Genomic DNA, 61,281 nt, shown 5'->3' on the forward strand with positions numbered 1-61,281 from the left:
ACTGAATGTTACTGGGATTCAGATTTGTTTAGGTCTGCATCTAGTTCACACGTGAAGCCAATCTCAGCTGTCATGAAGCTGTAGCCCAGCTTTGGTCCCTACCTTTTCTCAGGGCTTACCCCAGTTCACTTTTGGGGCAGGTTATTTTGTTTTCTGCCTGGCATTGAATTGGCACCTGCCTCATGAGCTGTATTGGAAATTCCTCCCTATTCATTCACTCACTACTCCCTATATAATATACACTAAGTAGTTCACTCAATAGTAAGCAGTGAGTTGAGATTCACTTGACAAGAACTAACTATTGTCATATTACATCATCACTAACAGCTGTTTGAGCAGTGCAACAGTAATTTTCTCATCTCCAAAACAGGGAGCATTGCATTGTGGGATTGTTAGCAGAAAGTAGTGTGCATGCTGTGTATAGACTATAAAAATCTAGCCATTCTCACAAAGATTTTTTCAAACATGATTAATATTAACGAGCGCAATGGCCAACCAATAACATCTAACTAAGGCAGACCTACAATGTAGGACTACAGTGTAGTTATTTTACCTTCATTTTTCTTTGTAGGCTCTAAAATCAGCATTGTCCTCATCTTTAGGTAAAAGGAACTGCCTGCAGAGCTCAGAAACAGGATTATTGCAAGACACAGATCTGAGGAAGACTATGTAAAATACTGCAGGTTCCCAATAGCACAGTGTCCTCCATAATTCTCTAATAGAAAAGGTTTGGCACAACCATGACTCATCCAAGAGATGGTCATCTTGCCAAACTGAGCCACCAGTTTAGAACACCCTGAATAAAAAAAGGTGACCAAGAACCGAATGGTCACTCTAACTGAGCCCCAGAGATTCTGTTTGGAGATGGGACAGAGTTCCAAAAAAACAACAGAGACTGCAGCCCTCCACAGATCAGGCCTTTTTGGTTGAGTGGCTAGACAAAAGCCTCTCCTCAGTGCAAAACACATGAAAGCGCTCTTGGAGTTTGCAAAAATGCACATCTCTCACAATAAGAACAAGATTTTCTGGTCTGATTAAACAAATATTTAACGTTTTGGCATATTTAACATTTAATATGAAACTTTATATATATACATATATACACATATACATATACATGTGTGTATATATATATATATATATATATATATATACACTGTTGCCCATAAAGTTGGAAAAATTTGGATTTCAGAAAATTAATTGTGTTTTAATTTTCACTGTAATATGTTTGGAAGAGATTGATCAATAAAGTTTTTGTAGAAGATTTACACATTATCAATTTAGAATAAATCACATTTTCACAATAATTACATGAGAAGAAAATATTTTATTACAATGTTAATGGGCAAGAGTGTATATACAGTAAATTTGCAATGTAGATGGAATGTACCTAGTTAAGTTTTAGAATTGAAGTGATCACTGAATATAAGTTAACAGTTGACTGTGTAAAGGGCAAAAGTTAACACCAATACAAAAATTATTTAATGTGACACTTCAGGTAATTGTCCATGGGACAGGAGAGTTACCTATAGCTTAATTTCCCCTTGACCGAAATAAACTTCAAACTTTGCCCGTGGAGGTCATAGTCAGATCTGGAGCCAGAATATAGTGGCACAACAGTATAAGAGAAGTGGTTCTTTGCTCATTGATTTTCTGTACGTAGTATTGATGCTTCAGGCTCACCAGCCCTGGTGGTTCCCTGTACCTCTTTATGTTGTGTCCCACTTTGGTGTCACCCGCCTTGTGCTTAAAAGTGTTCCCCCTGGCAGATAATTCAGTAACAGCAACATGTAGACTATATAGCATGGTTCAATGTGCTTAATGTGACATTGCATGATCCTGAGGCAGCAGCAAGTCTCTAATGTGTTTATTCTTTTAAAATACATGGAAATCTAATTCTCAAGAGATGAAGAGGTCTGATTTTATATTTAAAGCATTTTCTTAATGGAACATAAAAGGGGAAATTTGATGCAGTCGTATTAGAAGTTAAGTCCATAACAGGGTCATTTCAATTAACAAAAGCTTACTAACTGTGAAAAAAAGAGAAAGAAGAAAAAAGGGCCTTTGAATCAGTGATCGATGAGGTTGCTTTATTTTACTTCAAAGACATGTAGAGCCGTTCAGGCTGAGTTTTGGACTTCTCTTTTGCTTTTTCATTGGTTGAAGTGAAGCACGTGATGTGCCTTAGTTCTCACTATAAGCCTACCCCTGCTGTTGCGAACAAAAAGATCTGAACAATAATACTTTTTCTCAGTCACTGGCTATTTTTCTCCATTCTCCACATTTCCCCCCGTTTTCCTGCCTTTTTGGCATTCATTTTTATTAGTTGCCTTGTTTTGTACCCAGTCCACAGTGGTCCTCAAGTAAAAGAAGCTGGAATTCTTTCCCCAGTTTGCCTTTGTGAAGAGGTGCGTGCTGAGAATATCTATAGCTACTCATATCAGAGGTCGTGTAAACCCAGCCTTTCAACTGTGTGCTTTTGGCATGTTTCTTTGTGTTGAGTCTGAGTGATGTGTAACTTTGTGACTCAATCATGCAGCAACTAATTTGATCAAGGAGAGTAACCTAGTTTTCATATGCAAAAGTTCAGACTCCTTTGGCATGTGAAAAAAGCGCAAAAAAAAGGTTCCACCTCCAATTATAACCCCTAGTAACAAAATGTAACTTTATTGGGCAGATGGATTAGTGGCTTAGCTTGTTAAAAAAAACACTTGCGGCACTGTCATTTTTATCTTTGTTGAGTTACTGCTACACTCTTACTGAATTGGAGCAGCAACTTTTCATAAAGCTAGTTTAAATGTTTAGTTTTCTTGTCTTTATGATTAACATGATTGGCTTTCATCCAATATAGTTATCTGTAGATTTATGCTACTTGAGTGTTGTTCATAACATAACTTTACGAACATGTGGTTTCCTTCAGGAGATAAAACTCTTCACTTAGAAAAGCGACTAGCAAAGAAATTCCCGATAAATTTGCAACGTTTACAATTATACTAACCTAAAAAAGTAAAGACAAAATCTGAGAACTCACTTTCTGTTTTACATCCAGCTTTCCTGTTATTACTTACATAAGAGGATGTCTTGCCCCAAACAGCATATGAATTTGTGATTCAGGTATAGCTTAATCATTATTCTTCATCATTCTGACATGTTCAACCCCGGCGTGATGATAATATGACATGACAAATGACCTCATGCAATACAGTAGTGCAGTCAGTGCATCAGCAGCCAGTAATTAATAATGTCATAATAGCATATTTGAAGGTTTTAGAGTGGGAGTGGATTGTCACATTGAACAACCCACACTGTATCTTTTTATTGCGTTTTGACTAGTCCACTTTTTAACGCAATTCAACATTTAAAATTGCAGTATATATGCATCAGCCACAAAATTTTATCCACTTGGTAGATTTATTGTTGGGGTGGACAGAGCTCTAGATGTGAAATGTAAAGCTGGATCTACAGGTGTTAGACCTTCCTATCCACAACATTAAAACTAGCAGGGTTATTCAGTGTTGTGGCTGTGCATTGAACTGTAAGTCATCTAGAACTTTCCTTCTTCAGTTTGTGAGTCCTTCGGTTTGTGGGAGGAATGTGTATGTACTCTTTTCAAATAAATAAATCTAGGTTGCCTTTGGGTGCAAATTTCACGCTTGATTTGCTTAGCAATATAAACCTCCATGCAGCAGAGCTGTGCATCATCCAATAAGTCTTTCACGCAAAGCAAATAGTCTGACTACAAAAGATAAAGACCTTGATGAATAAATGTATAGTAGTCATTGCAGCCTAAGCAGTAGGTCAGAGCGATGCCAAGATTCTACCCCTCTGAGCGTTTTTGAGCAACAACTTTAGCATGTTGGTAATCGTCCTGTACTATGAGTATTTTCAGTATTCCTTTCTGTTCCATATGCCTGGTTTTATCCAGGTATATAAATGAAAAAAAAGCATTGATTTTATGTAAGCTGACAATCAGCTGGATATGATTGGCATGGGAAAACTTTGACGATAACAAGGGTGGAAATACTGGTCTTTTTGTGTAGTCTATCAACACCCCCCACAGGCTGAAGCAGAGTAGAGATGTAATAGTCACAATCTATTGGTTAACAGGCTCTTATGTGTGAATTGCCCTTAACTCTGGTGTCAGAAAAAAGTAAAAAAGTTATAAGTATTGGTCTACGTTTACTAGACCATTTCCCAAATTTTTAAGTTTTTTTTTTTTTCAGAATAATCAGAATAAATATGTACCAAGGCGTATGAGGTACCCATCTGCTCTTGTGTTTGACTGTCTTGCTTTGAAGATTGCATACATCTAGGAAAACTGAGCATGTATTATTCAAATCAATTTTGATCCAAACCAGTGCAAGAATTAAATGATTAATATGGTGTTCGCAGCACTTCTGTCAGAGGGTAATATGTCAGTATATAGAAGCAATAGGAGAAGTGCTTTTATAATGATTACAATCTGATTTGTTGCACCAATGTAATATGTTATAACATGTAATACTGTGCAACTGAGTCTACCATCGTGTTAGCCTGCATAACTTTCTCTACAATAATGCAATCTAAAAAAGTGCAGGGATTTCCTGACAAAACTCTGCTACACTAGTACTTTGGATGGAATCAAATTGGAGAGTCAAGTACTGGACAGAAAAGTACTTCTTGTGTGTATCTCTTTATAGCTTAGGTAACACACTTTTACCTTATTGTAAGATGCTGTACAGAATTGCTGTACAGAATTCCAGCCTCACTTTATCTTGCCAAGTGCAGTTCTTCCTCTGTGAAAAACTAAGTGCATCATTGAGGCCATTTATGTGCTGAGGCAATTTCTTTGGCGACCTCATGACAAAAAATAACAATCAAACTGCATAGTGCATTTCCAATTTATTTTGTGATAAATACTCTGTAATGTAATTATACCTGTCAGCAAAAAGAATGAACTAGTCCTCTCTATGGGTGGTTCTTAGATATTTCTGATGATAAGAGATCTGTTTATCTGATGGTAAGATACTTCATTTGTATATTTTCATACCTTCTTTCTAATCTCCTGTTACACCAAACAGGTAAAAACACGTCTGACAGACTTCATGTTTATACATCAAAGTAAACAGTGTTACAAGACCTTATCTCTGCATCTCAGCAGTATGTTTTTTTTTTTCGTCCATAAATCATTGTCTCTGTGATCTAATAAGATCCCACAGAATACAGTGTTCATTAAACAGTTGTCCTTTGATGCCTTTTAACAGCCTTGTGCAATGTGCAGAATTACATTTACTTATTCACTTGCCAGTATCACCTGTTCTTCCATGTAACGTTTTTTTTTCCCTAATGAGGTGTATGAGGATTGTATTTTCAGTTGCAACACAAGCATTTAAACCAGTTTGAGACTCAAAGGTAGAAATTTGCAATGTCACACATACCTCAGATATTAATCATAAGTGCAGTCACATGTACAAACCGATTTCCAGAAAAGTTAGGACTTTTCTAAAAATCTGTGAATCTGGACAGAGGCATGTTTATAACTGTCTTATTTTTACCTTTCCTTTAAATTATCATGCCATGGTCAGTGAGGCACCCCTTTATTTCAAACTTCAGCTGGCAGAGGGATTATCGGGTTGCAGGCTCATCAAAAACTTGGCCCTATGGCTTCATTGCAAGACAGAGTAACTCCACTGAAGTAACTGTAGGTGTTGTGTTAGAGTTTCCAGAGCTTCTGTGTAAAATGAGACCTTTATCATGAAAAGGAGGCCACACAAGAGCTGCATAGGTATTAAACTTTCCCACTAAAAGTTTATTGAGTTATTTTGGTTGCAATATTGCAATAACCAGACCAGTATGGGCCCCCCAAAAATAGAATCCAATGTAATACTTTTAACATGGGATTTCACAATAAAGGCAACTCCCTGAATGAGCTATGCTCTGCAGGTAAGTGCTAGCAGGGAATTAGAATAGTTCTCTTTGTGATGGGATTTCAGGGAGTACAGAAGCTCACACTCTGGGGGCTTGCCCATCTGTCCTTTGGCTGCTCTATTTTGCTTACCCTGCTAAGCTTTAATGGCCCATTAGGCTTCTCACTCAACAGCTTTGGTGCTAACTTCAAAATGACCACATGGCTGAATAAAAACCTTTTAAAAACAGTTTGAACAAAAACTGAACATTATTACCTTCATGAAGGGAGGATTAATTGACTTTTTAAACTGCATTAGCCTTAGCTAGGTATACCAAATGACTGCCAACTGAGTGCATCTTTGGCTAAGAGCAAGCTGAATAATTTTATGCTGCTAATTGTGGGATTGCACTTGGGAATCACCCATCGTGTCTGAATGACATTCATGGTAACACACTGCCATAATTGGACTGATAACTCTTGATGAGTGCATGACTACATCTGTCAGACTATGCAATCATCATATTATAAATAACACTTTCGCTTATCATACAAGGGGATTTCACAAGGGCATCAGTGTCATCTTCTTACCAAGATGTAAATCCCTTATCACCTTTAGCGTGTTGGATTTGTATTTTACTGCATCAAGTAGGATACAGAGCGAAGATAAAGGGTAGAAGGTAAAGGATAAGGAATAAGTTCAAAGAAAGAGAGAGCAAAAGTCCAGAATCATTACATTGTCATTGGATTAATTGTAACAAAGTATTATGGAGTGTTGCCTTTATATGCACTTAAGTATGATGACACAAACACTGAACATAAAAACATTTCCTATAATCGTAAGTATTTCTTACTGCTGATGCCAAAGTAATTGTTCACTTTCTCAGGGCGGTAATGGAAAAGCTTTGGCAGTTAATTGGGAAAGCTGGACGAATCTTTACTTCAAAGGTCCCGGGGTAATAGTGATGGCTCGTGTATAAATGTTGGAGTTTGGGGATTGATATGGGTGAGTGAGAGGCTAACTGGATTCAGTGCCCAAGCAGGTGTCTTAGTCTTCCAAGACAATAGAGGATCCTGGCAAATAAATTTATGTTTGTGATGCCATCAGATTTTCTGCCCTTGAAGCCTGTAGTCTTGTAGTCTGTCATAGATAATACATACTAGTCAAAGAGGTTCAAACCTATTTTTAAATATTAGAGTTTTGCTGTAATTTCAATATACTTATTAAATCATCAATTTTGCTAGAAATGAAAGAATGAATAAATCAATGAAAGAGGAATAAAGTATTTATGGCAGTTTTTCATCACACTGATACAGTGGCTTAATTGTGTCAAACTAGTTGTGAACATTTCTGTAACATCAAGGCCTCCTTAAAAGGATTAAGGAGCGTGGGAGAAAACTGATGCAATTAACTCATTCTAAGCATACAAATGTGGTTATGAACACGCCTGTTACTGTTAGGAGGCCAAATATCACAGAGCAGCCATCCAATAAAGGCAATTAAAGTGCATAACCTTGTATAAAAAACATACACAGAGAGCTTTAAAATCCTCTGCACATAAAAATTGCAAAAGAGGGAGAGGGATGTTTTCAGTGCTCACTTCCAACACAGATGTTTACAAAACGACTTTAAGACAACTACAGTAACTATAGTCTGAGTGTTTTACTCTTAAGAACGTTAAGGGAAATAAGTGAGCTCAAAGGATCTGACCAGCCCGGTATGAAATGTTAGAGGCCGGCAGGACATTGTGGAGCTGTTCTTCAGCACCAGTGTTCCATGATAAAAAAGTCCTTCAACTTCTGTGTTCATGAAGTTGAGAGAGGAGGGTAAGTAATGTGTGGACCGACATGGACAATTAAAATCATATGTTGCTGATTATTTCATGGTAGTTGTATTGTTCCAGTTACGCCACAATAGGCACATTTTACTATCTTTCACTCTTTGTCTGTTAAAGCCCTAACTCCATATAAAAAAAACTCATGACTATTATGATTACTTCTGGAGTTTCTCATTATAATAAGTAATTTCAACCGGATTTGACATTGGCTTAATGTCATCAAGCAGAAGCTCTTTCTGATGAAGACATTTTTTGGGTCTAGTCAGCATTTGTTTAGTGTGTCCTTGTCTCCTTCAAGTCTCAGCTTCCTCAAATATGACTCATCTGTCTTAGTTTAACAACGGAAGATCCCAGGCTCTGCTATCTGAAGGGTGGGTAATGACCCTGACATCTGCTTTGACCCCTCTACACGCCATCATTTGGGTGGGAGACAAGTTAAGATTATCTTCCTGTGTCTATTATTAGCACCCATAATGGAAACTTTCACTGAATTTTCTGTTCAGTCTAGGGGTTATAGTGGGAAGAGAGCACAGAGGACCCTGGCTTCAAATATTTCAGAATCCCATCATCAACTTGAAATTAGACATAAATAACAGATTCCTGAATTATGCATGTGTATTCAGGAGAACCAGTGTAGATAAATTAGTGTTTCATCAAACCCTGCTGCTCTGAGCACTGTCCACGTGTTGCCTTTATTATTTTAATTTTCTCATTGTCCTCATTCAATCCTAGGTTTAACTGCAGAATTCTGAATACATTCCATTATCATTTTAGTTGTTAAGGGACTTTGTCTCAGCACTAATCTGCAATTACAGCTCAGTTTTTATGTCTTCTGTTTGAACTGTTGCGCTTGCAGCCGACTGGCATGGAGGTCACAACAGTACCCACTAGCTGAACTAAGATCAGAGATCCTGTGAAAGTAATGCAGGTTTTCAATTTGCATGGTCTCGCCAAAAAGAAATAATTGCCTCAGTCGAATGCTTTGAAATCTGCTTCAATTCATCAAACTGGAGGTCCAAAGGAAACTGGTTTAATCTTTTGATTCAAGTGCCCCTCTCTGAGGACAAAATTCTCTTCAAAGTATAAGTTGGCAGCATGACTGAAGATCAAACTGTTGCTGTGGCCAAAATAGTGGCATCATCTATCTGAAATTGTTTAAATTGATTTTGGGATGACATGTAAAAAAAAAACCTCAAGGTTGACTGCTTTGGTTTCCAATTACGGTGACCTTTTCCAAACGCTGACGTCACAAAAGATGAATCAACAATATACTGTAGTGCGTTTTTTTTGTATAAACCACTATCCAAAATAAAATTCACTTATTGCGATGTTGCTTTGTTACTTTTGTTGTCAATCAGTGTGACCTCAAGGACAAACGTCAAGCTGAAGAGGTATGCGTAGGACTGTGTCCTTCTCACTCTAAAAGCTCAGGCATGCAGCACAATGTAAAGACATCAGGGTGAAAGCCAACCTGTTACAGAAACAGAGCAGTGTTCCAATACTCCTGTCCTGGTATTTATCCTTGGCCTCCCCCTCTTTTTCCTTTCTGATGCTAAAGATATGTAGATAGCTGTAGGAATGGGTCCACCACTTAAGTTTAGAGTGAAATATCATGTCAACAACAACGGAATAAACTGCTATGAAATTTGGTAAGAACATTCTTATTACACTCGGCATGAATGTCATTCTGACCTGACAAGTACCTGCAGGTGCCCACCCACCTTTCAAACAGATTTGAGGTTTAATGAGCTTAGTGTGAAAAAAGTGCCTACACTATTGTACAGTGAAATGCTACAGTGCATCTAGAAAGTATTCCCAGCGCTTACCCTTTTACCCTTTCCACATTTTGTTATGTTGCAGCCTTATTCCAAATTGGATTAAATTCTAAATGCACTGTATATCCAACATGTTAATCCTACTGTAACAGTGGAAGAATATTTTACAGTGGCATCAAAAGGTGCAATAGCCGTCCTGCTCAGAGCAGTTAGAACTGCAGTGTCAATCAGCATCTTTCATCGTAGACTGAAAGCTTTGCCTTTCAGGAATCATCTAAATGAGTCATACACCCTCTACCTTTATTCATCAAATTTCTCCCCTACATGGCTATAGACAGGAATTACAGCACAGTGTCTGTTTTTTTAAATCACTCAGTATTTTTGCATTTAATGCATTCATTTAGTTATTCGTTTTTAGTTTGTTAAGAAATAGATAATAGATTTAAATTGGAATCATTTTAGAAAATGCCCAGCATGTGACAGAAGTCAGTATTTAACATAGATAGGAATCTGCTTTCTTTGCTTTAAGCCATGGTTGAAATGATTGAAATGGGGTTTAGGATTAGAAATCACTGAATGTGAGGTTACATTGAAGTTAGTCAGAATGGTCTTGCAGAGCTGGTAGGTTAGTTTCACATATGGGCAAATCATGTCTGGGCTAGGTTTTTCACATCTCAGCGTCTCCACTGACTCTGTTTTTTTGGACTTGGTTTCCTCCCATTCGTAACCATTCACTCAATCTACTGTACATTTCTCATGGGTCATTTAGGTGCAGAGTAGCCATTTATTAGCAGTCCAACCACATCCAACATTTGCACTCAACTGGCACAAGAGCATGTGTGCTCTATGCACTTCCACGTAAGTGCAATAGTTTGATAACTATTACCACAAAGAGTGCTTGAGGATTAAGGTTCAGTGAGGAGGTGTTTATATTATATATATTTATTTTTTCCTTCTCCACCGTGTTTCTGGTAATCTGTTATTCTACTCTAATTTTCCTGACAGGTGACACATGAAGTGGAAAAGCTGAGCGGAATCATTTGAAGGCTTTTTGGTTCATGTTCAATTCGCGGTGGTTTTCCTTTTAATCAACACAGAGGAGGAAGAAACAAGATGACACTTGGCAGCTGGAAGGGGATATTTTTCATCTGTATGTGTTATATAAATAAGGTACCTGTTTATTTATGATTGTGATCATATGATTCTGGTGTTTGTCGCTGCTTGTGTCTGCACCTTTATGAATCCACAGCTCACTTCAGTTAGCATTGCGTAGACATGCTCCCCAGAACTCATGGATGTATGGCAACCATACTAGCATCTGGGGCCAGAGCTGATTACACAATAAGAAGCAAGCAAGAATAGTTGTGACCAAATTAGAACGAGAGCTCACAGTGTTAACACGACTCACATGTTAACACTGAGTCTGCCACTGCTGCTACTGCTACAGAGCTAATGAAAGCCATGCCAGCTGCAGACTCTCGCTGCTGTCTCCAGCTGCTGTAGCCGTTTGTAAACTAAGACGCCAGCCGACTGTCCATGACACAACAAAGTAACTGTAACTACTTGTTGAGAACACACAGAGCCCTTTCCCCTCGCCATCTATGTAATGTATGCACCAAAAACAACTGGCGTCAGGAACTATTTAATGCTCCCTCTCTTGCTCTTTCTCTCCTCGCTTCAGCTTTCACCCCAGCTACTGGTGTGAAGAGATTGTGCTGAATATGCCAAAATGTGTAATGAATCAATATCATGTACTAATTAATCACAGTGGAAATGCTGCTCAAGCTAATGCTGTAGCTGGAGTAATGCAAACAGGTAGATGATGGTGTGTGAAACAGGTATTTTCTGATACAGTCTCTCCCTCTCTGAATGTATTTATGAATTTTTGTTTGGTGTACACTTATGAATTGTTGCACTAATATGTGAAGATTTTTTTTTCCTTTATTACTCCAATTACTCCACGACTCTCATTTAATAAAATTATTAATTTTCTACTTCACGCAATCTCTCATACTCTTTTTAAGGCTTTTTTCTAACCACTGTCTTTATTTCTGGGTCTCTGACTCTTTTACTCTCTTTTCTCTCTTTTGATGTTGCAGTGAACTGCCTTTCCCATGCACTACAGGCATGGTTATATCCAAATCCAGGAGGGAATAACTGAGAAAACATCTCTGGTTACGCTCCTTACCAATTTTTACAACTGGCTCGTTAGAAGTCATGAATGAAAAATGGCAACACAGCCACTCAGAAGAAAACACATTGTTAAATGCTCTTCACTTAGAAGTTTCAAAACTTCATAAAAGTATTGAATTCAAGCTGTTTTCAGCAAAAGGTCTCAAGAGAGACTAACTAGCGGCTTCCCAAAGAGTTCCACTGGCGAAAAATGCCAAATTTGCTTAACTTGGCCAAAAAGAATTAGTGGTGAGATCTTTTTGTCTATAGATAACACAGTGTATTATAGCCGTATTGTATACTGTAGATGCTGAGCAATAATACACTGTATTCCTTGGTTTTCCTCACAGACATTTACCCTAATGACACAGTTAGTGAGACATTTCTATGTTCTGGTAATATTGAGCTGCGCTTTTCTTTACAATTATAATTTTCCATTATTGATAGACGGAGCCCCGTGAAGTTGAACAGAAAACCAACTTTCTCTATGTGAGCCACAAGGATATTTCAAGAGAACTGCTCTCTGTGATACTGCAAAGAAAACATGGTGATTAGCCCACAATTTGCCTATTAATTGCCAGAATATTAAGCTGTATTGATGTTCAGAATGGAAAGCTAAGCTCGTCACAGGCCTGAATGAATAATTAATCCTTTGAATAAAACTGTAGCAGGCAACCCCATGCTAAAACACACAAACACACAGTACTTATACTTTTCTTCCAATAAGTAATAGGTTTTCCTCCTCCTCCTTCCTTTGTCTTCTCTTTTTTCTAATGAACACACACACACCTGGCCACTCAGACAGTTACATATTTTGCCTTAGGAACTTTTGGCAGTTTATAGACCAGATTACCACACATCAGCACAAACAATTTAAAATGCCTCTCCTTATGGTGTAATATTACAGGGCCCCTTTACTTCCAGGTAAATGGTCAGCCTTTCTCTGTTTATGAAACTTAAATGCTCATCTTCCTCAGTACCTGTAATGGAGAGGGTTCCAAACATAGAGATGACCAAACAGAAACACTCCTTGGGTAAACTGTGAGAGAAGAAATATTGTTTTTTATTATCTAACGCCACCAGAGGGCTCTTGTCTGGGAGAAGGATACGATGAGAAGATGGTGCCACTTTTCTTTTACCCAGATGTGTACCTATTACATATACTCACATTCATGTGTTAAACACAGGACTTATGTACACACAATATTTCTACATACTCATGGATTAACTCATGGTGAAATCTTGAGGACCAAAATCTTCAGTCTTCAGCAATATAACAGTACATGCAAAAGGCCTGATGGTTTCAAAACTGTAGTGTCCCCTGTTAACATGGCCTTGAGCAAGGCATTTAAACTCCAAGTACTCTTGAGAGGAAACATTGTGACAAGAGAGTTTCTGGTTTGTATCCAGCTGGTGAAAACTGTCTGGGATAAATGAGTAACACGCTTTGCTTACTCAGAAACCACAGTTAAGGTGCCGCTAAGCAAGGCACCGAACCCTGCAGCTGCCCCAGCAGAGCTCACAGGCAAGAATAAAAGTCTTACAATCAAAAACGTATCCAAACAATTAAAGGTAGAGTGATAAAGAGTGATTTTTTTTGTAAAACCTTTTGAAGATAAGTAGTCCATCACCATGTTCATCACCTTAAATTACAGCACCAACAAACAGATCGTTAACACTTTAGCAAAAAGTGGTGTCTATGTCACTTTATGTCTTACAATAAAGTTTTCCATCAATAGAAAAAAGAAATCTTAGAACCAAAGCTAGTGACAATGTAAGAGGACAAAAAATAACCATCTTGATCATGTTCAAGCCATGTAACCCTCTGGCCCTGTTTGATGTCTCTCTGAAACAAAGGGACACAAACCCCCCACAGAACAAAGGCAACACTTTCCACATAAATGTGGAGTGGAAAGAACACTAAAACCAGGGTAAGAGTGAGCAGATGTGCCCAGTGCAGAGATGACACCATGCCACCATGTTTGTCTTCAAAAAAGCCACATGTTGGGGACATGTAAAAGGTCTGTCGTCATTTGAGGAGGAGAGAGGAAAGGTTCTGTGGTGCTGAACCTTTTGGCTGGATGGTATTTTCTTCTGATTTGTCAGCAGTGCCACTCCTGCCATCTTCTGGACCTGTGTGGGACAGATGGCTCGAGCCAGAGAGCAAACCTCTACAACAAGAGACAGGTCAGCCAGAAGGTATAAGCAAAGAATTGAGTGACATGTTGTCATTGCTGACTATTTTTCATCCAGTTTTCTCTGAATGCTTCAATGAATTTCAAGAGAAAAGGTATAATTAAGATACAGTAAAATGACAATGTGACGGAAACAATCACTGATATCGCCTACAAGAAAGGAAGCACATTGTAGAAGTTTTATGCAATGAAAACAAAATATTGTAAATATATTGAATACGATCTTGCCATCACAACGAGGCAGGGACAAGTCCAATTGTATAAAATGTAAAGCTTTGTATCCGGCATGCAGATGCAACTAAATGCCACAACTATGCATCCTGCTGAATCACTTGACAAAAAAATGCAGAAAAGGTTATTTTGAGATCTTTAAACTGCTGGGGTGACATAGTATTGAGGTAAGTATTCATATTGTGGTCAAGTGATAATTAGAAATCATTAATTGGCCTATGTAAAATATTCTCAATCATGGCAAAGCAAGAAACAGGAGATTCTCTTCTGACTGGGAAAGGACATTTGCTTGTCTTGCATTGATTTGTTTAAAAGGGTGCATGTATGTTGTATATACATACATGCACACTTTTACAACATACACACTTTTGTGGCATGAACAGTCAAGCAATGAATCACCATGAATGGTAAATCAAGCTGTTTTATAGGCAGTGTTCCAGGTTAGGTTTAGGTTCTGTACTTTACAGTATGCAGTTGAACTACTTTATTAGGTTATTCATCCAGTTATTCAAAACAAAAATGCTTGTACAGCAGAAAAGATCCCAAATCTCATCAAGACTAATCTGGAAAATAGTGGTTAAATGAAATGATTTAGAAGAAGTTATATAGTAAGTAGAAAAGCATTCGAAGGAATCATGATTTACAGGATGAGAGTCTACACATGTTGGGTTCTGACTGACCCATATTCCAGGAGCCAGGAAACTTCCTCACCACCACCACCTCCACAAGCACCCCAGTCCAACACAGGTTAGCCGTAGAAGGTCTACTGATCGCCATCCAATGCGACCCTGTGCTAATTCCCTGGTGAAAGCCACCCAGTCAGTCCAGCGATACCTCAAAACCTCAAGGTTTATATGAACAAGCTCCACTCTGAATGGGAACCCAGGAACTAGGTCGGTAATGATAGACCTCAGGAAAAAAGCTTTTGACCAGAGAGAACGGTGAACAGAGACTCACCCCGTTCACCCCCTCGTTTTCTTTCCCTGCAGGTTTAGCGAGAAAGATGAACACGCTTCCTGTAAAGCTATGTAGCTTTTTTTTTACAACCTCCATTTTTGATGGCTGGGGTCACGTAGCCTGCTGTCTGTTTATCCTAGAGGTCAATCACAACGCTAGCTGGCTATCGGGCCAGGAGAGGGAGACAAGAATAAAATTTAAGATGCAGGAACTGAACTGGTAGCAAATGTATAGCCTCCAACTTGCCCCTTGGCCCTAATGCATTTCTCAAGTGCTTTGCTCACTGTGCTCCAAGATGCGGGGACGGTTTGCCTCTGAAATAATATTTCAACAGTGGTTACAGACGAAAAACCGGCGCCTTCTCTCAGCTTGGGTTGTTCCCACCAAAGTGCAGCATAAGAGATTTTCATTTTATTTCTGGGAAGATATTATGCTTCGCTGTGTAGCTGTGGTGGCCTTAAGGTTAAGAGAGCTAGGCTTTTCGCCAAAAGGTTGCAGGTTTGAATTCCCAGGGCAAATGCTAAAAAAGACACCGCTATGTTTCATATATCTTCAACAGCTCTGCAGCTGAGGTGCCTTTGAGCCAAGCACTGACGTGCATCTTCAGTGGAGCTCTGCACTGGCTTCAGTTTGAGATTGTGGTTGCACTGGGCCACTCCCAGGTTGGATGAATGCTGCCGTGTGAATGTGAAGCAGGGCGTCGCTGGAAAAAAAAAAGAGCATGTGTGTTCAAATCCCCAAGTAAGATAAAAGCAGACATCATTGCAGAGGCTACTGGGTCGTTCACAAAAGCCTAATACTGAGCTGCTAAAGTTATATAAACAAATTTAAAAACACACTTTAGGTTAATGAGAAATCATTTACCCCTATGGTATAGTCATTTCGGTCAGCCATTTTGCAAAAAGGATTTGCACTAAGTTTAAGATCAGTGCCACAAAAATGTTTACATAGATGCAAAATTGCCATTCTTCTACTGATAGACTGTCTAAAAGATGACTTTGACCATCTCATTTTCATTTAAATGACTCATTGGAGAACCATTTTCTCTCCACTTTTCTACAGCCCAACAGGCTCAATAAAAGTCAATGAGCTGATGAGAAGAGGAAAACCTCGTTGTTGTCTTATGCAAACAGCATATGGTTTTCTCAGTGTGGCTGCACATGGCAGCACTCCGACTTCATTTGCTCCTCCGTATCGAGTTGTCCTCTTACCATCTGGGCAATTATGAAGTTTCCTGATCTCCAAGTTTCTTTTGTCAACACTTTACTACTGCCTCATACAAGTGTATTAGGTTTGTGCGCAGTAATAATATGTTGTATTAGTGCTGGTATTTAGGTTCTCATACATAAATGGTTTTGTTTAATAATGTAAATAATGAGCAAGTGTAATTCTACTTTACAATTATTTGAATTACTTTGTACAACAAGGATATTTTATTGACGAGGTACTACTATTTAGGAATTCTATTATTTGGACAAGTTTTCTGTTTGTTACTTATTAATGCACTCTGTTTCTCTACTACATGCAGCGACTGCTGTGTGATTGCTTTGTGTAATGTAATTTGTTTCTTGATATACATTTAAATAAGATTAAAACAAGGTATTGTTTGCCATTCCAGGGAACGTGCTTCAACTTCTTACCAACGTGATGATGGAAAGCTCCTCGATTTTGTCTGTTAATTATAAAGGCAATGGATGATTTCTTGGGTACTACGATTTCCTGGAGACTTGGCTGGTTGCCTGGCAATGGTGAAACAAGACTCCAAAAACCAACCATAAAATTAGAACTAGCTGTTTTTACACCTTGTTTTTTTGCACAGAACAGCCTTAAAGGTAGACTAATTATCTTGACTTCATCTTGGGAAAGAACCAGCAAGTTGTTTCTTTTTCTTTCCTGTCTTAAGCTAAGCTAAGCTGCCTGCAGGCAGAAACCTGAAATTTAGTGTACAAACTTAAGAAAGAGAAGGTATTGATCTTCTCATCTAAGACAAGGGGGGAAAGCGAATAAGTGCTTTGCCCTTGGTGGTAGCAAGTATTACTCTTGTTAACTAATGAGATCTTGTCCAAACAAGCCAGCTAAAAACCCATCATCTGAGCTGCTCCCACAAAATAATAAAGTGTCCATTCCCAGAAACCATTTTGACTGCTTGACTCTTATCTTATTTGTCAGCAGCATCTGAATACATTTTTTTTTCGCCTAAATAATATGTATCTGCCCTCTGTACCTTGAAAAGATAAAGGTACGGGATATGTCTTGTCATAATGGTGGGCTCTGATCAGCAGCCATGCATGTAGCTGTCAGGATGTTGCAGATGTTTGAAAAGATATCCCCTTCCCCAAGGCAAAATGAAATTAATGGCGCTATTATAAACACCTGTCACACAGCCCAGATCCAACAAAGCACAAGGGCTTCAGAAAATCCCCGATTTGTAAGATTTGTTCTTTTTGCTGTGATACAGTTGGAATGGATGGGAGAGAACGGGGGCCTTAATGAAACTGTTTTGCTTTTTTGTGGGCTATGATGTTGCCACAGCCCATAGCTGGTTGCCTGAGGACTCCAGCCCCTGCCTCCTGCTGACGTTCGCCTCTTAAACACTGAAAACTGAGCAAAGTTCTGTGGCATTGCTCACCTACAGGTTTCGACAGGAAAGTCTGAGCACATGTCATGCTCTTTTTAATTAATTTAGAAGATGTTTGTGAAATGTCTGGGCACCGTTCTTAATCTCAAAGTTTGGATGTTTTTATGCATGTGTATATAAAGTACATGCACATTGGATTATGCGTACATGGATTGGAGGCCCCATTTAAGGACTTCATTAATATCCCTCAGAACGTTCACTGATATTTGACACTGGTGCCTCTGCCGTCAGGGAGTCGAGCCAAACAATAGAATCCAACAAATGTCATGATGCACAGCAGCAACTTGAGGATGACCACTGGGTGGAGTAAGCTCAGATACAATAAGTTAATACAATAGGGTTTATGTCATTGTTATGGGTTTGAAGATAGATGTGAAATGGCTTATATATATGTTTACATTTAGACACTTTTTTCAGATTTAGATGTGGAGAATTTTTATACAATTTTATTTTTAAAAAAGTAGTTCTCAGACCTTCTAATGATGGAGTACTCAAAGTGGATGCAACCCTTTGCTCTTAATTTGTTGAATAATTTTAATACTTTAGGACTAGTGTCATTCATCATATAAAACTCAAATTTGAGCACATATAAGGTTTTGCTGCCCTCTGCAGGACAAAGGAGTCAATCTACACCATTACTATGTTAAGTAATAAATGACTTCTCAGCAATCATAAGAAAAATAAAGATACACATACATATTTATTACAATAAATGTACAATTCTGTAAAGGCCCTAAAATGAAAAATGAAAAAGAATGAAGCCTAGAAAGAGACTCAGTGGCAGGTCCCAAAACTCACACACAAGTGTTGTGGAATAAATCCATGAAATGTCCCAATGGTGGTTGTGGGTGGTTACATGTGAATGTAGGAGGTTAAGTGACCAAATGTAGTAATTTTCTGACAGTAATCACATTTACTAGCAACCACATTGTTATAGCAGGAATTTCCAAAAGTTTAATTTTACTAAAAGATCATCTTTGATCAAGCCTGTGCAAAATGCAGACCAAAACTCTTTTTAACTAATGCTAGTTCTAGCAAAGGCATCAAAGGATTGTTGTTAATACTGGCCAACACATTAGTCACAAGTGTTAATTACCATGTGTAAATATTATCTGCAGGCCTCCATGTACTTTGTTGCACCTACGTATAACGTTTGTCTGCATTTTTACAAGATTTGGTTCTTGTCACAATGTCTCCCAAACACACTTCTTATCAACTGAAGAATAAATATGTTGAACCACCAGACACAACTTAAAGTTCAGTTGTTTCAGTTGCTGTCTGAAGATTCACCGGAGCTGGATGATAAAGAAGAGGAAGATGACTCCTGTTTCCTATTCTTCTGTTTTTTCTTCTTATGTTTCCCATGCTCTTGTTTGTTCTTTTTGCTTTTCTTCTTGTGACTTTTCAGTTTCTTTTTCTTCCTTCTATCTTCTTCATCTGAGGAGGAGCAGGACCTGCTGTGTTTCTTTTTCTTCTTTCTGGTCTCCTCATCCCTTGAGGCTGAAACAGATCTATCAAATAAATAAACAGAAAAATTACTGAAAATGACGTGTTCACAGAAATGTATTTACTCCTGCCTGGATCAAGTCTTTTCAGTTAAAGAATCACTGACTTGTAATAAATGTCAATTTAGATTTGTAAAAGCTTATTTTTGTTTTTACTGTTAATATTCAAACCCAGTACAGACAGATTGCACCTTTATATACATGATTTATCTTAACATCCATTTATGATTCTGAGGTTAGGTTTATTCTGTCAAAACAAGAACAGACAAACCACCTGGCAGGAGAAAAGTTACCTCTTTCTTGACTTTCTGTCTCTGCTCTTCTTCCGTTTGTGTCTCTTTTTTCTGTCTGCATCATCATCATGGGAACCTAGCATACAACATTTGTTGACAAAGCAGTCATACTTTTTACTGGAATTGTAGTTGCTCATTAGGTCAAAAAGCAAGTAACACATCATCTCGAAAATCTATCATTTTAACAGACAAAACGAAATTCTCATGTTGGCAAGTTAAAAAACTTGAGTGCAAAATACAAACTGTATTCTCTAACAACAAGAAGCAGAGAAAACTAATCTGTATTTATTCTGTTAGTCTTGCTCCTTTTTTCTTAAAAAAAGCATCAAACATTTGAGTTTTCACGGAATTAATAAGATGACGTTACATCGATTCTGACTACTGACAGATAAGGTTTTCTAATTCCATGTTTTCACAGCCTCTCATTGTGTAAAACTTTTACATAATTTGTTTTAAAAAATGTATTTCTTTCAAGACTATTTTACTAGGATATTTTTCTACTAGTTTAAATTGTTAAAAATCTGCTAATACATGTTAAATGTGTTTTTACAATTGATGATTAGTTTACTGGGATTGCGTGTCTTACCACTACGACGCTGGCCACTTCGTCCCAGCTTTTCACGGTGTTGAGCTGCAGGTACTTCATCTTCACTCTCCTCACTGCTGGTGCTGCTTACATCCAGAACAATGTCTTTCTGGGGATCAACTCTGACAAAGTTTCGGCACTCAAAGGTCAAGTGGCCCGCTTAAAGAAAAATATATATATGTAAGCAGAAAAACAATATTTTATTACAGAATCTTTAACATACTAAATAACCTAGAATATATTTACACCTCTAGATGGGTTTCAAATTCACACACACACATATATATATATAATATCTAATAATTACATCTCATAGTAGAAGCTACCTAAGCTCATTTTAAGTTTTCATAAAATTACTGTTACTAACCTGCATTTACAGGGGTAAATAATAAAGGGACTGAAAACACATAAGACACCAGAAAACATTTCCATGAATGTGGGATTGAAAAGTTTTACTTACGATATCCACATTTCTTGCACCCAGCTCTGATGTTGTCTTTATTGGGACCTGTGAGGTATATCACATATGTATAAATATGTTTTTTGTACATACATGCATGGATGTCTAACGTTAATAACAAAGCCATTAGGTAAAAAAAAAAAAAAACATCTATGTACATATTTCGATTCCTTAGCGATGATGAACTTCCAGCCACGTAACTAAAAACTCCAATGACCAGAATAAGGACTGATATACTCAAGTCAGCCAATTACAATGTGTTATTAACTTAGTTTTAAATACTTCCGCTCCTACAAAGTCAGTCACCTCCTGCGTATAACTCTGTATAACAGACATAAATCATATACTATAGAATCTATTATATCCAATATATGTGAAACTATAACGTTAAATTCTGTTGGTTCAATGGCAGCGCCGCTCGTTAAAAGCTTGTTGTGTCTGTGGTCAGCGTTAAGCTAACTTTAAGATTAGCACCAGTTTGTTACGTTACTTTCATACTAAGTGGATTTCAACTGTGAAAATGTATATAAGTCATATTATAGGTCATATTACTAAAATGTAACACCCACCTGGTATAGCCATTTTACTTTACACGATGGAAACGAAAAACAGCCAAACTGATTGTTTAAGCGCGAATAAAACCAACTCCTCACGAGTCCTCACTATAAACAACGCCGTCCGGAAACATTTGTTCTAGAAAGTGTTGAGGTCCCACGTCTTGTTTGGCTGTTTTCTCTGTGTCACTGGCGGATTGTTGGTTTATTACCGCCCCCAACAGGACCGGAGTGTAAAGCGGTGGATCACACTGGTCTCATATTTGTTTTCCTCACGCGTCACAATATTCAAATCAGGCTTTAAGGAAATCCAAAATATATAATACAACATACAATAAATACATACAATCACATGAAAGCAAGCCAATCAAAACTGAAAGCCATTTTTTATCCCTACTAATGCACTTAAAATGTAGGATCAAGAGGTACAGACAAAAAGTGCTTCTCTTGTCTTTAGACGTATGAATTCTGAATACTATCTGAATAACTCAATGGTAGGGTTTTCTCAAATAGATATTACCTAATTGTTCTATTTTCGAAGTCATTTCATTTTTCGTTTGTTGAGGATACCAAGGTGCCAAATAATTATATTTTTTAAATTGCATTGGTCTGCATGTTTTATGTTTATGTTCTATTTTTATTCTTTGTCAAAGTTTGTGTTTTTGACAGGCAGCAAAACAAATCTCCCCTCCGGGACAATAAAGTTGAGCAATGTGTGCTGAGTTACCAGTCAGTGCACTTCAAAGTCCATTTTCAATGACCATGCCTGATCCCAAGTAATTCCATGCATCAAGTTACTCAGTAAAAAAATAATAATAATAATGTAAGTGTTTTAGACATAATATCTGCCCCATGCTTAATTGCTTTCCCAGTAAAGCCAATTGTGGTTTTAGCTGGGGGTTAATTGAAGACAGCCAGACTCATACTGGCAGATGGAAAATTTCGACAGATGCCAGGCCCCCAGACATGCTCTCATCACAATGTCTGTGACTGGGACACACGGTCTTGGTCTTTTGATTGTGCCATCTGCTTCAGCGACTGCCTGAAATAATACAAACAGAAATTCTTAGGTTTTCTAATAATTTTTTGAAGACCCACGATAAGCTGCCTTCTCAACCCTAAAGTTCCACTCTGTTAGAGGACTTTAATCGACTTCACGTCAACATATTTTTTGTTGTGCTCTTGTAGCTACCTCACATGTGTAACAACACATTTCTCTGTTTTTGAGAAACATGATCAAGATCTTTCCAAATGCATACTGTAAATGCCCTTTTTTTCATAATCAGAATCATACAGCTTTGTTAAGAAGGTGATTTTATTTTTATTTATTTGCATTAAAACATTTGACGTGTAAATAAAAATAAAACCTTTTGTGGACTTTTCATACTGTTGTTTTATGATCTTTACTCTGTCTTTAAAGCATGTATTTTCATGGCTGATGGGATGAAATTCCTGCTATTTGTGTGTTATTTAAAATGCTACCTGTTTTGTTAACTTTGTGTGTTTCTCACTTGAATTTCATTGTCCAATTTAAGCAACGCCTTTCACCAGGCCTGCAGTTATTTGTGTCTGAGCTTACAGCAGAGAAGCCTCGGTTACTTAACAAGCCATGGTTCTGGAGCTTGTGTTATCAAGTGAGAGACTAAAACAAATAATTCCTGTTGGAAATCTGCAAAGCTGTTTTTTCTGCACTACTCAGTGATGTTAAATTCACTCTTCAGCCACTGGAAGGCGCAAAAAACACTTACTAGCAAAATGTTTGAGAGACAAACTTTGAAATAGCGCAATAAACAAAAGTATGACAAAAAATAGCAAAAAATTAGACAAATTACATAGTTATTTCTGATGATAAAGAAACATTAGCTAACCATGTTAGGTTTAGGGTTACATGTGCATCTTTGGATTGGGTTGAAAACCAAAGTGATTTACCAGTGTATTTTTTTAAATTCTGTGCATATTTAGTTTTTCTTTTAATTTTGGATTTTCGACAGATTGTCAGTATGACTTGATTAAACTCCTGGTTAATGTCACAAAGAGTAAGAGGGCTACAAACCGGCAACTTCCAAAAGTTCAAAGGACATTTAGAATTTAGATGACCAGAACGGGATGAACCAGATGCAAAGTTTAAAATGAGCCTGTAATGAATTCAAACACAGAAAAACTTAAGATGAAAAGCTGAGGCACAACAGACAATATGATGAACAGTGACTGTGTTTCTGAGTTTTTGAGGGCTTATAAAGCAAAGATGCGTGGGCGATAGGGGTGTGTGTTTAAAAACAGGCCCAGAAATATCATAGGTTAGCAGGTAAGACTCTGATCCATCTAATCGTCTGAATCCTCCGAGCTCAATTTGTTGTAGAGAGGGTTACCGTGGTGACCAAGGTAAATAAACAATTTTGTGGTGGCAAAAGCCATTCCAAAGTTAGCTGGCTAACCTGATGATTTTGTCATTTAAACCCCAGACATAGAGTGCATGTAGCATTATCATCACCCTGAACAATATTTCTCATTTTAAACTCTTAAACTCTGTAGGTTTTCTTCAAATTGAAATGGTCAGAAACGGTGAGCATTTCAGGAGGGGACTTATTGGTTGCTGTTGACAGACTAATTACCGAGCTCGTCTACGTTTCTGCACATATCAAATTAAGCTCCCTGACAATGACAAACACCAGCAGCTCATAGGCGTCGATTCTGTGGGTGTTCAGGAGCTCAGTCACCCACAGGAAGTAGAGAGCCATCCACGGGGAAATTATGCTCTGTGGTAAACATTCAAAGAGAAACAGATGTCGTGTGAAAGTCTGAGTTTTGACTTCATGCCCTTTGGACTATTAAACTATTATTTTCCAACACTGCATTTATTTTACTTGCTCTGTGGCAGATGAAGTTGTTTGGCAGTACGTTTTTGTGAGGTTGTCACTAGTTTGAGCTTTATCTGATTGACCCTTGTTGGTATGAAAGTTAGTAAAGTTAGGGCCTAGGGCTCAGTTGCTCTGCTGCTTCTACTTTCCTTGTTATAGTTTTGACATTGTTTCTACTGCATCTTCACAGATGTTGCTAATTGATACAGTAGGTGATAAATCTGTCATAAACAGGCTTTAATGCAGTATTTTTGAGTCACTGAACAATTGTTAAGAGGAAAACATTTTGTTGTCCAACTGGAATAAATGTGAGACTCATCTAGTTTGGGGATAGTTTTTCTTCATTAATGTTGGAATCGAACGTGGTTTGCATGCAAAACATTTCCTATGAAACCAAGGATGTTGACACTGCAAAAGCTTGACAAATAGAAATTTTTCTTCAGGACACAGCAAACTTTTATTTAGTAGGTCAAATGTTGAAGTTATCTAACAATGCAATAAACACAACAAAGCTTTAAATAAAAAGTGTAACAGCTAAATGTGCTTAAACAAAAGGGCCATCGTGCTGTTTTCAATTTTTTTGACAGACTTTATGATCTGCTCCAACTTAAATGAGTCATGGCCTTTGTACATTGCAGTCAACTCATAGCAAAATGGTCTTAGTGAAAAGAACTGAAAACAAAAGACTGAAAGAGTCCGCACTCCCCTGGGATACTCCATAGTGAATTCAATTAAATATGTTTTACGTACCAGCTATTGCATGCGCTCATGTTCATTATTCTCATCTTTGTGCCACAAACACATTTCAAAGACAAAGCTTCAAATGGCGACCTCATACAAAGTACTCTGGTGGTTCCACTGATTCCTTTCCCCAGACCTGAAAGTTGTTGTCAGCCAGTTGTACAGTGTGTTGCTTGAACACACAGCTGAAGAATCAGTCGAAAGGCAAAAGGATGTTTAGGTATGAGGGACATTTTCCCACAGCAAAAAGGACAGTTTTTTTTTTTTTGTTATGTTTTTTGTTTTGTTCAAAGGTTCCCACACGACTCATAAAGGAAGAGACAACGAATTAGTGATTCAGCATCGCTTTAAGTTACATGCTTAAATAAAAAACACTGGTCAGTGACACAGTTGGAACCAAGTAAACGTGAACCTCACTATAGTGCCAGAAGGCAAATAGGTGATTATCTGTGCCCTTAAGATTCATTTTCTAGGTCTATTAAAACAATACAACAAACCATTATTGTTTATCCTCTGGACAAAATCAATGTTGGTACAAAAACTCATGCTAATCCATCAAATAGTTGTGAAAAAAAGCAGTTGCAAGAATAAAAAATGGTGGGAATCAATATTTGTACAAAATGTGATGGGAATAAATTCTCTGCAATAATCCTGTACCGTGTGCAAAAGTCAGCAGCTAATAACTGAGTTCATCAAACAAAACCCCGAACAGAAAAAAATTATTCTTCAACATGCTTCTGCTTTGCCTCAGTAACCTTATTTCTGCATACCTAAAATACCACAGAAGTACGTGTGCAGCATGAACTTACGTAGTCCCTAAACATCATACGACATTACATTACTCATCTCCATTTTGCACAGTGCACTCAGTAATGACTCTATGGGTTAGGAGCATGAAACAAGTGAACGCTGTGGCAGACACAAAGCAAATGTTACTGTTGCTGCAGGGCTCACAGGTCACTGATGAAGCCTTTACTTAAAGCCTGTGAATAACACATTTATCCGCAGTCCATGCCATCGTCTGGGTGGTCCAGTGGGGTCCCCAAGAAATGTCAACCACATGGTTTATTGGGAATCCATGCATGAGCGTGTGACCTGAATGCCCAATTTGGAAATGTAAATGAAAAACTCTGAAGTAGCTGAATGAAAGATGCTGTCCCTCTCAGGGCAGCTTTCCTTGCTCTGCTAACATACTATGTCTGGTCAGCACATGGCGGACACTGATTCTGCTGCAGAGGATGTTTTTGGACAGAGGCCTGCCTAGGAAAATAAACTTACGTCTGACCTCAAGCGCCAGTGGTGGTATCTCCTGACCTTACCACCTGACACAATGTTCCTACCACAAGCACAAGCATCATGCCTGGGTGGCCATGCAGGAAATGGGAAATCTCTTTGGCATACTTTCAAGTAGGGAAAACAAAAGACACGAGGAAGAAGAGCTGGACTTTGTGCTGTTCCACAACACTGACTGGATTTGTTAACATTAATCTTCTTGACCTTACATAAAAAATGTTTGGGAATCTTTTTACAGACTAGTTTTTGACAACTGTTTCTTTCTGTTTGATCGATTTGTTTCGACTATTGTTCTAAATGCAGTACAAGTGTCTCTCTTCTCTCCCTTACCTTGTGACTTCTCTTGTTCTTCCTCTTTGAATCTTTCCGTGCATGTGTGCATTTGTGTGATGGCTTCTGTAATGAGGGCTCTTTGATGTGGAGGAGATCTAGGGTAACCAGAGTGCTTTAGTTGAGTGGGAGGCGAGGAATGCGACGCAGGTAAAAACATAGTCTTTCGTTTTCTCCCATCACCCCAACAAAACAGTTTCTGCATTTCCAGTTTCTGTCTTTAACTCGTTTACCTTAATTGTACAAGTTTATTTTCACATGGCTGCTGTACGTTTGTAATGTATATTGTCTATAAGTGCTCTGCATTCCTTAAACCATTTGTCCCACTTTGGCTTTTCCCATACCAATTCAGACATTTCCTGCAGAAAACTACAAAGCCCAAAGCTGTGTGAGCTGCTGACAGACATGTTTCCACAAAGGACTGTGAGAGAAAACACTTTGATTCAATGCGTTGAGCAGGAAAAAGATGGGCAGTGTGGGGAGGGAAAAGGGCCGCTCTCTGATTTGATGGATATTTCTGACGCAAACTGGTAATAAGGTGAGTGCTGCCAGTGCAGATATGTGTGTGTGTCCAAATAAATGGGTTTCCCCCTTCTTCCTCTGCCTCTGTCTCAAACAAAAGATGCAAGACAAGGCCACAAAAGGGTAGTTTTGTGAAGAAAAAACTTCCATCTCTCATATCTCTTTTACTTCTCTTAATACCTTGGAGGCGAGGAAGTTCAACAGCCATTTATGCAGAATGAGATGCGGTACAAGAAACAAATTGTGAATTTTGGACATTTGAAAACCCAAGGAGAAAGCATAGGAAGTGGGGCACCAGTAAGACAGAAGTGGAGAGGAGAAGACCTATGTTGGAGTAAAGAAATAAGTCTGACAGCTGAAGAGGTTTTTGAAGCGCATAGCCAAGATGATGCTGTTAGTGAGCATACTTCTCGCTGGATGTGGCCAGGCAGGTGAGTCTGAATTTTATATTTGTGATGTTGCTAAGAGAATGAAAGAAAGGGCGAAGGTTAAGAAACCAACAGCCATAAGCAAATATTTGATGTGGTCACCATGTGCCCATGAAAGCATTTATTTTTAACACATGATGTCAAATGGAGCATATTGTATTCTTCTTTGCACACAGTGCGACTGGAACTATAAGCATGGGTGGGAGTCTAATGACATTTACTCCTTTCCATGTCATAACTTGTAAGCCTGCGGTCTCACTAACAAACCTAGACACATCACAGAGATCCAGGCAGGCATGTTTGCACACACTCACACTCTGTGCATATTACAATGTGCAGCTTTTACACTGACTTATATTCATGTTGTGGAGACTCAAACCTAAGCTTCAGTAGGTCTCATTCACCAAAAATCTTCTTCTAGATGTTCCCATTATTCATTGCATGAGGATGATGATGACGATAAAGTGAAAATAAAGTGAATATCTGTCTTTAAATCTGCAGATTTATAATCACTGGCCACTTCATTATGTACACCTATACAATCGAATGCAATCTAAAACTGCTGCTCTGCCATGAATTCTACTTTTACAAAGTTTCTCAGTTTTTAGGTTGAAACTGTCAGAAAGGTGATAATTCTACTCTCTGTTTATTATTGAGGTCATCGTGGGTGGTGGAGTCATACTGCAGTGCATTATATTAGGAGGTGGTTCTAATGTTTAATGCACTACAGTACAACTCCACCGCCCACTATGACCTCCATATTAAACACAATTAAGAAGTGAGGTGTTTAGTGTGTGTAAATTCGGCTCGTACCTTAGAACCAATCACAAATTAGGAACACTGTTTACTGTCAGAATCAGATTTATCAAACTAGTTAAGTGAGAGTTAAGTGGCTTCAATGGTTGGTGAATGAGGCCCAGAGGAAACTAGCATGTGTTCCTAATAAGGAAGGCAAAGTCCCCATGAAGCCAGTATTTAATCAGGTTTTGTTCCACATTATGTGAGTGATACACTGTAATACAAACTTATATTCACACACATGTACATATGTGTACTAATTAGGATAGTCTCCATAGTTCCCTGAGAAGTCCAGTTAAAAACTAAGAATGGCCATTTCATAAAGGTGTGTTTGATGTTGAGCTAACAATCTCAACATCTCTGCAATGAATAGCTGTCTTGAGTCAGGACGTGGGTCTTCTATGATCTTTACTACTTATTATGTCCCAAATGCGTTGCATTCCAGCAGTTAAACTTTTTATCACTGTCCTTCCAGATGTTCTCAGATGGGATCTCAGTCATCAGTGCTTCACATTAAAAAGAGATCAAATCATTTATGGCATCTCCTTAAACCGATTTATATAAATTCTACGTGTGTGTGTTTGAGGCAAGAGGCAGTGTATTTGTGACACAGCCAAAATAGATCACTGACATCACTGTAAAATTGGCTTAATTGTTCCACCAGTACTGTCTCTTTTTTGTTCTTAGCTCAGCCTGTCTCTTCGCTATTGTTTCCTGCTGGATGTCTGACCCTCTTAATTTTTTAAAAATACCGTTTCAAAGATCTACACTGTTTACCATTAATGACCTTCCCAATCTCCCTATCTTTGCCATAATTTTCTTTTAAACCTTACGTCAGTGAACAGGATTGGGCTCTTTCTTTGGGAAATGGCAACTTATATACCGCTTTTATCCAAAGCACTTTACAATGTTGCTTCTCATCCACACACTCACACATTGGTGTTGGTGACTGCCATGGAAGGTGCTTACCTGACCCACCAGGAGCCACTTGAGGTTCAGTTTGAACCACTGCGCGTTTTGTCCACGGACGACTAGCTTACCAACTGAGCTACAGCCCCCTCTTTGAAACTCTGGCTGTGATGTCTTGCGTCACCCGCACGAGCAGTATAACTACACCTTGACGACCTGCACCTTGACATTGTAATATAGGCTCGAGGATGCTACAAAGATCCTGGTGTGATCACACGCTCAGCATTCCAGCATATCCATTTTTGTTTGAAGTATTTTTGTATATTTACCTTGTATTTATAAAACTAGAACAGAAGACAACATGAGTGTCACAACTTCAAGTTTGATTGAACCACTGGGCACAAACGTAGCTCATGTCTCCACCACTAATGCTACAGTGCACTGTAGGACTTTGTCTGGGGACAATTGGAGGACGGATTTCCCAGGAAACACAAACATTTGTTTCTGCAATGTACTTTAGCTCTGTAATGTCTGGTCTTCTGGCCATACATAAAAAAAAAGTTTAATCTGCATTCAGAAGATGAAACATCAGTCTTACGAATTTGGGTCAAGCAGACTCTGTCCTACATGACAACGGTTTTGTTTTTGTAGGATTTTTTTTATTTATATAAATTCAACAAAGAAAGCATCGCTTGTTGGAAACAAAGACTGACCACAGAAGAACAAATAAGATTAAAAGGACAATTAGCACAGTTGGAAAGTTTCCTTCAACAGTGGAATAGTGACGATCCAGAGAGATTTGACATCTATTTAGGTGAGGTGAGGGAGGTTAAGAATTCAAAATAAACAAGAATCCTGTTTCAGCAGCAGTCCTTGTTACAGATCATTTCTTTCCAGTCTGTATCCTGTAACCTCCCTGCTTGTAGTGTGTAATTTACATCTGTACAGAAGAGTAGATCAGATGCATGGTGAATGTTGGACTTTTGAAACTGATTCTGTTACTGAAGTGTACACTGATACTGTATATTGTTTGTGAAACTACTGTTAGTTCTTTGTTTACATGACTAATCTTAATTCTCATGAGTTTACTGATTTCCCACGAGTCCTCAGGCTTGCCAACAAAAGTGCCTCAGTACCTTTCAGTGGATGGATAATCCAGGCTGAAACCTAAAACAGTCACCAGGTGTTTACACTAGCAGAAAATGAATTTGACTTTCCAAACATAAGCTACATTTTCTCCCAGGAGCAAACCCATAACAAATACGAGGCAACAGACATGCCTCCACAAGTATTTCTGCTTTTTCACATGGTATTTCCAGTTCATGTGGTGTGGGCCACATCATGTGAGGCCTCTTTACCCAGATTGCTGCTATGATTTTATTGCTGGCTTGATTAGGCACATGTGACTAACTGCATAGCCCTGTTGGCAATGGGTGAGCGGTTGGCAGAAAGCAGAGGTCTTCCAGAGCTGTGAATTGTAACGAGATTCAGACTCACGGATTCACAAGGCATGAGCCGTTCACTGGGAATTTGATTCTTGTGGCCGCGTGGAGCAAAGTTGGCCCAACTTACCTCATTTCATACGTTAACTGTTGTGTTTGCGTAGACGAGAGACATTTTCATTCTGCAGGCGGTCGCCACTACATCACAGAAGAAAAATGCTAACCCCACATTACTTCCCACAGAAGAAACAGCCAAGTAGACTTGGAGAGAGGGAAAATATTGGGGTCTTTTAAATGCAAAACATTCTCCAAGAGGAAATGGAAATATGATCACTTTCCTTATATGAGAAGCAAAACACATCAAGACTCAATCATGATATTTTTAAGAATAGCCTGGACCTCGTTCCATTTTTTCCCCTTTGGACTGTTTTTCCAGGGGATGGGTTTGGGGGAGAAATGGAAAGAGACAGGGTTATGATTTGTATTGTGATGGATGCCAACACAAATTGGCCAGTCATTTTTTTCTCCCTGTTAAAGGGGATGCTGCACAAAAAGACCCATTATACATTTACTACATCAAAGCACCACTCACATTTCTGTGTTTCGCACTTCATCATGAGGAGCCAAAGAGAAGAGGGAGAACAAAATTAGAGCAACCTTTAAAAACAAAAAAATGAGGGGTGGTGCACTTTCAGGAATCAAAGTGAGTAGAGGGGCTGTGATGCTACAGCACTCCTATGTGGTCCTTTCTTCTCTGTCTCTTTTCCTCTCTCTACCCTGGCTCTTCCTCCTCTAATATTCTGTCTTCCCTCTTTTGTGGCTCTGAGCCTATGAGCAGCGTGGGCCCTTCCTTACTACACACCCGGGGGGGCTTTAAAAAGGCAGGGGCTGGAGTTCTTAGCAGCCACACACACTCGGCTGTGCCTCTGCCTGTCGGTCTCGGCGTGCTGCTCTGAAAGCCGGCTGCGTCTACCTCTCCAGCCTCCAGGTTGCACGGATTAGAGATGCACATGCTCCCCACTCTCCCGCTCATTGTTCTGGGCCCCATCCTGCTGGCTGTGGGCTGTGCCACTATGGAGAGCCAAGGTGAGAAGACAGGAGAGGTATTATTGATGCCTGCGGCTGGGATATTAGTAGTACTCTGTGGGCAGACAAATGGACGTGCGGAGGGACTTAAGCAGGTAACCTCAGCTTGGTAAAGCCTAAGTGTGTGAGGACACACTTTGTTTGACAACTTCTGCTGGAATCATCCATGAGCACACATTCAGACGTGTAGGTGTAATGTTAGTGCAGATGCACAAAGGAGCGTGTGAGTTTATTTTTGCCTGTGTCTACCCATTTGAGTAATATGTGGGACGGACTGTTTGTCATACTGTTGTTTTTGTGTGTTTCCTGATGAATGTTTTTTTAACTTCATTCACTGTGAATTTCTCAGTGAATATAAACAGTAAAAAACCAAGGTGTCTCCTCTGCTGTTTTTTTTTTCAATGACACCTCAAGACACTTTTTGTCATCTATCCTAAAATAAAATTCCAAGTGTCAGGCACAGATGGATGTGCAGGCACCCACTGACACACCAGAGTTCATCTGAAGCGTCACGGCACTGGAGCTTTACCATTCCACCCTCGGAAACACCACACACCCACACATACTAAGCAGTCAATATCCTCTCGTATCTATCCACATTGCCTATACATCTCATTCTCGAACTTTGTGTGTGTTTTCTTGGAGCAGCACTGTATGAACTTGAGAAGGAACCAGCTTTCTGGGACGCTCAGGCAAAGGCAACACTGGATGCTGCCCTGAAACTACACCCACGAAAGTACCAGGCCAAGAACATCATCCTGTTCCTCGGTGATGGTAGGTCACACTACCAAGATGGAACCAATTCAAATATTCAAATGACACATACAGCTCCATATGCAATAGAGGACAATGCTCTAAGTGTGTCAAGTTGCACCATGTTTACTGGGCTCAGAATGAATTCAGAGAAACTGGCTGGGACTGTTTGGGTCATGGGATACACCAAATGGTTTAAGGTTACATAGGCTTGACAAACAATCCCTTTGAATTGTGTGTGAGTAATGAGCATAAACCATAATTTTTCTTCAACTTCCAAACAAATAATCTTAGTTGCTTAAAAGTAAAGCTCTTTTTTAGCGCTTTTTTAGCCTTTGGTTTGGTTCAGGTTTATTGTTATGGATGACTGAGGGCTCTTAATGAGCTAATAAGCGACTAAGCTTTAGATAACTCAATATACATCTGCCAAGCACCAGATATACAAACACTGGCAACTAACTAATAAAGACAGTTGAGCATTTTGAAGCTAAGGACATTTATCTCCTGGATGTGATGGAGGCCAAAACAAAGCTACAAGGAGAGGATTAAATTCTTCACATGGCCGAAAGCACAATTCCAATCTGATGTTAATGTAGTAATGTAATGACACTCTGTCTATTTTGTTATTTAGTTAAAATAACTTGTCGAACCTAATATATTTAGGAGCTTGTGTAGTGGGGCGACTAAGTTAAGGTGGGTTTTCCACTTAGTCCAAGTAGTGGCTGTTGCACCCTTTAATAGTACATTGTGGTATTTACTGTCTGTATGGTCTACCAACTGGCAACTATTGGCTGCCGGTGAAAGTTTCCATCTGGACCAGGTTTGATAGGAACATTTTTCAATTTAATTGTCACTTGTGTGATATATTTGCAGCTGGTGAGGAAATGAACGTAATTTTTGTAAGGACTGTTTAAAGGCGTGGAGATTTAGGACTGTTTGTTCTGTTAACTAGTAGAATATGTGCTTTAAATCAAACCTACTTAGTCACATTTCTGGGTGGTCAGGGCTGATTTTCCTTTGTGCATCTCTTCTTCTAAGCTCTGCCCTGACTTCTCAGCTTTATGCCTGAGATGTTTAAAGGGAGAGTTTAGTGCATCACAGTCATCACATGTGTGCCTTCAACCAAAGTTTTTAAAGTCAGGGGTTAAATATAGTTGGGGACCACAGGAAGAGATCAAAAAGGTGCTTTAGACGTTTAGGAAAAAGTGATCATAAAGCATATACTGTGTGTTTTTTGTAGTGTCATCATGTTAGACATTTTACACGTAGTGGTCTGAATGTCGACTGGGAGAGTCAGTGTTGGCCTCTGTGATGATTTTGTTTGAAAATGCGGTTCTCCTTGAAAACCACTGCCTCAAATGCCCGGTCCATTTGTAGATTCAGTAGATGTTAATGGCCTTGCCACGTTTTTACTGTTTACGTACAGAATTACTGAAGCTTTTTTCCCCCACAATATAGACAGTTATAGTCTGAGCCTTTCAAACAAACACATTTTAATATTTCTGGTCTGTTTTTTATGAAATACTTACATGCTGGACAGAGAGCAGTTGTCAGGACTCTGTAGGGACGGAGCAACACAACCTTGACATAGTGTAAAAGCTTTCTTTATTGTGTCACTCAAAACGTCAAATGACTGAGATTGTGAGGCTATGTGAGGCTAGTTGTATCACGACCTTCGTTTGTCAATCATTGTTTTACAGGGATGGGTGTGTCCACAGTGTCGGCAGCTCGCATCCTACGGGGTCAGATGGAGGGCAGATCAGGGGAGGAGACGGTGTTGGCCATGGACACTTTCCCATTCGTGGCATTGTCAAAGGTAAACACACAACCCTGCTGGACTGGTTGTTTATTAGTCATCATTATTAATCCACATATTATCACATTGGAGATCACAAGGCTGATTCACACTTTTGAGAACAACCAGGCTTTCTTAACTTAAACTGTGTTTTTATCAAATACTTTTTAGAAGTAGACTATTTTACAATTAATTGTAAATAACTAGATACTGTAGATAGATACTGTACTATAAGTTATATTCCTTTTAACATGCCTCTGCACACACACACACACACACACACACACATTTCTTTTCATCACTAGGGAGTACGTCACATTGACTTGTATTTATTTTCTGAAGACTCCCCCAACATTACCCATAGCTACCATTTGCCTAAAACTAATCTTTGCTCTATCTGCAACCTAAACCAACACATGCACAAACACACACACACACACACACACACAAACACAATTAACATTAATACAAATTGATAGACTCTGAGGATCAGCGCTGTGTGTTTGTGTGTAAAAGAACAAGAAGGAGAAAGTGAGAGCGAAATCACCAGAGCTAAATGGTTACCAAACGTGTTGTTCATGTGGGTGCATGTGTAGACTATAAATCCTTGGATGTGTCTGTAGCTGGTTAATAAATCAGCACAGTGTGACACATGGAAAGCTAAGAGAAGAAAAAGAAAGAGAAACAAAGTTAAAGCTAGAAAGATAAACAAAAAAACATTTGCAAATGATCCATGGTTTTGCATGTGTGTGCATTTTTCACTGGTTACATCTTACCATCCTGCCCTGCCTTAAGTCCTTTAATGTTTGTGTGGTAAGAGCTTGAAGGGATGTTATATCACCACTTTAACTGAAGATGCTGACATTGTGGTAAAACTGTCAACAGAGACTTAACAACTGATAAAAGCTGGAACGTAATTCCTCAGTTACTGAGACAATACATGACTATTCAGCATTGTAAGTGTCCCGGTATTCTAACCTATACCAAATAAATACATTTGCTTTATGGTATGTATCTGCATATGTAACCTTTTATAGTTTTCTTTCCCGTAATATCCCCCTAGACAGTCCTACTCTTCTTATTTGACACTGTTAATTATTCATGTATTTCTAGCTCTGTCATCATTTCTGATCCATAGACCTACAGTGTGGACAAGCAGGTAGCAGACAGTGCTAGCACAGCTACAGCCTACCACTGTGGGGTCAAAGCCAATTCTAAGACAGTAGGAGTCAGCGCCAATGCAGTGGCCTACGAGTGTAACACCACCTTCGGAAACGAGGTCTTCTCAGTACTCCGGCGTGCGAAGGCGCAAGGTAAAGAAAATAACTGGCTTGACAAGGTAGTGAGTTTCTCGCGTGATGGAAAAGTCAACCGCTTGGAATTACTTTCTTATCTTTAAATATACAATGACCATATCTATCCTAAAGTAAAATATAAGAAATAAAACAATTATCTGATAAACACATTCACTGATACTTGACAGTCACCAGTATTGGTTCAATGTTCAGAATACATACAGCAATCAGGCATAGCCTTATGACCACCTGTGCCATGAATTCTACTTTTACAAGGTTACAATTACTCAGTTATAAATTGAAACTGTCAAAAAGATGATAATCTTACTCTCTGTTTATTACTGAGGTCAAAGTGGTTAGTGGAGTGGTACTGCTAATGTTTTGGCCACCACATTTTAGATGGGGAAGCCAAAACTTTACTATCAGTGTATAATTCGAAGCTCATCTCACCCTGATCAGCCTTTACCTTAGAGATAGTGGTGATTTTACAACATGCCGTTTGTGTGCAGCTGTATTTTTGCGTTTAAGCATGTCCATGGTCATTTTTTAGAGGGCACATTAGTGTTGATTATGAAAAACAAAAACTCACTGTGCTCTATTTTTGTGCAATCTTTACAGTTTTCATGCCGCTCCTGAGGCATATTTCTATTTTATTTTCCTCTACATCCCGAAACTTTCCTGGCACCAAACAAACATGTTCGTGCTAATGTGGAGGAATAGGTGCAGCAGAGCCAGTGTTTATGATGATTAGGTGGTGCAATTTTAATATTTTGGCACAAAACTGCATTCGTGTCAGAACCTACTCAGGCCACCTCTTATCGCAAAGGCAGCCACAGGGTCATTTTCAGGGCAGCAACTGACAGAGACCTTTTTCTGTTTGCTACACTTTTTTTCATCTTCTGCAAACTGATACATCCATCAGCACAAATGAGAGTCTGGCAACAATTACCAATTATATCATTGATATCAAAAGATATCTGAGACTTGGAGAATTTGTAGAATGTTGGATCATTTCTGTGAAATCCTGAAAACACTTCTAGATTCCTCACACAGCAGCAGAAAAGATTTGGGTGTTTCATCTAGGCTGGGGTGTCTGATTTGAGAGAGCTGTATGAAATTTTTTTTCATGGATGGCACAGCAGCAGTAACTCTGTCAATTATTGAAATCTCTGGATATTTGAATCAGTCAGACTACGACTGACAGATCTTTAAAGGACAAGATCTTACGGTAAATGTTGTTCTGTGTTTTTCTTAACACAAGACTACAAAGCTTTAAATCAAACATTTAAGATGATTAACAGCAAAATCCCCTGGGTTAAAGAATGAGTCCTAAGCAAATCTGTAAGGCTACCTTATTAAAAGCACAAGTCCAAACTTTGTGTCAAAATGCTAATTATTTTGGCATAATGATCGCCATGATGATCCAAGTCTGGAGCTGAATCCTGCAAAGCTTAACATTAACCAACCTGTTACTTGCGATCATGCCTAAATCATCAAACCTGACCTGTTAATACAACACTGCACCAGACGGAGCAGCAGTCTGGTCCTGTCAAAACACACACAGACAGTGGATGCAGAGGTAGAAATAATTTCTGTTATTTCAGTAAATTATGTCCACTTTTTTTTTTTCCTCTGCTCAACTAATTGCATAGCACAAGTGAACTCTCACACCTCGGCAAATTCTGCTTACTTTACATGCTGCTTGCACAGCGTGGCTAGTCTATAGCCTATTTCAGGCAAAAAGAGCCCATTATGTGTAGCAACATTATTTATAAATTTTGGCTGCACTATGCTTTGTCTTTATTTGCTTCTGTGCGATAATGTCACTGTATACATATCAAGATTCTAATAGGATTAGGAAGTATTTTAATGAACCTTTTCATGAAGCTTCGGATTTTTGTTTAATGTGTGTAGTACAAATTCTGTTTCAGCGGTCTGTCTTCAAGGGATGTTTCAGTACATTTCATCTAATTTTTATCAAAGATAAAAATACTCTCACCAAAATAAACATATTGACGCTGTGTCTCTGCATTGTTTCAGGAAAATCAGTTGGTATAGTGACCACCACTCGTGTCCAGCATGCCTCTCCAGCTGCTGCCTATGCCCACTCGGTCAGCCGCAGTTGGTACAGTGATGCAGATCTTCCTTCCAGCGCCCGCCAACAGGGCTGTGTTGACATTGCCATGCAACTGGTCACCAACTTTGACATTGATGTATGTATAGTAAGAATAATTCTGTTCTGTTCTGTTCTAGAAAATAATATGAAAAGTTTAGGAAATATTGTTTCAGCCTGATTGTGAGTGATGTAGTTTTATCTTACAATATATTTCTTTCTGTAGGATATGACTCATTTTATCTGCAACGTGAAATGAGTACACAAGGACTTTGATCTGGTTGATTTGTTTTTATGACATCACATAATTGGCTGTAGAGCACAGGACTGGCAGACAGTCCAGGAGAGAATACACTAACAATAACATAAGCACTTGGAACACATGGAATATTATAGGACATTTTTTAAAAAGGAAACATTTTTTAAAAGTTAGAAGTCATAGTTATGCCAGTCATATGTGTTGTCACATTGCTATGACTTATTTAGGATATGAACATTTACTTCTGGCATAATTCATATCAGACTTAAGGTTTACTGTAAATATGCTACTAATGAGCTATTTAATCAAGTATCTACAGCATTTTTTTTAAATCTTGTATAATACAATAAAAACTATACTATACTAGGTAAAAGAAACTGAATGCAATGTCTTATAAGACAAAATGTGTTTTTCTCTGATGTAACCCATTTATCTGCATGCTGCTCTATGTTAATAATTAGTTTTTGCTTTGCTGTGGTTTGTTTATCTTTTCTGAATCCTCAAAATACAACAACATAAACCTAGGTTCATAAGCAGCAGTCTTTGTGAATGTAAGGCTTTATAAACTTACAAAGAAGACAACATTTTTATGCCGTCAGTGTCAGCATTGCTTTCAGGTTGTCTGGTTATTCATACATTTTTGTGAACGCAATAACTCGGGAATGCCTTGAAGGAACTCCTTCAAATTTGGACTCAAGAATGAACTGAATGGACTTTGGTGATCTGAGGTCACACTTGAAGTCTCTATAAGGTCACATCTGTCTGTCCCATTCTTGTGAATGCAACAAATTAGTAATGCCATGAAGGAATTACTGTAACATGGCACAAATCCACTTGTCTTAGTGGCCTCGCATCTGTCCCATTCTTGTCAAAACTATACTCTTTCTCAGAAAAGCCTGATAGGAATTTCATTACATCTGGCACAAACATCAATTTACACTCGTGTACGGCTTTACTAGATTACATGCATAGAAATGGTCTCTTCTTGCCTCATCTCGATTATGTAAGGTTGCAATGCAACACAGCATTTTTTTAAACAAACAGTTGTGAACATCCACATTTAAGTATGTTATTCCTGGGTTACAAATCTGAGATACACATGAAATATCTGCAGACATGGCAATAATAGGGAAAAAGAGACCCTTTGTAAATGCGTATTATACCTGTAAATATAATAGAATATGTAATATAACGCTTGATTGTATTTGGAATTTCTTTAAGGTGATTCTGGGGGGAGGGAGGATGTACATGACACCAAAAGGCACTCCAGACCCCGAGTATCCTACCTCCAACTCTCGCAAGGGGGACCGCAAAGACAAGAAGAACCTCATTGACATATGGCTAAAGGCTAAGGCTGTAGGATTTTTTAATATTTCTGTCAGTTATTCTCATATATTTCAGGAGGCATTCTCACTGATTTATGTATCCTCTGTTTTGTGTTTCAGGATAAGAAGTCGCACTATGTTTGGCACAGGAAGGAGTTTGATGAGATTAACGTTAAAACTACTGACCGGCTAATGGGTGTGTGCACAGACACGTAGAGCCTGTAGACAAGACACACATAAACTTCATGCAGCATTTAAAACACACTGACAGCATATTGATAGACTGATAGAAATACTGTCATTTAATGCATTTCATTGCATGCAAAATACATTACCTACACGCACACACAAAAACACAACATTTGTATCTCTGACGTCTATGTACTCTGGAGTTGACAGATAAATGTCTTATCTCAGTTACCTTATCAAAGGCTAAGAAATGTGAAGATTCCAGTAAGGTCAGCGTTCATCTTTACAACCATGTTATGACGATACACAACACATGCACATTTACATTTAGCTGGTACTCACAACAATACAGAGTAGGGTCTTGCAAAAGCCTGTGATTACTTCTTTAAGCATGTCAATATGATCCTTGCATGTCTCCAAGGCTGAATATCCCAAAAACAAAACAGAAATTCTTTAATCTGCAACTAATGTGAAAAAGTATTCATGATCTCAGATCATTGACTTTAGCCGAGAATGCTGTCAAGGATTTGTAGCTTGGTAAGTGTGTATATCAGCTCTCTCTTCTTATGAGGCTGTGCTGTAACTCTGTCCATTTAGATGCAACGCAACATACTTGTCTGCTGTTGTGTCTTATTTGGTTGCTGCCCAAACATAAAGAAATTTATCTCCTTTTCCTGTGGCTTCAGGGCTGTTTGAGCCAAAGGACATGAGATTTGAGGTTTTCCGGAATAACACAAGAGACCCGTCCATCGTTGATATGACAGAGAAGGCCATAAAGATACTCAGCAAGAATCCTAAAGGATTCTTCCTGTTTGTGGAAGATGAGTACTATATCAGCATTTTGGACAGATCTCTGAATGAACACCCCAACTTCTGAGTTACCACTAAAATTAATCGAATGAAATTGTATGACGCTCATATGTTCACAACTAATTCAGTTGTTTTGTGGTGTCCTACACGAGGGAGAATTGATCATGGTCATCATGACGGCATCGCCAAACTGGCCCTCACAGAAGCCATCATGTTCGACCAGGCCATTCAGCGTGCTGCAGAGCTCACAAAAGAATCTGATACACTCACTGTGGTTACTGCTGATCATTCTCATGTCTTCACCTTTGGAGGTAACACACCTCGGGGAAATCCTATCTTTGGTAAGTCACCATAAAACTCTTAGATGGAAAAATAATAGAATTAACTTAGAATGGATTGTAATATGGTTTCCAAAGTACACATGTTGTCATTTTGCTTCTATTTGAAAACATGATATGATCAGAGTATTATTTCTCAGCTGTTCCTTTTGTTGTCATTCAGGCCTAGCACCAAAACAAGCTGATGACAAAATGCCTTTCACCAGCATCCTATACGCCAACGGCCCTGGTTATGTCCATATAAATGGAAGCAGAGGGAACATCACAATGGTGGATTACTGTAAGTACAAACTAATGTCTTTCATATGTGGCACTTGTCTGTCACCTACATTTATTATTTTGTTCTATGCACAGGCCTTATTGTTTACATGTTTATGTTTCATAAATGTTTCTTTGTGGAATATTGTACAGCAGTGATTCAGTTCCTCCTTTTCTTGTTCTGCACCATTGCATACGAGTGTTTACTTGAAGGTGGAATTTTCATCTGGATACATATATATATAGCACAATTAACATCTATACTACATTTTCCAGAAAAGTAAAGGTGCAGTTAACCAAAGAGAGTAAAATTTTCCCACTGGGGTTAGCCACCATGTATCCACAGTGTGCAAGTTACTTCTTATCTAGAGCACATGGACGTCTTTTACATCATAACTTCACAAAGATGTTTGTTATTTTCAGCTCTGTATATTTTTGTTTTGAGAAAGGAAAACATCAGTTGAGCTTTTAGTGCACTTGATATGAGAAAAATGATACACTAAACAATGTAGCTTTATCAAAAAGTCCAAAATTGCCTTCTACATTTTGATAATTATGTAATTAAGTTTAATAGGGTAAAATGCAGAAAACACTTTTTTGTGGGCAAATTAACTCTCATCTATGTAGTTACTATAATCGTAATGCTGAACATCCATAGATGTGGAGCGGGTGTCATCCAGGCTTTACTAATAGCAGTGCTAGAAGACAGGGTTGCAATACCAGAAGGTTCTTTTTTAATATTATAAAGTAAGAATATTTTGTGTGGTCCAGTGCCGTGAGCAGCACCACAACAAGTACTGTACTGGGATACAGCTGGAATTGCTGGTCTAACTAAAAGCATATTTTGTTTTTACATCTGATGAACGAGACAGGGAGTTGCCTAATGCACTCTTTGTGTACAATCCATGTGTTTACTACAGATGACGAGGAGTACATGCAGCAGGCTGCTGTCCCTTTAGATTCTGAGACCCATGGTGGTGAGGATGTGGCCATCTATGCCAAAGGCCCAATGGCTCACCTGTTTCACGGAGTGAAGGAGCAGAACTATGTGGCACACGTCATGGCCTACGCTGCTTGTTTGGAGCCTTACACAAACTGTCCCCCTCATCCCCACTACCACACCTCAACTGGATGTGTGAACACACCATCAAATGTCCTGTTTGGCCTTATTTCCTTCCTCTGGTTGTTCAGATGACCCCCCCCCCCCCAATCTAATAGATTGCATGAATGCTAAACATTTATAAATAAATATATACACACATTTATTGTATGCACACAGAATGGAAATTCAGAATGCAGGGATATACGTACAGTACTGTATTTTAATGGAACTGGCACGGCCTGATGACAGAGTGTGCATTCACATACCTTTGCAATCTGGCAAAATGCAGGTTTAAACATGCTTGTAATCATTGTTATTGAACAGGCTTACACATAGGTAGGCTTTGCAGGCTAGAACACATGCAAATATGCAAACATAAACTTAATTCATACACAAGCAGGCCTTTAATAAAAACGAGTGGAACTATCAGTGTTCACTTTAAGGACAATTTCTGACCTGTAATGGTGAATTGACTACTAACTTGCACTAAATAGTTTTACAATTACACAATTAAATGCTTGTCCAATTTATTTGAAATATGTTTTCTATCAACACTCAGAGCTATAAAACATTTGCAAGGAGCTTATACATTACACTGAGTCCTCACTCAGAATAACTTGAAACAACCAGCTCACTGCTCAGCTTGTGGACAATTACACGGACCTCACAGTTGCTGATCTACATGTGTTGGCTGAATATCTTGCTGGACATTGTGTCATGTCTAGCTGTGATACCAACAGACCTTACAAGAATTCAAGATGCTGTACCTCTTCTAGGAACGGAAAAACGTGTATCTCGACAGTTTTTTATATTCTGTATGTTGACCTCATTGGCTCCAAATTGTAAAACTGTGTCTGGTTTTCTGTCACTCGATATGTAATCTATTTGAAATGTACATGAATGTATTTTAAAAGCTAATATTGTCCATGTATTTTTATACAGTTTTTGCAAATGTTTCTTACATGTAAATAGCAACAATAAAGATTCAAGTCTAAACAACTTTATTGATCACTCAGGGAAACTGTGTAAAGAAAACCTTTATAAGCTATGAATTAATTAATTAAGCACACAAAAAACACAAAAGAAATAAAAAAAAAATGCATGATACACTTCTATAAGGATGACGGGTCAGATATGAAAAACATTCTCAGTTCTCTCCAAATTCCACGGTATCATTATTTTTGACAAAGTCAGGATGACTCTGTATTCGGCTGTTCAGTTCCTTTGTGGCTGAATAATCTTAATTTTGTTGTTGGTAGCTGGACCGTTCAGGCCCTTTGAGGTCATGCTCTTTTCCTAAAATCCTCCGCTAAATGCTATTGCTGTCGAAACACCCTGTGACTTTGTGATGGTCTGTGAGTGGAAGTGTGCTAAAGATTTTCATTGACACTACCAAGAAACACCACACAGATGTGCGGTCAGACCCACCTGTACAAACAAAAACTCAAGTATTCATTCATTCGCCAAAAATTCCAAGAAGTGGTAGCTCTGTCAGAAAAAAATGCTTTAAATCTCTGTAAACCGGTGGACTCTGTACTCTGTCCGGCTGTACAGTACTAATGCCTGTGAATAGTTCATAAAATGCTGTGCATGTCTTTTTTGTCAGATATTAAAAAACAAGGTCTTACTGGTGAAACACACTCTGAACAATGATTGCATGGCAGTAATTTTAATAACTATTTAGGCAGGCCACAGGTTAATGAAGTGCTGTTTATTATGTTCTGTGTTACAACCCTTTGCCCTTCAGGTGACCTAACTAATAACTTACTTAGCTTATAGCTGAAGATTAACTATTATTTTGTTTACATTTTCTCGTCATCATAAACTTTAAAAAAAGGAATTCTTAGGGCAGATATTTAGAGAAAATGAGCTGTTTTGAACAATTATCTTAAAATGTTCCTGGAAGTCGACATTTGTCACATCCTCCACTGTGTTTGGGTCCTGTCCCGTGCCACCTCTTTAATCGCACTCTTACTTAATTTAGTGGTTCTGTGCGCAGTTTACTGCCTCTTCTGTTCTTGCTCACGTTGTAAAACTCCTCCATGTAACACTGTTATGCCCTTTGATCCTTCGCTGCAATTATAAATGGTCCAGTGTGCAGACAAGTGCTTCCGAATTCACTTTGTTTGAAATCCCTATATGGTCGACACCATGACCAGCAAACATAAGCAAATTTTTACTGGATTACTGATTTTTGTCTCAGTGCACTGTATTTTGTGTATTTCAGGTAAGAATCGGTTACATTTTGCTGCTCTTTGCAAAGACTGCAAAAATATTCTTAAAGAACAACATAAAGTTATAACAGATTCTATTTTGCTATCAAGTGTTAACTTTTAAGTGTTAACTTTTTATTCATTATCCATCGAACAGAAACTAAACAAACCTTGCTTGTTAAATATATACTGAACTCGGGTCTGTCTTATTAGCCATCAGGTATCATTGACTTTTTGTTTGTACTATCCCGTTTGAATTTGCATTTAATGTTACTGAGAAAAGAAGTGACGTTTTACACCCATTGTTGTATGCCACACAAAAGAATAACGACACTGTGCAGAAGTACATCTCATTGTCATTGTCGACAATATTGTTGTTTTTCTTGCTTATAGAGGATGAGCGTCATGCCAGTTACTGGAATAACAAAGGGAGTCAGGCTATTTACGATGCCCTGAATATCCAGCCTAATGTCAAGCAAGCAAAAAACGTTATCCTCTTCCTCGGGGACGGTGAGTCTACGGAACGAGCTTTCCCACCATTCAGGGTGTTTCTTGTAATTTTGGAGTATTCCTCCTTACACATGTAGTTCAGCTTGTTGAAGCAAAAAGGAAGCCAGTGGAACTTGAAAGTCTCAACTTTGTCATGTAATAAACTAAAAGAAAGTGAAATTGCAACCTAAGCCACCTTTCTGACGGTAAACAAAATGGAGCAAAGTGAGCCTCATCCACCACACTTTGAAAGAAGTAAATTGTACTTTTCATCATACCATGTTTGAAGAAGCCTACAAAGATAAGCTGACATCTAATCTTTGCTCTAGACCTCAGACAACTCCATGATAGAGGATCAGCATTTGACAACTCCATTGCCCAAGTTACAAATGTATAAAGTAGATCCATTATATATTTATGGTTACAGCAGAATCCACCTATGCCCTCACACATGTGCACACACTGATAACAGCACACACATGGTATCAGTGTTTGGGGTTAATAAGCAACATTTAATAAAACAATCATCCCATCAGTGATATGATGGCAACAAATTATTAGTCAAAGTTACTGACCCGGTGCCAACACCTTCTGTTGGAGGAATGACAGTTTGAGATCATAGCCACTCCAGGTCATTCACAAAGCTACAAGAAATATTGAACAAGAAATTCTGGACAAACTAAACCCCCTCCCCTTTGCATTCTCACATCTGCTCACCGCAAAACAATGGCAGCCCTATGCCTCACTGGCCGATGTTATCTAACACAGGTTTGTTTCCACCTGCTTCCAGGTATGGGGGTAACAACAGTGACCGCTACTCGAATCCTTAAAGGCCAGTTAGCAGGACATTCTGGGGAGGAGACCAGCCTGGTCATGGATACCTTCCCTCATTTGGCACTGTCTAAAGTCAGTCCACTCTGACCAACATAACACATTTTAGCTAACATTACACAATGTGTAGCTAAACCACTAAAATAGAATCATCTCATGATATTCAGTAGTATTATAATGTGTAGTCTACACCATTTTTACTAACAACCACTAGAACAAATAAAGGAATACAAATAAATAAAAGACACATCAGTTTTATTAAAATCCTAGATATACATTTTATTTCATTTATTTCTGAACATATAACTCATCAGTCACTTTTCATCAACTCAGTGTGTGACTATTTATAATATTGTATTTAGTAATAATTCTTTACTTAGTTTTTTTTTCACCCAGGATTTTGCTGTGCTACTATAAAACACACTCATTGCTTGGGCTGAGCAAATGTAATTTTCTTGTTCATAACGTAGCAGGGTTTAATTTAAATATGATGACAACTGTTCCTCTTTTTAACAAACGGGGTTGCCAGGTAGTACGCTAAGGTTTGATAATGTCATTCGAATATTTACGTGTTGTGAAGCTGCAAGGTCTGTTTAAATAGGACGTCACTTTTTCATTTATCAAGTGCAATATGTGATTGAGCTGCTTGTCCTTTTGCAACACACCAATATGCTGACAATATAATTGCATTGTTATTATGTAAGGCTTTAATAGGATCGTGCTGTACTTTTGAATGATGAATAATTTGAATAGCTGTCAAGTAGCCTCAAGTAGCAATTTATCTGGGAAAGTCTTTGGCTATGGTTCCCAAAATCTGTTGTTTCAGCCAGGTGTTTTATTGCCCAGGCAATAAATAAATAAATACATTTATCCGTATGAGTGATCATAATCTGCACAAACATGCTCATTGAGCGCAATATAATTTTATGTTGCTCAAACAGTTTAAGTCAACTTGACAATAACATCTTCAGCTCATGTTAATGTGTGTGACTTTGTTTGACCCCTGCAGACGTACAATGTGGACCAGCAGATGCCAGACAGTGCTGGCACAGCCACAGCATACTTGTGTGGTGTGAAGGCCAACTATGGCACCCTGGGTGTCACTGCTGCCACCCCAAGGAAAAACTGTAGTGCTACTTATGGGAATGAAGTCAACTCTGTTCTTCACCGTGCCAAGATGGCAGGTGGGCAGATACAATAGGTCCCTTATTTTTTAAGAAAATGCACTTGGACAGAACAGTATGACTCTGTTTTTGCTTATTTTTTTTAAAGGTCATATAGATACAGTATTAAAATTATTTCTACATTATTTTTTAAGGAAAATCAGTGGGAATCGTTACTACAACCCGAGTGCAGCACGCCTCACCTGGAGGAAACTATGCTCACAGTGCCGATCGAGACTGGTATGCTGACTCTGACCTCACACCCGAGGCTGTCGCGGATGGATGCCGTGACATTGCGTATCAGCTGGTTAACAACACAGAGATCAATGTAAATATAATGGTTTTAGTGAGTAAATCTAATGAAGCCTGATAAATAAGGCTTTTTTTAACTTTCTACTTCTGTCTCTCAATCCAGGTCATTCTTGGTGGAGGTCGTCAGTACATGTTTCCCAATACCATGCAAGACCCAGAGTATCCATCTCGTAAAGGATCCAGAAATGATGGAAAAGATCTTGTTTCAGAATGGCTAAAGGACAAAAAGGTAACAGATTTGAGTATGAATGAGTGTCATTTTCAAGCATAACTTGTAACTTTTTAGTCTCTCTTCCCACCCTGCATAAGTCTCCCGTTGATTTGTTCATTTTCGTTCATTTTCTACAGAATGCTAAATATGTTTGGAACAAAGCTGATTTTAATGCTGTCAATCCTGCAAATACAGACTTCCTGATGGGTAAGAAGAATTCTTTATTTATTGAGTACTGGATCTCAATATGCTGTGATATATTGACCCAATTGATCAAACAAGTTTCATGAGAGATATAAATCATGTCTTGTCATAATAAAGACTTTATGTGAACCATTCAGCTATTGTATAAACATTTGTCTGAAATAATTTGTTTTTGTTAATTAGTGACCAGCTTGATAATCACATAACGGTTTAGTCATTTAGCAAAGAAAACTGGATTTGTTCTTAAATTTCCACTTGAACTGTCCTAGGATGTTTGGAGTGAGTCTACTGGATCTCACACAGAAAGAAAGGAGATTTGATAGGGCAAGAAGAAATAGTACACATTTTAAAATTTGGCATTTGTTAACTCTTAAGAGTTGGGTCTGCCATTTCTCTCTGCATTCAGGTCTGTTTGAGCCCAAAGATTGCCGCTACGAGTTGGACCGTGATTCAACCATGGACCCGTCCCTCACCGAGATGATGGAGAAAGCAATAAAGATCCTCAGCAAAAACCCTGATGGATTTTTCCTTTTTGTGGAAGATAAGTGTAATTGTTTTATGCAGGTCTTTCCCACACAGCACACTCTGGTTAAATAATGAATCAATGTCAAACTGTTAATTAAAACACTCAGCTGCTACAAAGTAGCACTATAAAAGGAAAAAAGTTAAAGATTACTGTAATCCTGTTAAATCTATGTATCAAAACTGGAAAATAGGCTCATAGTGATTTATTGACTAAAATGTAATTTTTTTATATTATCTTTTAGGTTGAAGTTGAACTTTTTTTTTCTGTTTCTTCATAATATCTTCAATACACAAAAGAAATGTGTATCTTTAATAGACCACTTCTCTGATCCTTTACTGGTGGTTGGATCGTTTTAGTTTAGACCTCTCCAAAGAATCATGAGGTCATGAAATTATTAATGTGAGAGGAAAGAATGCAAAGCAAAGTTATGATGCACAAATATTTGTTACTAATTTGGACCTTTCTCTATTTTTTAAATTTTGTTGTGAAATTTTGGATCTAATTCTAATTTAAATGAAACCTGAGATGTTTAGAGAAGGAACTGATAACGACAGAGATCTGCAACAGTGGGCCCAAACTAGACAGTTTTCGTACCTTTTCACATGTCAAAATGGTTAAAATCCTCAAATAGAATTTTTGAATGGTTTTGTGTTTTATGAATATATATATGATTGTTTTTTAATGTTAAAAATAATACATTCTTAATGTACATTTTTGCATTAAAAATCATAAGCTGGAAAGCTACAATCAAAAGTAGGGGAGTGAAAGCACATTATTCCCCTCTAAACTCCAGTCGTAAATCGACCAATAATATTTTGTCATAATTGTGAGTTGATTATAGCTTAATTTAAAAGGGAACATAGAATGTAGCTAGAGTACCTATTAATATTGGGTAAATGTAGTGGAGTACAAATTACAATCTTTCTACCGTGTACCATGGTATCAACGTGTCATAAAATGAGCACCTCAAAACTGTAGTCTGTGACTAAATGTAGTTACTTTCCATCACTAATAGGATTTATGCACTGTGCTAATTTGTTAACGACTTTCTTTTTGGACTTTAAGTGGGAGAATCGACCATGGACACCATGATGGGAAAGCCAAAAGAGCTCTTTATGAGGCTGTTGAGTTTGATCGGGCGATTGGACGTGCTGCTGAACTCACCAGTGAGCTGGACACCCTGACTGTGGTCACCGCTGACCACTCACATGTCTTTTCCTTTGGGGGAGGTTCTGCAAGAGGAAACCCAGTTTTAGGTAAATTGCACTTTTAGACATTGATAAGGCTGAGCTGGAGGGGTTTGGTTATATCATCTGATCATGCAAGTAAAAACTAATTTAAGCCAGTTTGTTTGGTAAATTGCAGGGGTGTCTCGCTCAATTGCTAATGATAAAAAGCGCTTCACCACTGCTGTGTATGGCAATGGACCAGGATACCAGATTGTTAATGGCACCCGTCCAGATGTGAATGCCTCAATTTCATGTAAGTACACTGTCCTTAGAGAAAACAGCAATACTGCCATCTAGTGGTATAACCGGATATCTACTGCAGGGGCACAAAGAAGTACCTCATTTGAGGGCTCACAGATGCTTTAGTATTAATATCATATAACTGTTAAAATGTGTAACTGCAATTTTTGGTTTAGCTGCATTGGACTCTTCTCTCTGTCTTTTTTTAATAAGCTTTATGTGATATCTGAAGTTTTTGTGTTTGTGTGCTAATTCTGATATAGCTAATCCATTAATGTTCCATTTTTCTTCAGCTGATAATGACTACCGTCAGCAGGCTACTGTCCCTCTTGATTCAGAGACCCACGGCATTGAGGATGTAGCCATCTTTGCCAAAGGTCCCATGTCACATCTTTTCCACGGAGTCCAGGAGCAGAGCTACGTTGCTCATGTGATGGCTTATTCTGCCTGTCTGGAGCCCTATAAGGACTGTCAACTCCCCACAAACCATGCTGGGGCAGTTCACCCAAGCCTGTTACTTTTTGTGATGGGTGTTCTCCCATTCTCCCTCTTCTCTTTTTGACATGACAGTGTCCATGGCGTTTGTCCTGACCTTGGAATAACTGGGTTCTCACATTTACACTAAAAATAAATTATTCTTACATTTTACTTTCTGTGTGGAATTTTAAAACAAAACAAGCAACTTTGATATCAGTGTAACTGTAAAACCTTATGGTAAAATGGGCCTACTGTGCAACCTTTACATCCTAATTTATTTGAAAATAATTTGCTGAAATACTTTAAATAAAGGCAGAGACTTTTAATTGCCAAATACCCATGTTAAAGTTTCAACATGTCATTTGCCCTGCTGTGCATATGAAGACCATTTAATATGAGATTGCAAGTTATACCCACCTTTCATATTTTCCCCAGAAATAGTAATTTTCTTTGTCCAGCCTACATAGCCGTTCAAACTGACCCACATTAACTCTTATTTCCGATATAACTAACTACAACTATGGCTCCAGTCAATACATATTCCTTCAAAAAATATGAAATGCCACTGTTTTTATTTTTATCAAGGGAACTCTTTGTCTTCACATTGCAAAAATCCACACGATATGTTGTAATAAGGAATTATTGGTATGGATGGACTGCACACATTACATTCTCTTTTAGCTTCCTATAATTGTGTAGCAAGTAACATTCCCATGTTACTGATAATTTTACACTAAGTATAGAATATAAATACAATCTTAGTTTTCCTTGTGTTACACAGACAGCATGTGTTCGTAGAGGCCTAAACGTTGAACCATATGCATTTCTAAATCTACAACAGATAACTAAAATGATTTTGACTTTTGATTCATACAGCTTTTGTATATGTATCAAACAATCGAGGTTATTATAAATAATAGCAGAATAATGTTACCGCACGTGTTTTATGTAAAGCGTCTAGTAAAAATGGAGATAATAGAAACAAACCTGATTGGCCCTAAAAGAAAACTTTGAGACCAGATGTCCAATCAGAGCGGTGCGTAGGCGGGACTTCCGCTTGCTGTCTGCAGAGAGGCGGGTTTGTGTACTTGGAGGGAAGTTTAACCAGAACAATCGTGCGGAATTATTGACAACTAAAACATCCCCAATAAACAGTTCTGTAGTGTTTTTTGACTTAATATTAGCGAATTTCTAATCGCATATGCGGTCGAGCTAGGGATTTTATAAGCGATGGGCAAAACGTGAGTCGATGTTTGCCTGCCATTTATAGGTTTTTGCAGGCTCTTAAACGCGGTGAGCTCGGCTAGCTAATTAACGCTAGCCTTTTATAAAGGTTATTATATATACATATGGTAACTCGGATGATGCAGATGCACGGTCATAGTTTATTCATTAACGTACAACGGTGGTGATGGAGCGAAAGACGAGGAGGCTGGAAAGTCAACTTTGCAAAGCGGTGAACGATGGTGACCCAAGGTAACCTTTTTTGTGTTTGTAGCTGGACAGTTATATAATCAATTTCTACTCAAAAGGGTCTAGCTGTAATAGTGGTAAGTTATTTTCATAATCAGTCTAGTTTGTCCTCAGAAAATTGGTGATAGTCTCTGAAGGTGTGGGATAAAGATATTCTTAAGTATTTTAAAGTGGTTAATATTGTTCAATGAATACTGTCAGTCATTCTTTGTAAATAGGTGTTGCTATGTAGATTCGTGCAAAATCTTCCTCTGTAAATTGTGGTTGTGATTTGGGCAACGTAAATCTTGTTATCTTGACCTGACTTCATTTATCATTACATTTTCTCCATCATTTCTTGACATAAGCCGAATATTCCGCCCTATATTGCTGCCGGCCTAATCTTTCTTTTTTGTGGTGATTGCTTTTAAGTTAGGTTGAGGCTGGAGGCTGGAGACTGGCTCCTGGATTTAAGACATCCCACCTCACGATCCTGGAAAGCTTTTTGATTGCTTTGGCCATAAGTCTAGGCTCATTGTCCAGTATTTTGATTGAAAATTATTTTTGTTAATTCAGATTGAAGAACTTCGTTCAAAAAGTCTACCAGTGTCTTTTTGTAGATTTTTGAAGGCTGCAACCTTGCCCTTTTTTTAGACTTACCAGGTGATTGTGTTAATCCTGTAGTTAATCCTTTGAGGTTATAGTCATGATGTCTTCTAATGATCGTTGACATGGAAACATCCACACCTACATCCTGGAAGCATTTTAGACTTGACTTTTTGTGATTTAGCACACCTGCTTTTTTGTTTCGTTTACCCTACTGTCGATTATGGCAAACTATTTACCTTATACATGTCTCTCAGAGGCTTTTGAGCATCATCTTGATCTTCTTTGCTTACACAGTCACCATTTTACTCCTCATATTGACAGAAAATCTAAATTAACATAAAATTACCCTCTCAGACACTCCGAGCCATATATGAACTCTCTTTTGCATGATATACCATTGAAATCATGCACAGCTGCTTAAGAAACATTTAGTAATCAAGTGTCCAATAACTTTTTTTTGATGTGCAATAGTTTGGGCATTATCTTGTATGTGGTTCCTTTTTCTTTTTCAGAAACAACCCACATGACAGCATTCAGAATTGCTGCTTTATTCGTAACAACAATGCAAAGCTGTTTCGTATTATACTATTATATCCACCTCTTGCAGCATTGTTTGCAGTACAACAATACTTACCATAGTACCATATGCCTCAAGGCAGAAAATGTCACATTGTAACTGAACTTTCTTTATTTTATAGATTGGTGCAGCGTCTTCTTTCAGAAGGTGCTTGCCCTAACGTGGTTGGGAGTAAAGGGGTGGCTGCACTACATTTAGCTGTCGGCAAAGAAACTGAGAAGAACATACGCTGCTTAAAAATGTTGCTGCAACATGGAGCAGACCCCAATATCAGGTATGTTTAGAACATTGCAAAGAAAAATGACCATGTCACAGTTTTGAAATTTTTCCTTATTACATTCTCTACACTTATATCTGCAAAACCCACCCAACCCAGTTTTTTGATCAATTTCACAACCTTTTACATTATACAAAGCCTGCAGTGACTTTGCATTTCTCTCTTGAGTATCCTGTTTTTATTATGTTATGTTGAAATATAGATGCAAAACACTGGAAATTATTTCAGCATATTGATAATGTTTTATTTTCTTCCTATTTCTTCCAGGTCATCAGAGGGCCTGACTCCTCTTCACATTGCTGCTGTTTGGGGATGTTATCAAAATCTAAAGATGCTCTTGATGAATGGAGGAAACCCAAACATTAAAGATAATGTAAGAACTTTTTTTTTAGCATGAATGGGGCAATAGGGCAAGTTTCAGGACAGATGACACAGAAATCAATACCTACATAAAAAAAGACATGCTCACAAACTTACATACGTACATGGAAAATTGACTTTTTTTGCAATCTCCAAAAATAATTATAAACCCATCTCCTGCATTGCCTCAATTTGTTTAGTTGTGTTATACCCTTTATGCATTCAGGAAGGGACTACACCAGGTGAGCTTGCAGAGCAACAGGAAAATCGGAAATGTGCTCAGCTTCTTCAGGAATACCAGGCCACCACAGAGGAGACAGAGGATGATGATTTGCCACAATTCCAATACTGTAAGAAAATCTGTAAAACTTAAAACCATAAAGAAAATTGTGTGAGAAATGGCACTGGGATATATTACAGTAATATTCCACAACTCAAGTGTTTAATATTTTACTTTGCCGTCAGAAATGTCACATAGTAGTAATATCATTTAATTATCAAATTGTTTGTAAAGAAGCTATTTTTTTACTTTTACTAGAATTTAATCACCTGCCCTTAGTACTTAATTTACTCAAACCTTGCCAGTAACTGTTACTGGTCATCTGCCAAACTGTCCAACAGTATGTAAAAACCAGGCTATTTGAGAGGTTTCACCTTTTGCAGGAGAACTGTTACTTTATATGTTATGTCTATTTTTTTCTACCACAGCTGTGTTTTCAGACCAGACAGACATATCCAGCTATACTGAATCAGAAAACACCTTCAGTTCCCACTCGTCTATGATCAGTGACTTTGGTGAAGCCCCCTTGAGCAGCACAAGGCGTTCATCATTTTTCAACCTGTCTAATATTAAGGGAGGACAAAGTAGCAGAGGAATAGCATTAAACCGACATTTTGATATGGACACTAAAAGGCCTTTCAGCCAGGACTTGAACGATTCCTACTCACATTGGGCATCTGAAGGTCCCTCCATACTATCAAGCACTCGCATGTCTGCTGTGGGATCTGTGGTTGCAATGCCAGATCTTAAGGAGAATGATTTATTTAGTAATGATGCCGTTTTTCCATCAAAAGCAAATGTTGGAACAATATCTCTCTCTAGAAGAGACACTCTCCCAGCGATCCGTAAAAGTGTGAGCTTCAGGGATGTAGATGAATATTTCCCTGTTTTTAGTCCTGAAACCCCCAGACAGCAGCCGGCTGCTGATGGCAGCCAGTGCACCAGCAACCTACCATTTGACCTTTCTGAGTACTCTGGCTTTCTGGATTCAGAACGAATGGCCACTGTCTTACACAAGCAGGGCATTGACGTAACGTCACCAGATCACGTTTATATTTTCTGCAGGGAGGGCAGCACAAGCACAGATGAGGACATGGAGAAAACGGTTATCAGCCGGTGTGCTTTGGAAGAGAGTGATGATGAAAAGCAGGGTGAACATGAAAAAGAGGCTCAGGTAAATATCCCTGAACAGCCGGCACAGTCATGTAAAGGCAGCAGCGATAGTGAGACAACTAGTAGTCATTACGGTAGCTGTGAAAGCGACCACTACACCAGTGCTCTAGAAGCTTCTATACACCCCAGGTGTGTATCACGGGTCACAGCTGAGGATGATTGTGTTGTTGCAGAATCCCTGAAAAAAACTGGTGACACTGGTATAGAATTTTCAATGCAAAATGAAAATGCACCACCTATTCGAACAGAACCACTGGTAAATTCAGAATCTGAAACTATTCAACATTTACCAGCTATGCTTGATAAACTGGCCTTGGCTGAAGGAAAACAGTCTGGTCCTGTTGGGGATACTAAGAATGAAGATTGTGTTGACAACCCAGTAGCATTGAAGGAAAATCTTGACTTCCCATTCACACCAAGTCCTTTTGTAACTGGAAGAACTCAGTCAAGGTTGAGTCGCTGCTCACTACGAACAAGCAGGACGCCTGAAAGCCTCCTCCTTAAATCTTGTCTGTTTGAGGAGACCCTACCTACACCAGTTCGAACACACCGTCAGACACCCAGGTCTCAGAGCAGTGAAGACTATTACAATTCACCACACGCACCCTGTAATACACCATGGTATTTACTGAATAGCTCTAGAGGAGACCTCTTGACTGGGGATTATGTGGGCACGCAATGCAGCACCCTGAATGCAGGTTCAAGTGTTAGCGATAGCCAAGCTGATACCCTTATTCTCTCAAAGAGTGTAAGCGACACTGCTGCTGCATCACAAACTCTATCTGATACAGTTATACTGGAAAAAAACCATGACACTTCAGTGGATGCTTATGAAAGAAACCTTGCTGAGGTTATACTTGCTATGCAAGTCCAAGAAGGGGGTCATGCTGAAGACAGGGGCTTTATGACTGATGATCTGTCAAATACCGATGAGACATCAGCAAAAGGAAATGTAAACAGCGCCGCTGATGTGAGCAGACAGGATGGGCTAACAAATGAAGATGTTTGGCTCACTGAAGACTGCATCTCTCAGCCAGACTCATCGCTATCATCTTCATCCAGCTCCAGCAATTTTTCTCCAAGGAGGTCCAGGGAAGACTCTGTTCCTCCATGCACCCCAGGTACCGGGTGCACTCCGAGATACAGCATGAGCAGGTTGTCAAGCTCCTGCAGGCCACAGTTCGCTAATCAATCTTACACACCTGGAGGGCGTCCACTCATTCAGGATCTTGATGAACCAGTGGAGTACCTCTACACTGATACAGAACAGGGCCACAAATTGATTGAGACCCACGTCCCACCTACAGCCAACACTTCACTTAGCTCCAGCATGAGCACTACCAGCAGTGAAGACACTATCTTATATGACTGGCGTACTATGCATACGGATATGATGAGCAGCAGAGGAAAGGAGAACGAAAAACCCCAGAGGGTGCCACAGAAAGAGACAAGTGGACCAGATGTGGACAGTTTGCTGCCAGAGGTCAAAGGGTTGACTGACAAGGAGCTGAGATTGAAACTAGTGGAGCTTGGGGAGCGTCCAGGTCCTATTAACAGGAGTACCAGGGCCACCTACTTGCGGAGGCTCTGCTGCCTGTTGCAGGAGTCAAAGTCCCACAAAACACCACATCGCCAGAAGCAGTTAGACAAGACACAAACAGGTAAAGCTTGCGCTCTTTCTTTCCTACTAAATAATGATAGATTGGGGCTGTGAGGTGTTTATCATGTATACATAAAAATCACTCTTATAAAGAACCATTAAAATTGAAAATCAACTCAATATTTGTCACGAGGCTCTACATTTTGGGGGCATTCAGTCACTTAATGGCTTACTTACAGTTATTTCATTTATCTTATTATCACTGAAACAGCAAGTAATTTTTTTCTTTTCTCTTTTTTTCTGTAGATTTAGAATATAGTCCAGAATTGTGTCGGGCCCTGCAGACCCTCAAGCTGCCCGACTGCCAGGCTGACGAGCAGGCTTTGTGCCAGCAGTTTGACCAACCAGATCAAAACAGAAAGTGGAGGGAGGGCATCATCAAGTCCAGCTTCAACTATCTGCTGCTTGACCCAAGGTCTGCTGTCCTTAATGAGGTTTTGTGTTTTTCATTGCTTTCCTCTGTGCAAGGAGAGTATATTTTGATTTCAGTAAAATATTTGTATATTCTTTTGCATGAATACAATTTCTACAGTCAACTTCCTGTACACAGATTAGAGGCTAGGAGTGATTACAGCTATTTTACTTAAACAATTAAGTTTGTGTTATTATTGGTTATTGTTGCTGTAGTTAATCAGTTTTTACATACAAAATAAATAAAGTCACCAGAAGCTTAAACAAAATTAATATTGGCCAAAGTGTCTTGTTGGTGACACATATTAAATATACATTTACACACATCTGTGTGTGACTCCAGCATCATGTCACCTGTTATCAGATAAACTGATCTAACAAAGTTGGTTATTTGCCTGATTTTATTGATTAGTGTGAATAAATTTCACAATTGTGTTTAGATTTTGTCAAATGCTTGTATAGCGTTTTTATCCAAAGCACTTTACAATATTGCTTCTCATTTACCTATTCACACACACCCGCAAGGTGCTCACCTGACCCATTGGAGTGAACTCATGGTTCAGTGTCATGCCCATACATAGCCAGGAGGGACCAGGAGTCGAACCACCAAACCTGTGGTCTGTGGAGAACTGACTTACCTGAGCTACAGCTGTATCTTTAAGACTGACTTTAACTCCAGCCCTACTGTAGCATAGTACATAAATGTTCAAAATCACACATAATGAAACAGATCTTTGTGTTTGTTCTCTGCCAGAGTGACGAAAAACCTCCCATTTCGGAGTCACACCATGACTCAACAGGAGTGTTTCCAAACATTTATTCATGCCATTTTTTATGTGGGCAAAGGAAAACGCTCCCGTCCATACAGCCACCTGTACGAGGCCTTAGAGTACTACAAAGGAGACAAGACCTCCAAGGTAAGGTACCTTTTTATTGATTAGTCTTAATTTTACAATTTCATATTTAATTAAAATAAAACGCATGTAAACTGTGTAAATAATCCACGACCCGTAATTCTCTGTGACAGAAACTGTGTCCCAAAGTGCAGCACATCCTTCAGGTGTGGAAGGCAGAGCAGGGCGTCATTTCTCTGCATTGTTTCCAAAACGTCATTCCAGTGGAGGCTTACACAAGAGAAGCCTGCATGGTGGAGGCCATTGGTGAGTATAAAGAGGGGGAACCCCTTCAGTGGAAGGGGAGTGAAAAGGACATCTGGGATATAATCCCCTTATAACACTTAACTGCTTTTTATCAGGGTCATAAGCTACCCTATGAGGGCTTAATTTATTATAATTTTTAGCTTATTGTTACTCAAATATGAAATGTTTAATAACAGCTGTAAACTCTTTATCTAAAACTGTTATACATATACACAGAATATAATAAAAGTTTTAAAAGATGCAGCAGAGTGATGTGATAGAAAACATAAGGGGCTTCTAGAGGGCTAAATGAACAATTAACAATATTTTATTGGTTAAAGCGGCAGCCTCACTCTGTACTTCGGGAAAAAAAAAACTTGTAGACAGAACTCTTTCACCAACTTCCTACGCATTCAGACTTAAAATAGATGTTTCTTTACTATCTGGCACTTGCGTCTGATTAAACTGAAACATTTCTTCTCAAAGAACTTGGCCTTCACCTCCCTGAAGGATTTGCTTTCAAATCCAGCAGGTCAATAACTAACTTAACTCTCTTTATCACTTTCCAGGCTTAAAGATGCTCACCAATCAGAAGCGAGGGGATTTCTATGGGGTGGTGTCCAACTGGCAGGTGAATCGGAAACGGGAGCTGGGAGTCCATCTGCTCTACCGGGCTATGCAGATCTTTCTGGCTGAAGGTGAGAGACAGCTCAGACCACTAGACATCAGACAATAGCGACTCCCAATGGAGACGGGTGTGAACAGCAGCAAAATACCAACACAATGAATCGTAAAGTTTTGGTTTATACAGTGTTGTATGGCTGAACAATTTAGCACTGGCAGATGAACTCAAATCACTCCGTCCTTCAAAAAAAAAGAAAAATATCTAAAAACTAAAAAAAAAAAAAAAAATCCTGATCTGTAAGGTCATTTTTTCATTTTTCAACTTTTAGTTGAGTTCCATCTTCCTTGTTTGTTATTATTGCATTCATCATGATTTCATTTTTAATTTCAATTTTGATTTCATTTGTTAATAATGCTGCATGATTTTGTACAATGTTTAATGTACTTTACATTTCTTTTTTATATTTTTAATTTGCCCAAATATAAGTAAGGTGCAACAATATGTTTTTTTGTTACCTAACAGCTAAAAAAAAAATTCCAAATTGAAACAGCAGGTCAGAAATTGCAACAAACAAACAGTTATTTTATAAAAATATTTTTCCCAGTGGGTCAAAGATGTAGGAAAAGTATGTTATCACCCTAAAAATATGAAGAATTCATTAGACGCTGGTAACTTGTATATTACTTATGTACATTAGTTTGATAGGGTACTCCAGTTGGTAAGGCAGTCATCCACGGACCACAGGGTCAGTGGTTCGATCCCCGGTGTCTCTGGGCAAGCGAGGTACTAAAACCCCCAACAGCCCATTCTCATTCCCATTCCCATGCCCAGCTATGCAGTGCTGGTGTAAAAAAAACTGTGTCAAATCAACATGCGGACAATGATCCGCTGTGGCGACCCTGAACTCACGGGATAAGCAGAATAGAATTAAAATAATTACGTTTGATAGGATTTATTTTGTCATTTTCTTTACTGGCAAGTTGGTCATGCACTATCATCCAGAAGTGAATGGGTTTTTTTTATGTGTACAATTCTATTAGTATAATAGGAAATTATGTAGGAACTGGACAGTACATCAACATCTCAAATATTTGTTTTAAAAGGCTGCAGTATGTGATCAGTGCAGGATAACCTCCAGTTTACACACAGTTTTGAAACATGGGTAGTGTGGTTCAAAAAGATTAATTATCTCCTTAGGTTAATACACTTTAATCGTTTATATGGAAGCTGCATAAATTTGCTGTTTCACACAAAATGCTATAAAACCACCAAGTGCATTAACATGCTGATATGTGTTGATATCATCATGCAGTGGGAGTAATCCCCTTTTATGTAGTGTTAACTTTTCATTATAAAATTCAATTCAACTTTATTTAATTCAACTTTATTTATATAGCGATAATTCACAACAAAGTCATTTCAAGGCACTTTAGAATTCCCCCTTGAACAAGCCCTAGGCAGCAGTGGAGAGGAAAAACGGAAGAAACGCCCAGCAGAACCAGGGTCAGCTAACTATAAAAACTATAAAGTTGAATATAAATGAATTGCTTGTTAAAAAATATCTCTATATGAAACAATTTTATTTTTACTTGAGGTGTCTGTACTTCATGTTTTCATGGTTCTAAAATCCAAGCCCCTGCCTGTTGGTTTTTAAGTAGGTTAATGTTTTCTTGATGGTAACGGCAACTATCCTGTGTACAATTTCTGCTGTCATGGTTTTTCTCTTATTATTATGACCACTAACTCCTGCTGTTGCTGCTATGTTTGTCATATTTAGTTTGAATGTATGTAAATGTAGTAAAATAATTCAGAAGCCAAAAACCTGAAATGGATGTTGATGTGGACGTTTTTATCTTTCTGTGTTAGATGTCCCTCTAGTGGACAAAGAGAAGTATTTTTTTCATGCATTAGCTGAGATTCATTCATCTTGATTCATTAAAATTTGTGTTGGTGTTGTGTTTATATTGCAAGTAGTTATTTCTTGGAAAGCCATAGGTAATTTTCAAAGGCCCCTATTTAGCAAAATATTTAAAATGTTAATTTTAAAAACCATAACTATATTTTAAGTCTGTGCAAATGTTTACCATTTCTCCAACAAGAGTTTTGGTTTCATTTCTCTGCATTTATAGATATTGCTTTGCTGTGAGTTTTCTTGTTAAGAGGTCAGCACATCTTGTTTAGGAAGAATGGTCTTTGATTACTGTTATCATGACTCATTCAGTTTCATAGATGTAGCTTCCTGGTAGTGGTTAGGCAATACTTTCTTATAAGCATCATCATGGTTTATGCAGTGAACACATAAATGGCCTCTGTTGGTTTCTGCTGTCATCGCAGAGACTCTTTGAATTTATGGATTTTTCACAATTCAGAGTATAGGCCATTTATTCTCTGACTTTATATCATATTTACTTAATAGCTTAATATCATAGTTACTGTATGACCTATATGGTATATACTTGACAATATGAAACCAAAAAAAAAACATGAAAATGGGGTTTTCCAGTTGAAATGTAATGTAGTAATATAGCAGTGAATTATCTCTTCAAGTCTTTTACTGTGTAGGTATTTCCCTGACTGGGTATCACAGCAGTTTTCAAAAACAAACATGGCTAAAAACAAAACTTAGCCAGCAGACTGTACAAGTCCATTATGTTTTGTCAGGACACTTAATAGTTAGTCTTGACAAAATCACTAGCAGGTGCAAACAAACATATCACTCCATTTATTTGTAATTCTTTTACACGGTGTCGAATGGCCACTGAGCTTAGTGACTTTTTTAAAATGCAAATGTATTACGTTACATCCCTCATTAAAATATAAATTAAAGGTAACATGAAATTACAAAAACTAGAAATACAGTTCTTACATTGTAGCCAAGTTTAATTCTAGCAGTGTGGAAAAAGTCATAATTTTGATTTTAACTACCTCGTGGCTTCTTAGGGCTGTTTCCATGCATATTAATGTCATGCCTAGTGACCTGCTCACTAAGCTGCTGACTCAAAATGATGGCATTTGTAGGACCACTTTAATAACTTACAGCATTTTATTACTACATAAGGAATATTTATAAACAGCATTATCAGAGAACTTA

The 61,281-nt window shown here is 38.4% G+C and overlaps 4 protein-coding genes across 6 annotated transcripts; 3 read left to right on the top strand and 1 right to left on the bottom strand.

Moving 5' to 3' along the window:
* Window positions 1–18,371: 18,371 nt before the first annotated feature.
* Window positions 18,372–21,248, bottom strand: srek1ip1 (SREK1-interacting protein 1). The gene is made up of 5 exons (XM_067514386.1): window positions 21,104–21,248; window positions 20,535–20,582; window positions 20,075–20,233; window positions 19,489–19,564; window positions 18,372–19,201 (listed from the first exon to the last, which is right to left on the bottom strand). The coding sequence occupies exons 1-5, from the start codon at window positions 21,114–21,116 to the stop codon at window positions 18,958–18,960; spliced, it is 540 nt and encodes a 179-aa protein (XP_067370487.1). The 5' UTR covers window positions 21,117–21,248; the 3' UTR covers window positions 18,372–18,957.
* A 5,680-nt stretch (window positions 21,249–26,928) lies between these two features.
* Window positions 26,929–42,725, top strand: alpi.1 (alkaline phosphatase, intestinal, tandem duplicate 1). Of its 3 annotated transcripts, none has more exons than XM_067514412.1 (11): window positions 26,929–27,263; window positions 32,144–32,269; window positions 33,949–34,064; window positions 35,182–35,356; window positions 37,379–37,551; window positions 38,932–39,066; window positions 39,156–39,231; window positions 39,911–40,045; window positions 40,184–40,375; window positions 40,536–40,652; window positions 41,551–42,725. In XM_067514412.1, exons 1-11 carry the CDS (start codon window positions 27,218–27,220, stop codon window positions 41,823–41,825), a joined length of 1,566 nt encoding a protein of 521 aa, XP_067370513.1. In that variant the 5' UTR covers window positions 26,929–27,217; the 3' UTR covers window positions 41,826–42,725. The 3 variants fall into 3 exon arrangements, with proteins under 3 accessions (XP_067370513.1, XP_067370512.1, XP_067370514.1); XM_067514411.1 differs by lacking the exon at window positions 26,929–27,263 and adding an exon at window positions 31,226–31,495; XM_067514413.1 differs by lacking the exon at window positions 26,929–27,263 and adding an exon at window positions 31,469–31,590.
* Window positions 42,726–43,811: 1,086 nt separating this feature from the next.
* Window positions 43,812–49,798, top strand: LOC137132073 (alkaline phosphatase-like). The gene is made up of 11 exons (XM_067514144.1): window positions 43,812–43,959; window positions 44,339–44,455; window positions 45,225–45,340; window positions 46,275–46,449; window positions 46,584–46,756; window positions 46,844–46,969; window positions 47,089–47,158; window positions 47,562–47,696; window positions 48,746–48,937; window positions 49,047–49,163; window positions 49,444–49,798. Exons 1-11 carry the CDS (start codon window positions 43,872–43,874, stop codon window positions 49,710–49,712), a joined length of 1,578 nt encoding a protein of 525 aa, XP_067370245.1. The 5' UTR covers window positions 43,812–43,871; the 3' UTR covers window positions 49,713–49,798.
* A 155-nt stretch (window positions 49,799–49,953) lies between these two features.
* Window positions 49,954–60,152, top strand: ankle1 (ankyrin repeat and LEM domain containing 1). Its single transcript, XM_067514143.1, has 9 exons — window positions 49,954–51,103; window positions 52,387–52,539; window positions 52,810–52,915; window positions 53,129–53,252; window positions 53,611–56,016; window positions 56,262–56,430; window positions 57,181–57,343; window positions 57,454–57,586; window positions 58,135–60,152. Exons 1-9 carry the CDS (start codon window positions 51,039–51,041, stop codon window positions 58,299–58,301), a joined length of 3,486 nt encoding a protein of 1,161 aa, XP_067370244.1. The 5' UTR covers window positions 49,954–51,038; the 3' UTR covers window positions 58,302–60,152.
* Window positions 60,153–61,281: the final 1,129 nt, after the last annotated feature.

The sequence above is a fragment of the Channa argus genome, chromosome 8 (genome assembly GCF_033026475.1).
Source record: "Channa argus isolate prfri chromosome 8, Channa argus male v1.0, whole genome shotgun sequence".
NCBI lineage: Eukaryota > Metazoa > Chordata > Actinopteri > Anabantiformes > Channidae > Channa > Channa argus.

Bases quoted from the DNA above. Each gene is read 5' to 3' on its own strand.
- alpi.1 (XM_067514411.1), top strand. From the start codon at position 31,414: ATGCACATGCTCCCCACTCTCCCGCTCATTGTTCTGGGCCCCATCCTG. The intron at 34,065-35,181 runs GTAAACACACAA...TCTGATCCATAG, and splicing joins CATTCGTGGCATTGTCAAAG to ACCTACAGTGTGGACAAGCA. The intron at 35,357-37,378 runs GTAAAGAAAATA...GCATTGTTTCAG, and splicing joins CCGGCGTGCGAAGGCGCAAG to GAAAATCAGTTGGTATAGTG.
- ankle1 (XM_067514143.1), top strand. From the start codon at position 51,039: ATGGAGCGAAAGACGAGGAGGCTGGAAAGTCAACTTTGCAAAGCGGTG. The intron at 56,017-56,261 runs GTAAAGCTTGCG...TTTTTTCTGTAG, and splicing joins GTTAGACAAGACACAAACAG to ATTTAGAATATAGTCCAGAA. The intron at 56,431-57,180 runs GTCTGCTGTCCT...GTTCTCTGCCAG, and splicing joins TATCTGCTGCTTGACCCAAG to AGTGACGAAAAACCTCCCAT.
- srek1ip1 (XM_067514386.1), bottom strand. The intron at 20,234-20,534 runs GTAAGTAAAACT...TTTTTCTTTAAG, and splicing joins GTGCAAGAAATGTGGATATC to CGGGCCACTTGACCTTTGAG. The intron at 19,202-19,488 runs GTAACTTTTCTC...TTTATTTGATAG, and splicing joins GACAGAAAGTCAAGAAAGAG to ATCTGTTTCAGCCTCAAGGG.
- LOC137132073 (XM_067514144.1), top strand. From the start codon at position 43,872: ATGGTCGACACCATGACCAGCAAACATAAGCAAATTTTTACTGGATTA. The intron at 44,456-45,224 runs GTGAGTCTACGG...ACCTGCTTCCAG, and splicing joins TATCCTCTTCCTCGGGGACG to GTATGGGGGTAACAACAGTG. The intron at 47,697-48,745 runs ATAAGTGTAATT...TTTGGACTTTAA, and splicing joins ATTTTTCCTTTTTGTGGAAG to GTGGGAGAATCGACCATGGA.